Genomic DNA, 72089 nt, shown 5'->3' with positions numbered 1-72089 from the left:
GCCATTCCCATTTTTAATATTCGGTATGTCCATCAGTGCTTCCTGCGATTTTTACTTCGATGAACGCCATTACCATTTGATGAACGCCATTCCCATTTTTAATATTCGGTATGTCCATCAGTGCTTCCTGCGATTTTTACTTCGATGAATGCCATTACCATTTGATGAACGCCATTCCCATTTTTAATATTCGGTATGCCCATCTGTGCTTCCTGCGATTTTTACTTTGATGAACGTCATTACCATTTGATGAACGCCATTCCCATTTTTAATATTCGGTATGTCCATCAGTGCTTCCTGCGATTTTTACTTCGATGAAAGCCATTACCATTTGATGAACGCCTTTCCCATTTTTAATATTCGGTATGTGCATCAGCGCTCCCTGCGATTCTTACTTCGATGAACTCCATCACCATTTGATGAACGCCATTCCCTTTTTTAATTTTCGTATGTCCATCAGTGCTTCCTGCGATATTTACTTTGATGAACGTCATTACCATTTGAAGAACGCCATTCCCATTTTTAATTTTCGGTATGTCCATTAGTGCTTCCTGCGATTTTTACTATGATAAACGCCACTCACATTTTCTATATTCGGTATGTCCATCAGAGCTTCCTGCGAATTTTACTTTGATGAACGTCATTACCATTTGATGAACGCCATTCCCATTTTTAATATTCGGTATGTCCATCAGTGCTTCCTGCGATTTTTACTTTGATGAACGTCATTACCTTTTGATGAACGTCATTACCATTTGATGAACGCCATTCCCATTTTTAATATTCGGTATGTCTATCAGTGCTTCCTGCGATTTTTACTTTGATGAACGTCATTACCATTTGATGAACGTCATTACCATTTGATGAACATCATTACCATTTGATGAACGCCATTCCCATTTTTAATATTCGGTATGTCCATCAGTGCTTCCTGCGATTTTTACTTCGATGAACGCCATTCCCATTTTTAATTTTCGGTATGTCCATTAGTGCTTCCTGCGATTTTTACTATGATAAACGCCACTCACATTTTCTATATTCGGTATGTCCATCAGAGCTTCCTGCGATTTTTACTTTGATGAACGTCATTACCATTTGATGAACGCCATTCCCATTTTTAATATTCGGAATGTCCATCAGTGGTTCCTGCGATTTTTACTTTGATGAACGTCATTACCTTTTGATGAACGTCATTACCATTTGATGAACGCCATTCCCATTTTTAATATTCGGTATGTCTATCAGTGCTTCCTGCGATTTTTACTTTGATGAACGCCATTTCCATTTGATGAACGCCTTTCCCATTTTTAATATTTGGTATGTCCATCAGTGCTTCCTGCGATTTTTACTTTAATGAACGTCATTACCATTTGATGAAAAATCATTTCCATTTCATGAACGCCTTTCCCATTTTTAATATTCGGTATGTCTATCAGTGCTTCCTGCGATTTTTACTTTGATGAACGTCATTACCATTTGATGAACGCCATTCCCAATTTTAATATTCGGTATGTCCATCAGTGCTTCCTGCGATTTTTACTTTGATGAACGTCATTACCATTTGATGAACATCATTACCATTTGATGAACGCCATTCCCATTTTTAATATTCGGTATGTCCATCAGTGCTTCCTGCGATTTTTACTTCGATGAACGTCATTACCATTTGATGAACGCCATTCCCATTTTTAATATTCGGTATGTCCATCAGTGCTTCCTGCGATTTTTACTATGATAAACGCCACTCACATTTTCTATATTCGGTATGTCCATCAGTGCTTCCTGCGATTTTTACTTTGATGAACGTCATCACCATTTGATGAGCGCCATTCCCATTTTTAATTTTCGGTATATCCATCAGCGCTCCCTGCGATTTTTACTTCGATGAACGCCATTACCATTTGATGAACGCCATTCCCATTTTTAATATTCGGTATGTCCATCAGTGCTTCCTGCGATTTTTACTTTGATGAACGCCATTACCATTTGATGAACGCCATTCCCATTTTTAATTTTCGGTATGTCCATTAGTGCTTCCTGCGATTTTTACTATGAAAAACGCCACTCACATTTTCTATATTCGGTATGTCCATCAGAGCTTCCTGCGATTTTTTCTTTGATGAACGTTATTACCATTTGATGAACGCCATTCCCATTTTTAATATTCGGTATGTCCATCAGTGCTTCCTGCGATTTTTACTTTGATGAACGTCATTACCTTTTGATGAACGTCATTACCATTTGATGAACGCCATTCCCATTTTTAATATTCGGTATGTCCATCAGTGCTTCCTGCGATTTTTACTTCGATGAATGCCATTACCATTTGATGAACGCCATTACCATTTTTAATTTTCGGTATGTCCATTAGTGCTTCCTGCGATTTTTACTATGATAAACGCCACTCACATTTTCTATATTCGGTATGTCCATCAGTGCTTCCTGCAATTTTTACTTTGATGAACGTCATTACCATTTGATGAACGCCATTCCCATTTTTAATATTCGGTATGTCTATCAGTGCTTGCTGCGATTTTTACTTTGATGAACGTCATTACCATTTGATGAACATCATTACCATTTGATGAACGCCATTCCCATTTTTAATATTCGGTATGTCCATCAGTGCTTCCTGCGATTTTTACTTCGATGAACGTCATTACCATTTGATGAACGCCATTCCCATTTTTAATATTCGGTATGTCCATCAGTGCTTCCTGAGATTTTTACTATGATAAACACCACTCACATTTTCTATATTCGGTATGTCCGTCAGTGCTTCCTGCGATTTTTACTTTGATGAACGTCATTACCATTTGAAGAACGCCATTCCCATTTTTAATATTCGGTATGTCCATCAGTGCTTCCTGCGATTTTTACTTCGATGAACGCCACTCACATTTTCTATATTCGGTATGTCCATCATCCATCAGTGCTTCCTGCGATTTTTACTTTGATACACGTCATTACCATTTGATGAACGCCACTCCCATTTTTAATATTCGGTATGTCCATCAGTGCGTCCAGCGATTTTTACTTCGATGAACGCCATTACCATTTGATGAACGCAATTCCCATTTTTAATATTCGGTATGTCCATCAGTTCTTCCTGCGATTTTTACTTCGATGAACGCCATTCCCATTTTTTAAATTCGGTATGTCCATCAGTGCTTCCTGCGATTTTTACTATGATAAACGCCACTCACATTTTCTATATTCGGTACGTCCATCAGTGCTTCCTGCGATTTTTACTTTGATGAACGTCATTACCATTTGATGAACGCCATTCCCATTTTTAATATTCGGTATGTCCATCAGTGCTTCCTGCGATTTTTACTTCGATGAACGCCATTACCATTTGATGAACGCCATTCCCATTTTTAATATTCGGTATGTCCATCAGTGCTTCCTGCGATTTTTACTTCGATGAATGCCATTACCATTTGATGAACGCCATTCCCATTTTTAATATTCGGTATGCCCATCTGTGCTTCCTGCGATTTTTACTTTGATGAACGTCATTACCATTTGATGAACGCCATTCCCATTTTTAATATTCGGTATGTCCATCAGTGCTTCCTGCGATTTTTACTTCGATGAAAGCCATTACCATTTGATGAACGCCTTTCCCATTTTTAATATTCGGTATGTGCATCAGCGCTCCCTGCGATTCTTACTTCGATGAACTCCATCACCATTTGATGAACGCCATTCCCTTTTTTAATTTTCGTATGTCCATCAGTGCTTCCTGCGATATTTACTTTGATGAACGTCATTACCATTTGAAGAACGCCATTCCCATTTTTAATTTTCGGTATGTCCATTAGTGCTTCCTGCGATTTTTACTATGATAAACGCCACTCACATTTTCTATATTCGGTATGTCCATCAGAGCTTCCTGCGAATTTTACTTTGATGAACGTCATTACCATTTGATGAACGCCATTCCCATTTTTAATATTCGGTATGTCCATCAGTGCTTCCTGCGATTTTTACTTTGATGAACGTCATTACCTTTTGATGAACGTCATTACCATTTGATGAACGCCATTCCCATTTTTAATATTCGGTATGTCTATCAGTGCTTCCTGCGATTTTTACTTTGATGAACGTCATTACCATTTGATGAACGTCATTACCATTTGATGAACATCATTACCATTTGATGAATGCCATTCCCATTTTTAATATTCGGTATGTCCATCAGTGCTTCCTGCGATTTTTACTTCGATGAACGCCATTCCCATTTTTAATTTTCGGTATGTCCATTAGTGCTTCCTGCGATTTTTACTATGATAAACGCCACTCACATTTTCTATATTCGGTATGTCCATCAGAGCTTCCTGCGATTTTTACTTTGATGAACGTCATTACCATTTGATGAACGCCATTCCCATTTTTAATATTCGGAATGTCCATCAGTGGTTCCTGCGATTTTTACTTTGATGAACGTCATTACCTTTTGATGAACGTCATTACCATTTGATGAACGCCATTCCCATTTTTAATATTCGGTATGTCTATCAGTGCTTCCTGCGATTTTTACTTTGATGAACGCCATTTCCATTTGATGAACGCCTTTCCCATTTTTAATATTTGGTATGTCCATCAGTGCTTCCTGCGATTTTTACTTTGATGAACGTCATTACCATTTGATGAAAAATCATTTCCATTTCATGAACGCCTTTCCCATTTTTAATATTCGGTATGTCTATCAGTGCTTCCTGCGATTTTTACTTTGATGAACGTCATTACCATTTGATGAACGCCATTCCCAATTTTAATATTCGGTATGTCCATCAGTGCTTCCTGCGATTTTTACTTTGATGAACGTCATTACCATTTGATGAACATCATTACCATTTGATGAACGCCATTCCCATTTTTAATATTCGGTATGTCCATCAGTGCTTCCTGCGATTTTTACTTCGATGAACGTCATTACCATTTGATGAACGCCATTCCCATTTTTAATATTCGGTATGTCCATCAGTGCTTCCTGCGATTTTTACTATGATAAACGCCACTCACATTTTCTATATTCGGTATGTCCATCAGTGCTTCCTGCGATTTTTACTTTGATGAACGTCATCACCATTTGATGAGCGCCATTCCCATTTTTAATTTTCGGTATATCCATCAGCGCTCCCTGCGATTTTTACTTCGATGAACGTCATTACCATTTGATGAACGCCATTCCCTTTTTTAATTTTCGGTATGTCCATCTGTGCTTCCTGCGATATTTACTTTGATGAACGTCATTACCATTTGATGAACACCATTCCCACTTTTAATATTCGGTATGTCCATCAGTGCTTCCTGCGATTTTTACTTTGATGAACGTCATTACCATTTGATGATCGTCATTACCATTTGATGAACGCCATTCCCATTTTTAATATTCGGTATGTCCATCAGTGCTTCCTGCAATTTTTACTTTGATGAACGTCATTACCATTTGATGAACGCCATTCCCATTTTTAATATTCGGTATGTCCATCAGTGCTTCCTGCGATTTTTACTTTGATGAACGTCATTACCTTTTGATGAACGTCATTACCATTTGATGAACGCCTTTCCCATTTTTAATATTTGGTATGTCAATCAGTGCTTCCTGCGATTTTTACTTTGATGAACGTCATTACCATTTGATGAACGCCATTCCAATTTTTAATATTCGGTATGTCCATCAGTGCTTCCTGCGATTTTTACTTCGATGAACGCCATTTCCATTTGATGAACGCCTTTCCCATTTTCAATATTTGGTATGTCCATCAGTGCTTCCTGCGATTTTTACTTTGATGAACGTCATTACCATTTGATGAAAAATCATTTCCATTTCATGAACGCCATTCCCATTTTTAATATTCGGTATGTCTATCAGTGCTTCCTGCGATTTTTACTTTGATGAACGTCATTACCATTTGATGAACACCATTCCCACTTTTAATATTCGGTATGTCCATCAGTGCTTCCTGCGATTTTTACTTCGATGAACGCCATTACCATTTGATGAACGCCATTCCCATTTTTAATATTCGGTATGTCCATCAGTGCTTCCTGCGATTTTTACTTTGATGAACGCCATTACCATTTGATGAACGCCATTCCCATTTTTAATTTTCGGTATGTCCATTAGTGCTTCCTGCGATTTTTACTATGAAAAACGCCACTCACATTTTCTATATTCGGTATGTCCATCAGAGCTTCCTGCGATTTTTTCTTTGATGAACGTTATTACCATTTGATGAACGCCATTCCCATTTTTAATATTCGGTATGTCCATCAGTGCTTCCTGCGATTTTTACTTTGATGAACGTCATTACCTTTTGATGAACGTCATTACCATTTGATGAACGCCATTCCCATTTTTAATATTCGGTATGTCCATCAGTGCTTCCTGCGATTTTTACTTCGATGAATGCCATTACCATTTGATGAACGCCATTACCATTTTTAATTTTCGGTATGTCCATTAGTGCTTCCTGCGATTTTTACTATGATAAACGCCACTCACATTTTCTATATTCGGTATGTCCATCAGTGCTTCCTGCAATTTTTACTTTGATGAACGTCATTACCATTTGATGAACGCCATTCCCATTTTTAATATTCGGTATGTCTATCAGTGCTTGCTGCGATTTTTACTTTGATGAACGTCATTACCATTTGATGAACATCATTACCATTTGATGAACGCCATTCCCATTTTTAATATTCGGTATGTCCATCAGTGCTTCCTGCGATTTTTACTTCGATGAACGTCATTACCATTTGATGAACGCCATTCCCATTTTTAATATTCGGTATGTCCATCAGTGCTTCCTGAGATTTTTACTATGATAAACACCACTCACATTTTCTATATTCGGTATGTCCGTCAGTGCTTCCTGCGATTTTTACTTTGATGAACGTCATTACCATTTGAAGAACGCCATTCCCATTTTTAATATTCGGTATGTCCATCAGTGCTTCCTGCGATTTTTACTTCGATGAACGCCATTACCATTTGATGAACGCCTTTCCCATTTTTAATATTCGGTATGTCCATCAGTGCTTCCTGTGATTTTTACTATGATAAACGCCACTCACATTTTCTATATTCGGTATGTCCGTCAGTGCTTCCTGCGATTTTTACTTTGATGAACGTCATTAAAATTTGAAGAACGCCATTACCATTTTTAATTTTCGGTATGTCCATCAGCGCTCCCTGCGATTCTTACTTCGATGAACTCCATCACCATTTGATGAACGCCATTCCCTTTTTTAATTTTCGGTATGTCCATCAGTGCTTCCTGCGATATTTACTTTGATGAACGTCATTACCATTTGAAGAACGCCATTCCCATTTTTAATATTCGGTATGTCCATCAGTGCTTCCTGCGATTTTTACTTCGATGAACGCCATTACCATTTGATGAACGCCTTTCCCATTTTTAATATTCGGTATGTTCATCAGTGCTTCCTGCGATTTTTACTTTGATGAACGTCATTACCATTTGATGAAAAGTCATTACCATTTGATGAACGCCATTCCCATTTTTAATATTCGGTATGTCCATCAGTGCTTCCTGCGATTTTTAATTCGATGAACGCCATTACCATTTGATGAACGCCATTCCCATTTTTTATTTTCGGTATGTCCATCAGTGCTTCCTGCGATTTTTACTATGATAAACGCCACTCACATTTTCTATATTCGGTATGTCCGTCAGTGCTCCCTGCGATTTTTACTTTGATGAACGCCATTACCATTTGATTAACGCCATTCCCATTTTTAATATTCGGTATGTCCATCAGTGCTTCCTGCGATTTTTACTATGATAAACGCCACTCACATTTTCTATATTCGGTATGTCCGTCAGTGCTCCCTGCGATTTTTACTTTGATGAACGTCATTACCATTTGATGAACGCCATTCTCATTTTTAATATTCGGTATGTCCATCAGTGCTTCCTGCGATTTTTACTTTGATGAACGTCATTACCATTTGATGAACGCCATTCCCATTTTTAATATTCGGTATGTCCATCAGTGCTTCCTGCGATTTTTACTTCGATGAACGCCATTACCATTTGATGAACGTCTTTCCCATTTTTTATTTTCGGTATGTCCATCAGGGCTTCCTGCGATTTTTACTTTGATGAACGACATTACCATTTGATGAACGCCTTTCCCATTTTTAATATTCGGTATGTCCATCAGTGCTTCCTGCGATTTTTACTTCGATGAACGCCAATACCATTTGACGAACGCCATTACCATTTGATGAACGCCATTCCCATTTTTTATATTCGGTATGTCCATCAGTGCTTCCGGCGATTTTTACTATGATAAACGCCACTTACATTTTCTATATTCGGTATGTCCATCAGTGCTTCCTGCGATTTTTATTTTGAACGTCATTACCATTTGATGAACGCCATTCCCATTTTTAATATTCGGTATGTCCCTCAGTGCTTCCTGCGATTTTTACTTTGATGAACGTCATTACCTTTTGATGAACGTCATTACCATTTCATGAACGCCTTTCCCATTTTTAATATTCGGTATGTCTATCAGTGCTTCCTGCGATTTTTACTTTGATGAACGTCATTACCATTTGATGAACGTCATTACCATTTGATGAACGCCATTCCCATTTTAAATATTCGGTATGCCCATCAGTGCTTCCTGCGATTTTTACTTCGATGAACGTCATTACCATTTGATGAACGCCATTCCCATTTTTAATTTTCGGTATGTTCATCAGTGCTTCCTGCGATTTTTATTATGATAACTGCCACTCACATTTTCTATATTCGGTATGTACATCAGTGCTTCCTGCGATTTTTACTTTGATGAACGTCATTAACATTTGATGAATGCCATTCCCATTTTTAATATTCGGTATGTCCATCAGTGCTTCCTGCGATTTTTACTTCGATGAACGTCATTACCATTTGATGAACGCCATTCCCATTTTTAATATTCGGTATGTCCATCAGTGCTTCCTGCGATTTTTACTTCGATGAACGCCATTACCATTTGATGAACGCCTTTCCCATTTTTAATATTCGGTATGTTCATCAGTGCTTCCTGCGATTTTTACTTTGATGAACGTCATTACCATTTGATGAAAAGTCATTACCATTTGATGAACGCCATTCCCATTTTTAATATTCGGTATGTCCATCAGTGCTTCCTGCGATTTTTAATTCGATGAACGCCATTACCATTTGATGAACGCCATTCCCATTTTTAATATTCGGTATGTCCATCAGTGCTTCCGGCGATTTTTACTTCGATGAACGTCATTACTATTTGATGAACGCCATTCCCATTTTTAATATTCGGTATGTCCATCAGTGCATCCTGCGATTTTTACTTTGATGAACGTCATTACCATTTGATGAACGCCATTCCCATTTTTAATATTCGGTATGTCCATCAGTGCTTCCTGCGATTTTCACTTCGATGAACGCCATTACCATTTGATGAACGCCTTTCCCATTTTTAATATTCGGTATGTGCATCAGTGCTTCCTGCGACTTTTACTTTGATGAACGTCATTACCATTTGATGAACGTCATTACCATTTGATGAACGCCATTCCCATTTTTAATATTCGGTATGTCCATCAGTGCTTCCTGCGATTTTTAATTCGATGAACGCCATTACCATTTGATGAACGCCATTCCCATTTTTAATATTCGGTATGTCCATCAGTGCTTCCTGCGATTTTTACTTTGATGAACGTCATTACACTTTGATGAACGCCATTCCCATTTTTAATATTCGGTATGTCCATCAGTGCTTCGAGCGATTTTTACTTCGATGAACGCCACTACCATTTGATGAACGCCATTCCCATTTTTAATATTCGGTATGTCCATCAGTGCTTCCTGCGATTTTTACTTCGATGAACGCCACTACCATTTGATGAACGCCATTCCCATTTTAAATATTCGGTATGTCCATCAGTGCTTCCTGCGATTTTTACTATGATAAACGCCACTCACATTTTCTATATTCGGTATGTCCATCAGTGCTCCCTGCGATTTTTACTTCGATGAACGACATTACAATTTGATGAGCGCCATTCCCATTTTAAATATTCGGTATGTCCATCAGTGCTTCCTGCGATTTTTACTTCGATGAACGCCACTCACATTTTCTATATTCGGTATGTCCATCAGTGCTTCCTGCGATTTTTACTTTGATGAACGTCATTACCATTTGATGAACGCCATTCCCATTTTTAATATTTGGTATGTCCATCAGTGCGTCTTGCGATTTTTACTTCGATGAACGCCATTACCATTTGATGAACGCCTTTCCCATTTTTAATATTCGGTATGTCCATCAGTGCTTCCTGCGATTTTTACTTTGATGAACGTCATTACCATTTGATGATCGTCATTACCATTTGATGAACGTCATTCCCATTTTTAATATTCGGTATGTCCATCAGTGCTTCTTGCGATTTTTACTTCGATGAACGCCATTACCATTTGATGAACGCCATACCCATTTTTAATATTCGGTATGTCCATCAGTGCTTCCTGCGATTTTAACTTTGATGAACGTCATTACCATTTGATGAACGCTATTCCCATTTTTAATATTCGGTATGTCAATCAGTGCTTAATGCGATTTTTACTTTGATGAACGTCATTACCTTTTGATGAACGTCATTACCATTTGATGAACGCCATTCCCATTTTTAATATTCGGTATGTCTATCAGTGCTTCCTGCGATTTTTACTTTGATGAACGTCATTACCATTTGATGAACATCATTACCATTTGATGAACGCCATTCCCATTTTTAATATTCGGTATGACCATCAGTGCTTCCTGCGATTTTTACTATGATAAACGCCACTCACATTTTCTATATTCGGAATGTCCATCAGTGCTTCCTGCGATTTTTACTTTGATGAACGTCATTACCATTTGATGAGCGCCATTCCCATTTTTAATTTTCGGTCTGTCCATCAGCACTCCCTGCGATTTTTACTTCGATGAACTCCATCACCATTTGATGAACGCCATTCCCTTTTTTAATTTTCGGTATGTCCATCAGTGCTTCCTGCGATATTTACTTTGATGAACGTCATTACCATTTGATGAACACCATTCCCACTTTTAATATTCGGTATGTCCATCAGTGCTTCCTGCGATTTTTACTGCGATGAACGCCATTACCATTTGATGAACACCTTTCCCATTTTTAATATTTGGTATGTCCATCAGTGCTTCCCGCGATTTTTACTTTGATGAACGTCATTACCATTTGATGAAAAATCATTACCATTTCATGAACGCCATTCCCATTTTTAATATTCGGTATGTCCATCAGTGCTTCCTGTGATTTTTACTATGATAAACGCCACTCACATTTTCTATATTCGGTATGTCCGTCAGTGCTTCCTGCGATTTTTACTTTGATGAACGTCATTACCATTTGAAGAACGCCATTCCCATTTTTAATTTTCGGTATGTCCTTCAGCGCTCCCTGCGATTCTTACTTCGATGAACTCCATCACCATTTGATGAACGCCATTCCCTTTTTTAATTTTCGTATGTCCATCAGTGCTTCCTGCGATATTTACTTTGATGAACGTCATTACCATTTGAAGAACGCCATTCCCATTTTTAATTTTCGGTATGTCCATTAGTGCTTCCTGCGATTTTTACTATGATAAACGCCACTCACATTTTCTATATTCGGTATGTCCATCAGAGCTTCCTGCGAATTTTACTTTGATGAACGTCATTACCATTTGATGAACGCCATTCCCATTTTTAATATTCGGTATGTCCATCAGTGCTTCCTGCGATTTTTACTTTGATGAACGTCATTACCTTTTGATGAACGTCATTACCATTTGATGAACGCCATTCCCATTTTTAATATTCGGTATGTCTATCAGTGCTTCCTGCGATTTTTACTTTGATGAACGTCATTACCATTTGATGAACGTCATTACCATTTGATGAACATCATTACCATTTGATGAACGCCATTCCCATTTTTAATATTCGGTATGTCCATCAGTGCTTCCTGCGATTTTTACTATGATAAACGCCACTCACATTTTCTATATTCGGTATGTCCATCAGAGCTTCCTGCGATTTTTACTTTGATGAACGTCATTACCATTTGATGAACGCCATTCCCATTTTTAATATTCGGAATGTCCATCAGTGGTTCCTGCGATTTTTACTTTGATGAACGTCATTACCTTTTGATGAACGTCATTACCATTTGATGAACGCCATTCCCATTTTTAATATTCGGTATGTCTATCAGTGCTTCCTGCGATTTTTACTTTGATGAACGCCATTTCCATTTGATGAACGCCTTTCCCATTTTTAATATTTGGTATGTCCATCAGTGCTTCCTGCGATTTTTACTTTGATGAACGTCATTACCATTTGATGAAAAATCATTTCCATTTCATGAACGCCTTTCCCATTTTTAATATTCGGTATGTCTATCAGTGCTTCCTGCGATTTTTACTTTGATGAACGTCATTACCATTTGATGAACGCCATTCCCAATTTTAATATTCGGTATGTCCATCAGTGCTTCCTGCGATTTTTACTTTGATGAACGTCATTACCATTTGATGAACATCATTACCATTTGATGAACGCCATTCCCATTTTTAATATTCGGTATGTCCATCAGTGCTTCCTGCGATTTTTACTTCGATGAACGTCATTACCATTTGATGAACGCCATTCCCATTTTTAATATTCGGTATGTCCATCAGTGCTTCCTGCGATTTTTACTATGATAAACGCCACTCACATTTTCTATATTCGGTATGTCCATCAGTGCTTCCTGCGATTTTTACTTTGATGAACGTCATCACCATTTGATGAGCGCCATTCCCATTTTTAATTTTCGGTATATCCATCAGCGCTCCCTGCGATTTTTACTTCGATGAACGTCATTACCATTTGATGAACGCCATTCCCTTTTTTAATTTTCGGTATGTCCATCTGTGCTTCCTGCGATATTTACTTTGATGAACGTCATTACCATTTGATGAACACCATTCCCACTTTTAATATTCGGTATGTCCATCAGTGCTTCCTGCGATTTTTACTTTGATGAACGTCATTACCATTTGATGATCGTCATTACCATTTGATGAACGCCATTCCCATTTTTAATATTCGGTATGTCCATCAGTGCTTCCTGCGATTTTTACTTCGATGAATGCCATTACCATTTGATGAACGCCATTCCCATTTTTAATTTTCGGTATGTCCATTAGTGCTTCCTGCGATTTTTACTATGATAACCGCCACTCACATTTTCTATATTCGGTATGTCCATCAGTGCTTCCTGCAATTTTTACTTTGATGAACGTCATTACCATTTGATGAACGCCATTCCCATTTTTAATATTCGGTATGTCCATCAGTGCTTCCTGCGATTTTTACTTTGATGAACGTCATTACCTTTTGATGAACGTCATTACCATTTGATGAACGCCTTTCCCATTTTTAATATTTGGTATGTCCATCAGTGCTTCCTGCGATTTTTACTTTGATGAACGTCATTACCATTTGATGAACGCCATTCCAATTTTTAATATTCGGTATGTCCATCAGTGCTTCCTGCGATTTTTACTTCAATGAACGCCATTTCCATTTGATGAACGCCTTTCCCATTTTCAATATTTGGTATGTCCATCAGTGCTTCCTGCGATTTTTACTTTGATGAACGTCATTACCATTTGATGAAAAATCATTTCCATTTCATGAACGCCATTCCCATTTTTAATATTCGGTATGTCTATCAGTGCTTCCTGCGATTTTTACTTTGATGAACGTCATTACCATTTGATGAACACCATTCCCACTTTTAATATTCGGTATGTCCATCAGTGCTTCCTGCGATTTTTACTTCGATGAACGCCATTACCATTTGATGAACGCCATTCCCATTTTTAATATTCGGTATGTCCATCAGTGCTTCCTGCGATTTTTACTTTGATGAACGCCATTACCATTTGATGAACGCCATTCCCATTTTTAATTTTCGGTATGTCCATTAGTGCTTCCTGCGATTTTTACTATGATAAACGCCACTCACATTTTCTATATTCGGTATGTCCATCAGAGCTTCCTGCGATTTTTTCTTTGATGAACGTCATTACCATTTGATGAACGCCATTCCCATTTTTAATATTCGGTATGTCCATCAGTGCTTCCTGCGATTTTTACTTTGATGAACGTCATTACCTTTTGATGAACGTCATTACCATTTGATGAACGCCATTCCCATTTTTAATATTCGGTATGTCCATCAGTGCTTCCTGCGATTTTTACTTCGATGAATGCCATTACCATTTGATGAACGCCATTACCATTTTTAATTTTCGGTATGTCCATTAGTGCTTCCTGCGATTTTTACTATGATAAACGCCACTCACATTTTCTATATTCGGTATGTCCATCAGTGCTTCCTGCAATTTTTACTTTGATGAACGTCATTACCATTTGATGAACGCCATTCCCATTTTTAATATTCGGTATGTCTATCAGTGCTTGCTGCGATTTTTACTTTGATGAACGTCATTACCATTTGATGAACATCATTACCATTTGATGAACGCCATTCCCATTTTTAATATTCGGTATGTCCATCAGTGCTTCCTGCGATTTTTACTTCGATGAACGTCATTACCATTTGATGAACGCCATTCCCATTTTTAATATTCGGTATGTCCATCAGTGCTTCCTGAGATTTTTACTATGATAAACACCACTCACATTTTCTATATTCGGTATGTCCGTCAGTGCTTCCTGCGATTTTTACTTTGATGAACGTCATTACCATTTAAAGAACGCCATTCCCATTTTTAATATTCGGTATGTCCATCAGTGCTTCCTGCGATTTTTACTTCGATGAACGCCATTACCATTTGATGAACGCCTTTCCCATTTTTAATATTCGGTATGTCCATCAGTGCTTCCTGTGATTTTTACTATGATAAACGCCACTCACATTTTCTATATTCGGTATGTCCGTCAGTGCTTCCTGCGATTTTTACTTTGATGAACGTCATTACCATTTGAAGAACGCCATTACCATTTGAAGAACGCCATTACCATTTTTAATTTTCGGTATGTCCATCAGCGCTCCCTGCGATTCTTACTTCGATGAACTCCATCACCATTTGATGAACGCCATTCCCTTTTTTAATTTTCGGTATGTCCATCAGTGCTTCCTGCGATATTTACTTTGATGAACGTCATTACCATTTGAAGAACGCCATTCCCATTTTTAATATTCGGTATGTCCATCAGTGCTTCCTGCGATTTTTACTTCGATGAACGCCATTACCATTTGATGAACGCCTTTCCCATTTTTAATATTCGGTATGTTCATCAGTGCTTCCTGCGATTTTTACTTTGATGAACGTCATTACCATTTGATGAAAAGTCATTACCATTTGATGAACGCCATTCCCATTTTTAATATTCGGTATGTCCATCAGTGCTTCCTGCGATTTTTAATTCGATGAACGCCATTACCATTTGATGAACGCCATTCCCATTTTTTATTTTCGGTATGTCCATCAGTGCTTCCTGCGATTTTTACTATGATAAACGCCACTCACATTTTCTATATTCGGTATGTCCGTCAGTGCTCCCTGCGATTTTTACTTTGATGAACGCCATTACCATTTGATTAACGCCATTCCCATTTTTAATATTCGGTATGTCCATCAGTGCTTCCTGCGATTTTTACTATGATAAACGCCACTCACATTTTCTATATTCGGTATGTCCGTCAGTGCTCCCTGCGATTTTTACTTTGATGAACGTCATTACCATTTGATGAACGCCATTCTCATTTTTAATATTCGGTATGTCCATCAGTGCTTCCTGCGATTTTTACTTTGATGAACGTCATTACCATTTGATGAACGCCATTCCCATTTTTAATATTCGGTATGTCCATCAGTGCTTCCTGCGATTTTTACTTCGATGAACGCCATTACCATTTGATGAACGTCTTTCCCATTTTTTATTTTCGGTATGTCCATCAGTGCTTCCTGCGATTTTTACTTTGATGAACGACATTACCATTTGATGAAAAATCATTACCATTTGATGAACGCCTTTCCCATTTTTAATATTCGGTATGTCCATCAGTGCTTCCTGCGATTTTTACTTCGATGAACGCCAATACCATTTGACGAACGCCATTACCATTTGATGAACGCCATTCCCATTTTTTATATTCGGTATGTCCATCAGTGCTTCCGGCGATTTTTACTATGATAAACGCCACTCACATTTTCTATATTCGGTATGTCCATCAGTGCTTCCTGCGATTTTTATTTTGAACGTCATTACCATTTGATGAACGCCATTCCCATTTTTAATATTCGGTATGTCCCTCAGTGCTTCCTGCGATTTTTACTTTGATGAACGTCATTACCTTTTGATGAACGTCATTACCATTTCATGAACGCCTTTCCCATTTTTAATATTCGGTATGTCTATCAGTGCTTCCTGCGATTTTTACTTTGATGAACGTCATTACCATTTGATGAACGTCATTACCATTTGATGAACGCCATTCCCATTTTTAATTTTCGGTATGTTCATCAGTGCTTCCTGCGATTTTTACTTCGATGAACGTCATTACCATTTGATGAACGCCATTCCCATTTTTAATTTTCGGTATGTTCATCAGTGCTTCCTGCGATTTTTATTATGATAACTGCCACTCACATTTTCTATATTCGGTATGTACATCAGTGCTTCCTGCGATTTTTACTTTGATGAACGTCATTAACATTTGATGAATGCCATTCCCATTTTTAATATTCGGTATGTCCATCAGTGCTTCCTGCGATTTTTACTTCGATGAACGTCATTACCATTTGATGAACGCCATTCCCATTTTTAATATTCGGTATGTCCATCAGTGCTTCCTGCGATTTTTACTTCGATGAATGCCATTACCATTTGATGAACGCCATTCCCATTTTTAATTTTCGGTATGTCCATTAGTGCTTCCTGCGATTTTTACTATGATAACCGCCACTCAAATTTTCTATATTCGGTATGTCCATCAGTGCTTCCTGCAATTTTTACTTTGATGAACGTCATTACCATTTGATGAACGCCATTCCCATTTTTAATATTCGGTATGTCCATCAGTGCTTCCTGCGATTTTTACTTTGATGAACGTCATTACCTTTTGATGAACGTCATTACCATTTGATGAACGCCTTTCCCATTTTTAATATTTGGTATGTCCATCAGTGCTTCCTGCGATTTTTACTTTGATGAACGTCATTACCATTTGATGAACGCCATTCCAATTTTTAATATTCGGTAAGTCCATCAGTGCTTCCTGCGATTTTTACTTCGATGAACGCCATTTCCATTTGATGAACGCCTTTCCCATTTTCAATATTTGGTATGTCCATCAGTGCTTCCTGCGATTTTTACTTTGATGAACGTCATTACCATTTGATGAAAAATCATTTCCATTTCATGAACGCCATTCCCATTTTTAATATTCGGTATGTCTATCAGTGCTTCCTGCGATTTTTACTTTGATGAACGTCATTACCATTTGATGAACACCATTCCCACTTTTAATATTCGGTATGTCCATCAGTGCTTCCTGCGATTTTTACTTCGATGAACGCCATTACCATTTGATGAACGCCTTTCCAATTTTTAATATTTGGTATGTCCATCAGTGCTTCCTGCGATTTTTACTTTGATGAACGTCATTACCATTTGATGATCGTCATTACCATTTGATGAACGCCATTCCCATTTTTAATATTCGGTATGTCCATCAGTGCTTCCTGCGATTTTTACTTCGATGAACGCCATTACCATTTGATGAACGCCATTCCCATTTTTAATATTCGGTATGTCCATCAGTGCTTCCTGCGATTTTTACTTTGATGAACGCCATTACCATTTGATGAACGCCATTCCCATTTTTAATATTCGGTCTGTCCATCAGCGCTCCCTGCGATTTTTACTTCGATGAACTCCATCACCATTTGATGAACGCCATTCCCATTTTTAATTTTCGGTATGTCCATTAGTGCTTCCTGCGATTTTTACTATGATAAACGCCACTCACATTTTCTATATTCGGTATGTCCATCAGAGCTTCCTGCGATTTTTTCTTTGATGAACGTCATTACCATTTGATGAACGCCATTCCCATTTTTAATATTCGGTATGTCCATCAGTGCTTCCTGCGATTTTTACTTTGATGAACGTCATTACCTTTTGATGAACGTCATTACCATTTGATGAACGCCATTCCCATTTTTAATATTCGGTATGTCCATCAGTGCTTCCTGCGATTTTTACTTCGATGAATGCCATTACCATTTGATGAACGCCATTACCATTTTTAATTTTCGGTATGTCCATTAGTGCTTCCTGCGATTTTTACTATGATAAACGCCACTCACATTTTCTAAATTCGGTATGTCCATCAGTGCTTCCTGCAATTTTTACTTTGATGAACGTCATTACCATTTGATGAACGCCATTCCCATTTTTAATATTCGGTATGTCTATCAGTGCTTGCTGCGATTTTTACTTTGATGAACGTCATTACCATTTGATGAACATCATTACCATTTGATGAACGCCATTCCCATTTTTAATATTCGGTATGTCCATCAGTGCTTCCTGCGATTTTTACTTCGATGAACGTCATTACCATTTGATGAACGCCATTCCCATTTTTAATATTCGGTATGTCCATCAGTGCTTCCTGAGATTTTTACTATGATAAACACCACTCACATTTTCTATATTCGGTATGTCCGTCAGTGCTTCCTGCGATTTTTACTTTGATGAACGTCATTACCATTTGAAGAACGCCATTCCCATTTTTAATATTCGGTATGTCCATCAGTGCTTCCTGCGATTTTTACTTCGATGAACGCCATTACCATTTGATGAACGCCTTTCCCATTTTTAATATTCGGTATGTCCATCAGTGCTTCCTGTGATTTTTACTATGATAAACGCCACTCACATTTTCTATATTCGGTATGTCCGTCAGTGCTTCCTGCGATTTTTACTTTGATGAACGTCATTACCATTTGAAGAACGCCATTACCATTTTTAATTTTCGGAATGTCCATCAGCGCTCCCTGCGATTCTTACTTCGATGAACTCCATCACCATTTGATGAACGCCATTCCCTTTTTTAATTTTCGGTATGTCCATCAGTGCTTCCTGCGATATTTACTTTGATGAACGTCATTACCATTTGAAGAACGCCATTCCCATTTTTAATATTCGGTATGTCCATCAGTGCTTCTTGCGATTTTTACTTCGATGAACGCCATTACCATTTGATGAACGCCTTTCCCATTTTTAATATTCGGTATGTTCATCAGTGCTTCCTGCGATTTTTACTTTGATGAACGTCATTACCATTTGATGAAAAGTCATTACCATTTGATGAACGCCATTCCCATTTTTAATATTCGGTATGTCCATCAGTGCTTCCTGCGATTTTTACTTCGATGAACGCCATTACCATTTGATGAACGCCATTCCCATTTTTAATATTCGGTATGTCCATCAGTGCTTCCTGCGATTTTTACTATGATAAACGCCACTCACATTTTCTATATTCGGTATGTCCGTCAGTGCTCCCTGCGATTTTTACTTTGATGAACGCCATTACCATTTGATTAACGCCATTCCCATTTTTAATATTCGGTATGTCCATCAGTGCTTCCTGCGATTTTTACTATGATAAACGCCACTCACATTTTCTATATTCGGTATGTCCGTCAGTGCTCCCTGCGATTTTTACTTTGATGAACGTCATTACCATTTGATGAACGCCATTCTCATTTTTAATATTCGGTATGTCCATCAGTGCTTCCTGCGATTTTTACTTTGATGAACGTCATTACCATTTGATGAACGCCATTCCCATTTTTAATATTCGGTATGTCCATCAGTGCTTCCTGCGATTTTTACTTCGATGAACGCCATTACCATTTGATGAACGCCTTTCCCATTTTTTATTTTCGGTATGTCCATCAGTGCTTCCTGCGATTTTTACTTTGATGAACGACATTACCATTTGATGAAAAATCATTACCATTTGATGAACGCCTTTCCCATTTTTAATATTCGGTATGTGCATCAGTGCTTCCTGCGATTTTTACTACGATGAACGCCAATACCATTTGACGAACGCCATTACCATTTGATGAACGCCATTCCCATTTTTTATATTCGGTATGTCCATCAGTGCTTCCGGCGATTTTTACTATGATAAACGCCACTCACATTTTCTATATTCGGTATGTCCATCAGTGCTTCCTGCGATTTTTATTTTGAACGTCATTACCATTTGATGAACGCCATTCCCATTTTTAATATTCGGTATGTCCCTCAGTGCTTCCTGCGATTTTTACTTTGATGAACGTCATTACCTTTTGATGAACGTCATTACCATTTCATGAACGCCTTTCCCATTTTTAATATTCGGTATGTCTATCAGTGCTTCCTGTGATTTTTACTTTGATGAACGTCATTACAATTTGATGAACGTCATTACCATTTGATGAACGCCATTCCCATTTTAAATATTCGGTATGCCCATCAGTGCTTCCTGCGATTTTTACTTCGATGAACGTCATTACCATTTGATGAACGCCATTCCCATTTTTAATTTTCGGTATGTTCATCAGTGCTTCCTGCGATTTTTATTATGATAACTGCCACTCACATTTTCTATATTCGGTATGTACATCAGTGCTTCCTGCGATTTTTACTTTGATGAACGTCATTAACATTTGATGAATGCCATTCCCATTTTTAATATTCGGTATGTCCATCAGTGCTTCCTGCGATTTTTACTTCGATGAACGTCATTACCATTTGATGAACGCCATTCCCATTTTTAATATTCGGTATGTCCATCAGTGCTTCCTGCGATTTTTACTATGATAAACGCCACTCACATTTTCTATATTCGGTATGTCCATCAGTGCTTCCTGCGATTTTTACTTTGCTGAACGTCATTACCATTTGATGAAAAATCATTTCCATTTCATGAACGCCATTCCCATTTTTAATATTCGGTATGTCTATCAGTGCTTCCTGCGATTTTTACTTTGATGAACGTCATTACCATTTGATGAACACCATTCCCACTTTTAATATTCGGTATGTCCATCAGTGCTTCCTGCGATTTTTACTTCGATGAACGCCATTACCATTTGATGAACGCCTTTCCAATTTTTAATATTTGGTATGTCCATCAGTGCTTCCTGCGATTTTTACTTTGATGAACGTCATTACCATTTGATGATCGTCATTACCATTTGATGAACGCCATTCCCATTTTTAATATTCGGTATGTCCATCAGTGCTTCCTGCGATTTTTACTTCGATGAACGCCATTACCATTTGATGAACGCCATTCCCATTTTTAATATTCGGTATGTCCATCAGTGCTTCCTGCGATTTTTACTTTGATGAACGCCATTACCATTTGATGAACGCCATTCCCATTTTTAATATTCGGTCTGTCCATCAGCGCTCCCTGCGATTTTTACTTCGATGAACTCCATCACCATTTGATGAACGCCATTCCCATTTTTAATTTTCGGTATGTCCATTAGTGCTTCCTGCGATTTTTACTATGATAAACGCCACTCACATTTTCTATATTCGGTATGTCCATCAGAGCTTCCTGCGATTTTTTCTTTGATGAACGTCATTACCATTTGATGAACGCCATTCCCATTTTTAATATTCGGTATGTCCATCAGTGCTTCCTGCGATTTTTACTTTGATGAACGTCATTACCTTTTGATGAACGTCATTACCATTTGATGAACGCCATTCCCATTTTTAATATTCGGTATGTCCATCAGTGCTTCCTGCGATTTTTACTTCGATGAATGCCATTACCATTTGATGAACGCCATTACCATTTTTAATTTTCGGTATGTCCATTAGTGCTTCCTGCGATTTTTACTATGATAAACGCCACTCACATTTTCTAAATTCGGTATGTCCATCAGTGCTTCCTGCAATTTTTACTTTGATGAACGTCATTACCATTTGATGAACGCCATTCCCATTTTTAATATTCGGTATGTCTATCAGTGCTTGCTGCGATTTTTACTTTGATGAACGTCATTACCATTTGATGAACATCATTACCATTTGATGAACGCCATTCCCATTTTTAATATTCGGTATGTCCATCAGTGCTTCCTGCGATTTTTACTTCGATGAACGTCATTACCATTTGATGAACGCCATTCCCATTTTTAATATTCGGTATGTCCATCAGTGCTTCCTGAGATTTTTACTATGATAAACACCACTCACATTTTCTATATTCGGTATGTCCGTCAGTGCTTCCTGCGATTTTTACTTTGATGAACGTCATTACCATTTGATGAACGCCTTTCCCATTTTTAATATTCGGTATGTTCATCAGTGCTTCCTGCGATTTTTACTTTGATGAACGTCATTACCATTTGATGAAAAGTCATTACCATTTGATGAACGCCATTCCCATTTTTAATATTCGGTATGTCCATCAGTGCTTCCTGCGATTTTTACTTCGATGAACGCCATTACCATTTGATGAACGCCATTCCCATTTTTAATATTCGGTATGTCCATCAGTGCTTCCTGCGATTTTTACTATGATAAACGCCACTCACATTTTCTATATTCGGTATGTCCGTCAGTGCTCCCTGCGATTTTTACTTTGATGAACGCCATTACCATTTGATTAACGCCATTCCCATTTTTAATATTCGGTATGTCCATCAGTGCTTCCTGCGATTTTTACTATGATAAACGCCACTCACATTTTCTATATTCGGTATGTCCGTCAGTGCTCCCTGCGATTTTTACTTTGATGAACGTCATTACCATTTGATGAACGCCATTCTCATTTTTAATATTCGGTATGTCCATCAGTGCTTCCTGCGATTTTTACTTTGATGAACGTCATTACCATTTGATGAACGCCATTCCCATTTTTAATATTCGGTATGTCCATCAGTGCTTCCTGCGATTTTTACTTCGATGAACGCCATTACCATTTGATGAACGCCTTTCCCATTTTTTATTTTCGGTATGTCCATCAGTGCTTCCTGCGATTTTTACTTTGATGAACGACATTACCATTTGATGAAAAATCATTACCATTTGATGAACGCCTTTCCCATTTTTAATATTCGGTATGTGCATCAGTGCTTCCTGCGATTTTTACTACGATGAACTCCAATACCATTTGACGAACGCCATTACCATTTGATGAACGCCATTCCCATTTTTTATATTCGGTATGTCCATCAGTGCTTCCGGCGATTTTTACTATGATAAACGCCACTCACATTTTCTATATTCGGTATGTCCATCAGTGCTTCCTGCGATTTTTATTTTGAACGTCATTACCATTTGATGAACGCCATTCCCATTTTTAATATTCGGTATGTCCCTCAGTGCTTCCTGCGATTTTTACTTTGATGAACGTCATTACCTTTTGATGAACGTCATTACCATTTCATGAACGCCTTTCCCATTTTTAATATTCGGTATGTCTATCAGTGCTTCCTGTGATTTTTACTTTGATGAACGTCATTACAATTTGATGAACGTCATTACCATTTGATGAACGCCATTCCCATTTTAAATATTCGGTATGCCCATCAGTGCTTCCTGCGATTTTTACTTCGATGAACGTCATTACCATTTGATGAACGCCATTCCCATTTTTAATTTTCGGTATGTTCATCAGTGCTTCCTGCGATTTTTATTATGATAACTGCCACTCACATTTTCTATATTCGGTATGTACATCAGTGCTTCCTGCGATTTTTACTTTGATGAACGTCATTAACATTTGATGAATGCCATTCCCATTTTTAATATTCGGTATGTCCATCAGTGCTTCCTGCGATTTTTACTTCGATGAACGTCATTACCATTTGATGAACGCCATTCCCATTTTTAATATTCGGTATGTCCATCAGTGCTTCCTGCGATTTTTACTATGATAAACGCCACTCACATTTTCTATATTCGGTATGTCCATCAGTGCTTCCTGCGATTTTTACTTTGCTGAACGTCATTACCATTTGATGAAAAATCATTTCCATTTCATGAACGCCATTCCCATTTTTAATATTCGGTATGTCTATCAGTGCTTCCTGCGATTTTTACTTTGATGAACGTCATTACCATTTGATGAACACCATTCCCACTTTTAATATTCGGTATGTCCATCAGTGCTTCCTGCGATTTTTACTTCGATGAACGCCATTACCATTTGATGAACGCCTTTCCAATTTTTAATATTTGGTATGTCCATCAGTGCTTCCTGCGATTTTTACTTTGATGAACGTCATTACCATTTGATGATCGTCATTACCATTTGATGAACGCCATTCCCATTTTTAATATTCGGTATGTCCATCAGTGCTTCCTGCGATTTTTACTTCGATGAACGCCATTACCATTTGATGAACGCCATTCCCATTTTTAATATTCGGTATGTCCATCAGTGCTTCCTGCGATTTTTACTTTGATGAACGCCATTACCATTTGATGAACGCCATTCCCATTTTTAATATTCGGTCTGTCCATCAGCGCTCCCTGCGATTTTTACTTCGATGAACTCCATCACCATTTGATGAACGCCATTCCCATTTTTAATTTTCGGTATGTCCATTAGTGCTTCCTGCGATTTTTACTATGATAAACGCCACTCACATTTTCTATATTCGGTATGTCCATCAGAGCTTCCTGCGATTTTTTCTTTGATGAACGTCATTACCATTTGATGAACGCCATTCCCATTTTTAATATTCGGTATGTCCATCAGTGCTTCCTGCGATTTTTACTTTGATGAACGTCATTACCTTTTGATGAACGTCATTACCATTTGATGAACGCCATTCCCATTTTTAATATTCGGTATGTCCATCAGTGCTTCCTGCGATTTTTACTTCGATGAATGCCATTACCATTTGATGAACGCCATTACCATTTTTAATTTTCGGTATGTCCATTAGTGCTTCCTGCGATTTTTACTATGATAAACGCCACTCACATTTTCTAAATTCGGTATGTCCATCAGTGCTTCCTGCAATTTTTACTTTGATGAACGTCATTACCATTTGATGAACGCCATTCCCATTTTTAATATTCGGTATGTCTATCAGTGCTTGCTGCGATTTTTACTTTGATGAACGTCATTACCATTTGATGAACATCATTACCATTTGATGAACGCCATTCCCATTTTTAATATTCGGTATGTCCATCAGTGCTTCCTGCGATTTTTACTTCGATGAACGTCATTACCATTTGATGAACGCCATTCCCATTTTTAATATTCGGTATGTCCATCAGTGCTTCCTGAGATTTTTACTATGATAAACACCACTCACATTTTCTATATTCGGTATGTCCGTCAGTGCTTCCTGCGATTTTTACTTTGATGAACGTTATTACCATTTGAAGAACGCCATTCCCATTTTTAATATTCGGTATGTCCATCAGTGCTTCCTGCGATTTTTACTTCGATGAACGCCATTACCATTTGATGAACGCCTTTCCCATTTTTAATATTCGGTATGTCCATCAGTGCTTCCTGTGATTTTTACTATGATAAACGCCACTCACATTTTCTATATTCGGTATGTCCGTCAGTGCTTCCTGCGATTTTTACTTTGATGAACGTCATTACCATTTGAAGAACGCCATTACCATTTTTAATTTTCGGAATGTCCATCAGCGCTCCCTGCGATTCTTACTTCGATGAACTCCATCACCATTTGATGAACGCCATTCCCTTTTTTAATTTTCGGTATGTCCATCAGTGCTTCCTGCGATATTTACTTTGATGAACGTCATTACCATTTGAAGAACGCCATTCCCATTTTTAATATTCGGTATGTCCATCAGTGCTTCTTGCGATTTTTACTTCGATGAACGCCATTACCATTTGATGAACGCCTTTCCCATTTTTAATATTCGGTATGTTCATCAGTGCTTCCTGCGATTTTTACTTTGATGAACGTCATTACCATTTGATGAAAAGTCATTACCATTTGATGAACGCCATTCCCATTTTTAATATTCGGTATGTCCATCAGTGCTTCCTGCGATTTTTACTTCGATGAACGCCATTACCATTTGATGAACGCCATTCCCATTTTTAATATTCGGTATGTCCATCAGTGCTTCCTGCGATTTTTACTATGATAAACGCCACTCACATTTTCTATATTCGGTATGTCCGTCAGTGCTCCCTGCGATTTTTACTTTGATGAACGCCATTACCATTTGATTAACGCCATTCCCATTTTTAATATTCGGTATGTCCATCAGTGCTTCCTGCGATTTTTACTATGATAAACGCCACTCACATTTTCTATATTCGGTATGTCCGTCAGTGCTCCCTGCGATTTTTACTTTGATGAACGTCATTACCATTTGATGAACGCCATTCTCATTTTTAATATTCGGTATGTCCATCAGTGCTTCCTGCGATTTTTACTTTGATGAACGTCATTACCATTTGATGAACGCCATTCCCATTTTTAATATTCGGTATGTCCATCAGTGCTTCCTGCGATTTTTACTTCGATGAACGCCATTACCATTTGATGAACGCCTTTCCCATTTTTTATTTTCGGTATGTCCATCAGTGCTTCCTGCGATTTTTACTTTGATGAACGACATTACCATTTGATGAAAAATCATTACCATTTGATGAACGCCTTTCCCATTTTTAATATTCGGTATGTCCATCAGTGCTTCCTGCGATTTTTACTACGATGAACGCCAATACCATTTGACGAACGCCATTACCATTTGATGAACGCCATTCCCATTTTTTATATTCGGTATGTCCATCAGTGCTTCCGGCGATTTTTACTATGATAAACGCCACTCACATTTTCTATATTCGGTATGTCCATCAGTGCTTCCTGCGATTTTTATTTTGAACGTCATTACCATTTGATGAACGCCATTCCCATTTTTAATATTCGGTATGTCCCTCAGTGCTTCCTGCGATTTTTACTTTGATGAACGTCATTACCTTTTGATGAACGTCATTACCATTTCATGAACGCCTTTCCCATTTTTAATATTCGGTATGTCTATCAGTGCTTCCTGTGATTTTTACTTTGATGAACGTCATTACAATTTGATGAACGTCATTACCATTTGATGAACGCCATTCCCATTTTAAATATTCGGTATGCCCATCAGTGCTTCCTGCGATTTTTACTTCGATGAACGTCATTACCATTTGATGAACGCCATTCCCATTTTTAATTTTCGGTATGTTCATCAGTGCTTCCTGCGATTTTTATTATGATAACTGCCACTCACATTTTCTATATTCGGTATGTACATCAGTGCTTCCTGCGATTTTTACTTTGATGAACGTCATTAACATTTGATGAATGCCATTCCCATTTTTAATATTCGGTATGTCCATCAGTGCTTCCTGCGATTTTTACTTCGATGAACGTCATTACCATTTGATGAACGCCATTCCCATTTTTAATATTCGGTATGTCCATCAGTGCTTCCTGCGATTTTTACTATGATAAACGCCACTCACATTTTCTATATTCGGTATGTCCATCAGTGCTTCCTGCGATTTTTACTTTGCTGAACGTCATTACCATTTGATGAACGCCTTTCCCATTTTTAATATTCGGTATGTCCATCAGTGCTTCCTGCGATTTTTACTTCGATGAACTCCATTACCATTTGGTGAACGCCATTCCCATTTTTAATATTCGGTATGTCCATCAGTGCTTCCTGCGATTTTTACTTCGATGAACGCCATTACCATTTGATGAACGCCTTTCCCATTTTTTATTTTCGGTATGTCCATCAGTGCTTCCTGCGATTTTTACTTTGATGAACGTCATTACCATTTGATGAAAAATCATTACCATTTGATGAACGCCTTTCCCATTTTTAATATTCGGTATGTCCATCAGTGCTTCCTGCGATTTTTACTTCGATGAACGCCAATACCATTTGACGAACGCCATTACCATTTGATGATCGCCATTCCCATTTTTAATATTCGGTATGTCCATCAGTGCTTCTTGCGATTTTTACTTCGATGAACGCCATTACCATTTGATGATCGCCATTCCCATTTTTAATATTCGGTATGTCCATCAGTGCTTCCTGCGATTTTTACTTTGATGAACGTCATTACCATTTGATGAACGCCATTCCCATTTTTAATATTCGGTATGTCCATCAGTGCTTCCTGCGATTTTTACTTTGATGAACGACATTACCATTTGATGAAAAATCATTACCATTTGATGAACGCCTTTCCCATTTTTAATATTCGGTATGTCCATCAGTGCTTCCTGCGATTTTCACTTCGATGAACGCCAATACCATTTGACGAACGCCATTACCATTTGATGAACGCCATTCCCATTTTTTATATTCGGTATGTCCATCAGTGCTTCCGGCGATTTTTACTATGATAAACGCCACTCACATTTTCTATATTCGGTATGTCCATCAGTGCTTCCTGCGATTTTTATTTTGAACGTCATTACCATTTGATGAACGCCATTCCCATTTTTAATATTCGGTATGTCCCTCAGTGCTTCCTGCGATTTTTACTTTGATGAACGTCATTACCTTTTGATGAACGTCATTACCATTTCATGAACGCCTTTCCCATTTTTAATATTCGGTATGTCTATCAGTGCTTCCTCCGATTTTTACTTTGATGAACGTCATTACCATTTGATGAACGTCATTACCATTTGATGAACGCCATTCCCATTTTAAATATTCGGTATGCCCATCAGTGCTTCCTGCGATTTTTACTTCGATGAACGTCATTACCATTTGATGAACGCCATTCCCATTTTTAATTTTCGGTATGTTCATCAGTGCTTCCTGCGATTTTTATTATGATAACTGCCACTCACATTTTCTATATTCGGTATGTACATCAGTGCTTCCTGCGATTTTTACTTTGATGAACGTCATTAACATTTGATGAATGCCATTCCCATTTTTAATATTCGGTATGTCCATCAGTGCTTCCTGCGATTTTTACTTCGATGAACGTCATTACCATTTGATGAACGCCATTCCCATTTTTAATATTCGGTATGTCCATCAGTGCTTCCTGCGATTTTTACTATGATAAACGCCACTCACATTTTCTATATTCGGTATGTCCATCAGTGCTTCCTGCGATTTTTACTTTGATGAACGTCATTACCATTTGATGAACGCCTTTCCCATTTTTAATATTCGGTATGTCCATTAGTGCTTCCTGCGATTTTTACTTCGATGAACTCCATTACCATTTGGTGAACGCCATTCCCATTTTTAATATTCGGTATGTCCATCAGTGCTTCCTGCGATTTTTACTTCGATGAACGCCATTACCATTTGATGAACGCCTTTCCCATTTTTTATTTTCGGTATGTCCATCAGTGCTTCCTGCGATTTTTACTTTGATGAACGTCATTACCATTTGATGAAAAATCATTACCATTTGATGAACGCCTTTCCCATTTTTAATATTCGGTATGTCCATCAGTGCTTCCTGCGATTTTTACTTCGATGAACGCCAATACCATTTGACGAACGCCATTACCATTTGATGATCGCCATTCCCATTTTTAATATTCGGTATGTCCATCAGTGCTTCTTGCGATTTTTACTTCGATGAACGCCATTACCATTTGATGATCGCCATTCCCATTTTTAATATTCGGTATGTCCATCAGTGCTTCCTGCGATTTTTACTTTGATGAACGTCATTACCATTTGATGAACGCCATTCCCATTTTTAATATTCGGTATGTCCATCAGTGCTTCCTGCGATTTTTACTATGATAAACGCCACTCACATTTTCTATATTCGGTATGTCCGTCAGTGCTCCCTGCGATTTTTACTTCGATGAACGCCATTACCATTTGATGAACGCCAATCCCATTTTTAATATTCGGCATGTCCATCAGTGCTTCCTGCGATTTTTAGTATGATAAACGCCACTCACATTTTCTATATTCAGTATGTCCATCAGTGCTTCCTGCGATATTTACTTTGATGAACGTCATTACCATTTGATGAACGCCATTCCCATTTTTAATTTTCGGTATGTCCATCAGTGCTTCCTGCGATATTTACTTTGATGAACGTCATTACCATTTGATGATCGCCATTCCCATTTTTAATATTCGGTATGTCCATCAGTGCTTTCTGCGATTCTTACTTTGATGAACGTCATTACCATTTGATGAACGCCATTCCCATTTTTAATATTCGGTATGTCCATCAGTGCTTCCGGCGATTTTTACTATGATAAACGCCACTCACATTTTCTATATTCGGTATGTCCATCAGTGCTTCCTGCGATTTTTACTTTGATGATCGTCATTACCATTTGATGAACGCCATTCCCATTTTTAATATTCGGTATGTCCCTCAGTGCTTCCTGCGATTTTTACTTTGATGAACGTCATTACCTTTTGATGAACGTCATTACCATTTCATGAACGCCATTCCCATTTTTAATATTCGGTATGTCTATCAGTGCTTCCTGCGATTTTTACTTTGATGAACGTCATTACCATTTGATGAACGTCATTACCATTTGATGAACGTCATTACCATTTGATGAACGCCATTCCCATTTTAAATATTCGGTATGTCCATCAGTGCTTCCTGCGATTTTTACTTCGATGAACGTCATTACCATTTGATGAACGCCATTCCCATTTTTTATTTTCGGTATGTTCATCAGTGCTTCCTGCGATTTTTATTATGATAACTGCCACTCACATTTTCTATATTCGGTATGTACATCAGTGCTTCCTGCGATTTTTACTTTGATGAACGTCATTAACATTTGATGAACGCCATTCCCATTTTTAATATTCGGTATGTCCATCAGTGCTTCCTGCGATTTTTACTTCGATGAACGTCATTACCATTTGATGAACGCCATTCCCATTTTTAATATTCGGTATGTCCATCAGTGCTTCCTGCGATTTTTACTATGATAAACGCCACTCACATTTTCTATATTCGGTTTGTCCATCAGTGCTTCCTGCGATTTTTACTTTGATGAACGTCATTACCATTTGATGAACGCCTTTCCCATTTTTAATATTCGGTATGTCCATCAGTGCTTCCTGCGATTTTTACTTCGATGAACTCCATTACCATTTGGTGAACGCCATTCCCATTTTTAATATTCGGTATGTCCATCAGTGCTTCCTGCGATTTTTACTTTGATGAACGTCATTTCCATTTGATGAACGCCATTCTCATTTTTAATATTCGGTATGTCCATCAGTGCTTCCTGCGATTTTTACTATGATAAACGCCACTCACATTTTCTATATTCGGTATGTCCATCAGTGCAGTATTTAGTGTCATTATTTAGTTTACTTTAGTATTTAGTTTACTTGCCATGGTTATTAATAGGGGTACATACCTTCTTTTCTTTAGCATGAATTTAAGAGGGAAATTCCTTTTATCTATAGATGATTTTTCTTTGCATATTCTGCGCTAATTAATTACACGTAATACTTATTACGTGTAAATAAATTTTTATCTCATTTTGTACCACTTCTTTTAATTTATGTAAAAACAAAACTTTTTGAATTCTGAATACTGGCGAAAAGCCAGAAGAATTTTGCGCATGCAATTCTTACATTGCTAAAAAATATTAGGTTGCTCTATTTCAATAGCGAGCAAAAAGATGCGGAAAAATCTGCAAAGGAAATTTAAGGGCTGTAGTTCCCGATTTTAATCATAAAAAAACTACAATTATCATTAAATCATGCATATTAATTCAAAACTATTGTTTAAGAAAGTATTTTTGGTATTTATTAGGTTTTTGGGTATGTACCCTACTCTCTGCCATTGAAGCTTTTTCACTTTTGAAAATGATAATACTGATCTTATAGTATTAAACGATAATATTCATTTAGGTCTAACATCTTCACAAATCTTGCTTAGATTTCTCTCTCTCTCTTTTTCTTAAATAAAAAACTGAATTATTTCTTTCATTATTAACACACATATTATGTTCATAAAGGAACAATAACTTTATCCTACGCAACAGCATTTTTAATTAACCGTTTGCGAACCGTATTAACTTCAAAACTTGCAAAAAATCATAATGTTTTTGCAACTTAAGGATCGAAAAACAAACTCTTATACTACTTTAGTTTCTTTATTCATTGTTGGGCATTAAATTTAATTCTGAATTCATATCTTCAAAATATATTTTGCCCCCACAACAAAATTTAGAAAATACTTCATTTTAAGTTTTTACTTTCAAGAAATTTCGTAAAAAGTAAGCCACTGTTGAGCGCGAATTACATGACCTGCATATAAACATTAATAATTCTACTACCAATTTTGACGCAATGGATCGACGTTCTTTGTGAAGAATTCAATTATTCTACACAAACTAATCAAAGTAAAGTAATCCTATAAGTTTCTCACATCAAATCATCTTCCTGAACTTAATACTTAACCACCTGTTAATCAAAATTCTGTTGTCAATTTTTCTTCAGTTACGTTAAATAATAACGAACTCAGTGCTCTTAAATAAACATTTTATTCTACTCTCCCATCCTTAATACCCAAGTTGATTTTTTCTATTAAAAAGGCTTTTGCATTTAGCGATGTCAGAACCACAAAAAAGAACCAATTAAATATTTGATTGTCAATACTGTTGACTTAAATTCGCGCCCTTAGAAAAACTGCTCTTTCTGAATTAAAATTTCGATAGTATTGGTATTATTCGTTAATAGTAATTAGCAGTATTGGTACTCGGTAGCATTGGTAGTTTACCTCGGATATTATTATTACTAAAAAGGATAAAAGGAAACAAATTGTAGTTCTAGACAAAGTTAAATATATCTACAGAAATCCTAATATTTAATATATGAAGGCCCATATAGAGTATTATCTAAAGATTTAAGGAGTTTAAGAAAATTATATCTGCCATTAAAATTGATGTAATAATTCCTAGGCATTTGGAATTTCCTCTTAAATATAATAATTCACACCGTGCTAGATTTTAAGCTTCACCTATAGTTCATAAGGCTTAGGCTCCTTTTAGGCCCATTCCTTCCAATACTGGCAAAACCTCTATAAATTAGCTAAGCACATTATTTCAAGTTTATCCAGATTTTCTAGTTTAAATGTATTTACTGTCAAAAACCCGTATGATTTTGTTACTAGTTTCGTACGTTCAAACCAAATGAAAACATTAGTCACTTTTGGAGCAAATTTTTTGTTCGCTAACGTTCCCATTGTTGATGCTTTAATTGCATCGAAAAAGAGTCTAAAAAGAGTTTCCTTTCAGTCAAGTTGAAATTGACGATTACTCGCATTTACTAAGAACAATACACTTTCACTTTTAATGATAAATTTTAGCTTATGATTGTGAGTTCTGTTGCAATAGGTAATCTTTTCAACCTTTTTCAAGTCAGTTATTTTGAAATAATATACTTTAATTAATTCACCTGTTATAGACAATTGTTTCATATTGATGGCCATAGATCATGTTTTAAATATTATGAATACAATAGATTCAATAGCATTTAATTCTCGTTTAAACAAGAAAAAAAATGCTTACTTTACTTAGTCTTATTCGTAATTGCAATGAATTTCTCACTTCTGTTAATCGGTAATCATTGACCTCCTGAACAAAAGATTGCTGCCTTGCGCTCTCTTATTTATCGGGCTTCTGACATTTGTTCCAATCGTTATAAGCAAAAAGGAAAACTTGTTTAGCTTAAATCTCTATTGCTGTTGACAGTGGACTTCCATCGAATATTATTTATTCCTTCAGCAGAATATTAACCCAATAAGATATGTATCTAATTCTAACTAAAGTAAAATTAAAAGTAAAAAACTGCGTACTTTTATTTTTCGAATATGGTTCCTTTGGTTTTTCGATAATTTGAGGAAAAAACTACAAATATGCTACGAAAATATCGAAATAAGTTTTAAAAGTTATTAAAAAAATTTTCGCGAGTTTTTTCGCTGACTAATTTTTTGGAACACTTATGATAATTGATATTTCCTCAAAGGGAGAGGTAGACATTTTTTAACACACGTCGAGTGCTGCAAAAATTGAGTGGTGTGTGACAGTCATCCGCCACAGGTTAGTGACAAGCACCCGCCACAGGTTTGTGACAAGCACCCGCCACAGGTTTGTGACAGGCACTCGCCCAGGTTTGTGACAGGCAACTGCCACATCTACCTACCGACCATCATCCACCGACAGGCAACCGTCTTTTATTAATATTTACCATAATATCAATCATATGCAGCCCTTCTCAAAACTATTTAAGCCGATGAAGTAACTTATCTATTGCCTATTATTTTTTTAATTCGAAACAGTTAATTGATAGAACTATCAACACATCACACGAATGTTGAAACATAAGACTAAAGAATTACCCCTTAAAAGAAAATTGAAGTGTATGTTTATAAGACAGTAACTTTTATTCAAGATATTTTCCAAAACATACATTGGCAAATAGTTATGCTACCCAATATATTGATGCTTTTGAGCCTTTTTTCCCAGGCTGAGAAGAAAAGTGGAACATTTCCATTTATAAATGACTGGTTGCGAAAGCAGTCATCAGTTTGGTAGAATGCCGAGCAAAGTATGAAACGCGTTACAAGTCTTGTAATATCTGTACAATATTACAGTGTATAATATTATGAAAAGGCGCAGATACATTGTTATTTGAGTATAGTAATTTTTCTTTCTTAACTTCGCTTGATCGCATTCTGTTTTTGTATTTACAAAACATGTTACTTCAGTATTTATGCTGTCAAGCTAAAGAAAATGCAAGAATTATTTAAGGAGAGGTGAGAGATAGAGAAAGTGTGAATGGGCTGCACTTTCCATGTCAAATGTGGGATTTTAATTTTAGACTATGTCAACCTTCATCTATCAAAAGATGCCTCTAAATAGAATCAATAACCTGTGATATATACTAGTGATTTGGTATTTAATATTTGTAGTGGCAGTTACACCACATCAAGCATTTTAATTAAGATGTTTTTTGAGCAAGTAAGCGTCAGGATGTGTCTATTTCTACAATGAAATAAATTGGGCGTGAATATTTCTACTCTTTAATTGAATGCCTATATCTACCCAATATCCTTCCAAGGTGAAGAGTAAGAAACAATTACCATTATAATCAATATTGAGCTGTAAAGAGTTCACTTCGCCAAAACTATTATAACTACAATTTGATATTCAACTGAATTTAGTATAAGATAACAGGGCTATTAAATTTCTTTAAGCTTCTCTACTGCCTGATCTGATACTATGATAAAAGTGAATTTAGTAAATGCATATTTAGAAAATTGCATCATAGCTACCAAGCAGCTGTTAAAATCTAAATGGATTTAATTATTATGTTTCGAAATGGAAAAGTATTTTAAAGCTAAAAAGATTATTTGGCAATCAGAAATGAAAACAGAACTTGCAGAATGAAATTTCATTGAAATAACCGCATTGGGAGAAACAAAGGCAGGTGCCACGTGGTAGTCAATTTTGGAGGAATCGGCAGACTAAAAGTTTAATGGAAGGCGTGAAAATAATTTTTTTTCCTATATATTACAGGTGAAGTGAGTTTCTTTGGCTGATTATCGAAAATTTCAATGGTATGAAATAGAATATTGAGCAAAGGAGGAAATGGAACACAGATAAAGAAAGCCTGTCTTCAGTACTGTTCCTACTTTACGGAACATGATGCAAAGAATTATTCAAAAGCATTATGAAATGCCTGATATAAAAAGTGCTGCCTTACACATGAGTTAATGAAATACTTATTGCATGGCCTGAAGTGTGTAAAAAACTTCTAAAATGTTTCGAAGAGTTCTACGATTTTTTTACGGGGTAACATATTACAAGACTTCATTCGTTTTGCCAGCCAACAATTTATAAGAAATTATTCTAAATACTTCGAAGGAAGTATTTAGAATCTTTGTTGAATTTCTAGTACCTGCTTGATAGCAAAATCCAGGCCTGTTTTCTCTCCGTGATAAATTTTTGCCTAAGTAAACAATTTTCATTGTATTACTTCCTGTAGATATTTATAACCCAGTACAAAATGTTCTAAAAATATGCAATTAGTTGATAATCTACCTTGGGAACATTTGCATTTGATGAAAAATCTTGACTCTATTTCAGAAACACGCGTTCAGTTCATCAAAATGTTGGTTCAAGTTTGTGACACAGAATAATTGCGACCATGTATACATAATTTAACAGTGCTTAATAAATGTAACAAACTCAATCAAAATGACACAAGGGAAATTTAAGTTGTTTTTTGTTTAAAGTTACAGCCCACAGATAACAGTACGATGTATGCAGTAAAAATGGAGGTATCTTTATGAAGGTACAGTCAGTCCCCAAAGTCTACATACACCCGCTAATATTCGCAGATATAGCTCTTTATTCATATTTTTGAATATACAACTTTATTTTCGTTAACATCTTGGATAATAACTCATATCTAACAAAAAAATTATGAACAAATTCGTTAAAATATAACGAAAATTAACAACATATTAAATTATATAGTCACAGAAGTCTACATACAGAGACAGAACAATACAAACTTTCAGAATTAAATGCCAAAACATGTAACATTAATATTTTGTAGGACTTCCCTTTGAAGTAACAACTGCCTGAATTTGGTTTGGCATCAACATAACCAGATTTTTTGTCGTCTCAGGTGTAATTTGAGACCATGCAAGCTCTACTGCCTTCTTTAGGGCTACCTTGCTTGTTACCGATTGCTCCCGAACTCTCCTATCAACTTCCTCCCAAAGGTGCTCGATGGGATTAAGGTCTAGGGACTGTGGCGGCGAATGGAGCTGTTTAGGCGTCTTGTAGAGTAGCCATTCCTTAACAATCTCAGCTGTATGTTTTGGGTCGTTGTCTTGCTGGAAGACAAAGTTGTTCCCAAGTCCCTATTTTCGAACCGATGGAAGCAGATTGTCTTGCACAAACGTCAGGCAATCAAATCGATTCATAATGCCATCAATGAACACTAAATTGCCAACTCCAGCTTCCGCCATTGCTCCCCAAACCATTACACTGCCTCCACCATGTTTCACAGTTGGAGTCAAATTCTCGGGATTCATTTCTGTGTTTTTTTTCCTCCAGATTTTTCCACGGCCATCACTCCCGAACACGATGTACTTACTCTCGTCTGTAAAAAACAACTGTTTTCCAAAAATTAAAATCTTGGTCAATATGTGCAGAAGCAAAATCAAGTCTCTTTTGTTTGTTAGTAGATGAAATGAACGGCTTTCGTCTAGAAACTCTAACATTGTAGCCGGCTGATCGAAGAATTCTACAAACAGTTTCTGGATGCACTTTCTTTCCTGTAGCTGCTGCAATTTGATTCGCTAATTTTGGAGTTTTCGGATTTTTCTTCACTTTTCTTACTATGGTTCCTGCATCACGATCATTAAGCTTCCTTGGACGACCACATCGATATTTGTTAAGCACATTTACACGCATAACATAATTTCTGTAGATTGTTTGAACAGTTGACCGACTTTTTTTTACAATTTCTGCAAAAAATTTCTTTTCACATTTCATTCTTACAATCATATTTCGAAGTTCTAAAGATGTTTCCTCTCCCTGACTCATTTTGTTGAAGTTACAATGTCAAAAAATCTCGGGAAATGAAGATTAGAATAGATAACGAAACATGTAACATCAAACTAAGACAATCTTCCAAAATAACTTCGTATGCAATTTTTTTTCCAATCAGGTGTATGCAAAGTTTTGCGACTTGATAATTACTATACAAATCACAAAATTACCTAGAAATTATTATTTCTGAATATTTTTATTACGGAAAATTTTTTTTTTTAGAGAAAACTGAAGGAGTGATATGATTTTTAAAATTGAAATTTGTTTTTTGAGAAACCTTTATTTTGATCAGTGTATGTAGATTTTTGTGACTGACTGTATCTGTTCCATTTTAATTATTTGCCATTTCCTAGAACATATGTTTCTGTTGATCAGATAGCAGAAGATAAAAGGTTCCTTTTCATAGAGTATTTGAATGTAACAAAATTATTTGGTTTTAAATTAAACAGATGTAGGTCTTTTTCTTGAAAATTATTGAAGGAAAAAAAAGTGAAAACACTATCTGCAATTGCAAATCTCTTAAGAAATTGGCAGTTTGAGAGTTGAAAATCTAATACCACAAAATCATTAAGTTTCTCATGTTCCCATTATCTTTACAGGTATAAAGTGACCACATTTTCATTGAGACAAAGCGGGACAAATGGGATGAAATGAGAATTGCAATTTAGTTATATATATATTTTATTGTATACATTCATATACTTGTACAAAAATGTATTTATTATTAAATATTGGTGACTATAAAAATATTTGTAAAAGATTATAATTTGAACATCATGATTTTTAGTCAAATTAAATTTTTTATTTAAAAAAAATTATGATTTTCTTTCACGGTCATATTTTTGATCCGAGTGAATACTTTGCAATAGATTCGGATCATTTATTAAAATGTCGTGAAATATTTCACATGAATTGGTCAAATTATATTTTACACTTAATATAGATTTTAAAGTTTTAATGTTCAACTGCGTTTTTTCAGTTGTCCATATTTTATTGATACTAGAAAAAACACGTTCTGTTGTTGCATTTGTTCCCGGAAGGGAGAGCGCGAATTCTACATTTTCAAAATATTTTGATAAGGAATATGATTCTGTTTAAAATGAAGGAATAACTCCGCCCATTTTTTGTCTGTTTCCACATTTGCAGAGAACCAACATTTAATTTTTTCATCTGTAACATATCTTTTTACCAATGACACCTCATCAAAAAGATCATTTTCGCAAATATTATTTTTCGGAAAATGGCTACTAATATATTCAAAAGATTTTTCCACATATTCCCATAAAATCTCCTTTTTTAATGTCACCCAATGAAAATTTTTAACATCTTCGAATTGAACTGTCCACTCTTCAAGATATTCCAAGGAGTAATTGTAAAAATTTTTGACATGCTTCAGAAAAATCAGGTCGTTTAATGGCACCTAGTTCTTCCTACCTAGTGACGTCTTTTCGAATAATTAAAAGAACGTAATCGTTATCAATTCTTTCTCGTAATTTTGTTTTTAAAATATTAATTTCATTTGACACTTCCGTAATTGAAATTTTGTCCCCTTCAATAATTTTCACAGCATTGTGAAATAATGTAGCTTGGTTGTGAATGAACTGAAGCCAAATTTGTGACGTGTCATTTTCAAAAAAGAGCTGCAATATTCTTGGACATTTATCTTGTGATAAAAAGTATGATTTTAATGGTTCGTATATTTTGAAAACATTTTCTACAGCTGGTAAAAGAGCTAGCCATCGTGTTTCGCTGTAACCAAGAATTCTTTTATATTCGATTTCTGCGTTTTCACAAAAATCATTCTAACTTTCAACACTCACAGTATATATATAAAAATACGAATAAATTTTTACAATAATATTTTCAACATCAACTGGAAGTTAGTCAGATGCTGTTTGAATAGTATTATGTAGAATGTGAGCTGCACAACCTACTCCAATAATTTTTTGGTTCAAATGTTCTTTAAGTTTCGTGAAAACGTTATTGATGCCTCTTCTAGCTTTTCCACCAAAATTTGAGTTAGTGTTATCCGCACATAGGCAATAATTTTATCGTTCAAATTATTCTTTTTCAAAATAGTACTTATTGAATCAAAAGTTATTTGTGAAGTTTCACCCGGCAATGAAACAAAATCTTATATTCTTATTTTAATTCCTGTTTCTGGATCAAAAAATCTAACAATTGTGGGAAATAATTTTAAATCTTTGTGGTTGGAAGCATCAGAATATATGGATATAAATGAGCATTTTTCTAATTCTTTCTGCAATTGTGAAAACGAATATGGTGAAAAAACATTACAAATAATTGCTTCGGTTTTTGTCCTTGCACATGCAAATTTTTTGTCGAATAATGTTTTGATCATTTGCGACGTACAATCCATTGATCTGAAACTTTGATTGTGGTTTATGGTGTGGAAAGCAAATAGCCCTTCCGCTAATGCTAGCTGTTTTTCCGTGTTGCCAAAGCTAGTACTGCGAAAAAACTGTTCCATTTTAGACGAAGAAGCGGCAGCGGCATTATTCAAAAGTCTTTTGTGCCTCTTTGTCGCTAGATGTTTAGTAATATCGTTTTTTCCACCATGTGAGACCGGAAATTCCGCAATGCATTTATCACACCGTACCATATAGACTATTTTACTTTTTTTAATAAATAGAAATTCTCTGCTTAGCTCTTTATTAAATTTGCACTCTCTTTTTTTACTCATCTTTTATTCTGTGGATAATACTAGAAATAGATTAAAAAATTTACTACAAAGGCTAAAAAAGAGTATTAAATTTCACCTTATTGGCCGTTACGTTGTAGCAACTATTGCTCTACCACTTCCTTCGTCAATCGAATAATGAGTCAAACAAAAAACCGCACTCTCTATCGGCAGTCTGCACTTATCTGAATTAAGCCGAGACGTAACGACAATGATCGAACACCACCGAGTAAATCTAACTCGGTACTTTGCCTAATTTAGTTTACTCTGCATGCATTTTATGTGGGTTTTTCTTATGTATTTTCTATTTCTTTATATTTACCAAAATACTTAAAAAATAATAGGTAATATATTTTTACAGTACATTTAAAATAAGAAATGCAGATATTTTCTAAAAAGCGGGAGATTTTTAAAAATCGGTGGGACGCGGGACAGTCCACCAAAAAGCGGGACTGTCTCGTCAAAATCGGGACGCGTAGTCACTTTATACTAGTATCAGCAGCAGTATGTTAGAGTTGGGCCTTCGGTATCAACAATGTGATGTGATATATATATAAAAAACAGGGTCAGTGATGGGAATACTAATAATATTAGTACAGCAGACATGATGGTATATATTATGCCTAATGATCCGCCACTAGTTTATAAAAGCAGAAAGAAATATTTAAAAATACATTTAACACAAAAGTTTGGCTTGTCATGCAACAAAATATTTTATAATCTGTTGTAATTCAAAGATGCATCACTTCAAAAGTTTTGTGAAAATTAATAATTTTTTAAACTCTTTGCTTTGTTTTAAAAAAATTTTAGAAAAGTCTCTCATTTAATTTTGAAATATATTTATTTTGTAGAAGGGTGGTTCTATCTTCAAGTTTCAATTCATTAAAATTTTTAAAAATTATTCGTAATTCCTTTTAAATTTTATTTTTGATCTTCCATTTAGTGCATATGCACTTTACATACACGTCACTTTGCATTACGTTCACTTTACAAATTTTATAATCTGCGCTATATGCAGCTAAAAAAATCATTAAATAATTACTTTCATTAATTCATATGGAAAAAAATGCTACAATGCTTCAAAAATATAGCAGTCTTCATGAATGACTTTTTTCTATAACGAGATATAATTTTTTGCAAATTTCTTGCTTAAATATGAAACTAATTATTTCATAATTAGAAGTTACTTCCAAGAACATGGAGCAACTTTATAACGTTCAGTAAAATATTGAACTATTTCCGTCCTTTTTTTTTTTAATTTTCCCTATTTTGCTCCTGGTTTTTCAACTCCTCTCACATGATTCCTATCCCTATTACGAACAGCAATGAAACTAAATATTTCTTTTTTCCTTTATGTTTCGATCAGAAAATTTTTTAAAATGCTACAATGCATTTACTAGCAATAAAATTCTATAAGCAATTGATAATACAGTTGGTTTAAGGACCTTAACTCTTCTATCAAAAAACTGATGACTAAAATGAAATGCAAATCACTTAACTTAGGTGCCTGGGGTTTTTTCCTAGGCTTTCGCGCAGGTAAGAATTGGTTAAATGGAAATAGTTTTGTTTCTCTCTCTAACAGATTTGTCTCACATAAAATGCTCTACAAACGATTATTAAACTATGACATTTTTATTATGAAATACCCCATAAAGGATTGCAGTTAAGGATTTTATAAAATTTATTTTTTAATTTCAATCCGACCTTGTATATGTCAGAATCAGATTGAATATTTCGTTTTTAGCAAAAGTGTACGTATGATACTTCAGAAATTGTAGAAATGTTTGCATCTTGCCATTCCAGCTCTTTAATCATTGCCTGTTGTTGTCATTCGATAGTTCTCATGTGTGAAATTGCGAGGTGCAACCGACTGTTTTGAGATCATTCATGTTCCTTAATCCATTGTGTTCATCAAAAGTTTGTAATGGGCATTTAAAAATATTTGGAATTTCGTAATGTAATGGTCAGAATTTTTTTTCATAGTTTGATTGTATTCAGGAGAATTTTTGGGTCCACATTGTATTCATGAGATCTTTAGAATTAGTCTGTGAATATTTTTTTTTTTTTGCCAATGCGCTTATTTTAATGCAATTAAATTTTCAGCAGACAAGAGACAAAACTGACCTAATCTCTGGATATCCTTTGCGAAATTGGCAGTATTTTTCTTTCCTTCATTACTTATTTGGTAAACCATGCTGATTAATGTGGTATGGCTTGTTGAGGAGATGACAGACTTTATTACTTCGTCAACAGTTCTATTTCTTCGTTAAATAGAATTGTGTTACGAAATAGTATTCAGTTTGCTCGCCATGCTTATTAATAAAGATACATATCTTATTTTCTTCAACATGAATTCAAGAAGCAGATTTCTTTTATCTATCACAGCCCATTAGGTGTTTTAAAATGGTAGAGAACTTAATGATTTTTATTTGTTTTTATTTTTAAAAAAACTTCGCAAATGATAAAAACTAAAAATGACAATAATATCTCATTTAATTTTGAACATTTCCTAAAACTAGCATGTGGGTACCAATTTCATTTAATCGTACTTCATCAGAGCTGAAGTTAGTTACAAATAGATGCTCAAATGAAAAATGGTTTATATTTTAGCATGGAATTTTAAAATTGGTGCTAAGAATATTAACCACGGCCTTAGAAATTATGAAACTATAATTTATCGTCCACTAAACTACACTTGCAAATCGTAAGAATTTATTCTACATTTTCAAAACGTAGCGTAGCTTCTTTAACTTGAACCACTGTATTATCTACACCTGTTTTTTTGTATACATGGTTATATTTTTTTCTACCACGTTCTTCCTATCTCAATGTATTCCTAAAAAGTTTTTGCTGTAAAAAAGTTCTATAACTTTGGTAAATTTATTTAATAAGATAAATTAATGGTTAAAAATAAAATTTGAAAAAGTAATAATTGAGAAAAATCCACCTTTTCTGGACAGCTTTTCGATATAATTTTAACTTTTTATATCTTAACCAAAATTTATTTTTTACTAAACAATAAGGAAACTAAGAAAAGTTAGCAACTTGTTCTAAATATTCTAAGTAAAACTAACCTTAGAGCAGATGAAGAGATTATGGGATAATAATCGAGTTTTGACTTAACAATTGATCGGTAGATCTATTGTTATCTATTAGTACTGAATTGGCTCCTTATGATGTGGGATATAATATTTTGAGAATAATTAATCTTTGTAGATACTCAACGTATGATCAAAGTGTTAAATCAAAGATAATGCTCAACACTTCATTTAGCACTGGAAATCGTTAATGCATATCTGGATGGAATTACGGAAATGAGGCGTTTGTTACTGAGAACTATTTAAATCTGTCATCGTAAATTCTTATTAGTAACCATATGGAGTTGTTTTTCAATAGTATGCATATTGGTAGCAAGGTAGGTGGCAGGCTAAACGAAAATAACCTACAAAAATCTACCTAGTCGGCAAAGCTGATAAAATCTAGTTTATTTTGATCAGTTAGTTTCAATTTTTGGTGCAAGAGCCAATTATATACCATGCCTAATACTAAGAGTATCTTAGAATTCCGGTTAAAATTTTTGAAAAGTACCTGATGTCATTGAGATACTTAATAAGGATTCGATATAGAGTGTCACTAAGGAAGATAGTTGAATAAAGAAAAGGGTAATTAAAATATCGTCTTTTAATTTTTAAATTAGTACATAATGTCAAGATGGGCTTTATGGTTAATGGCTCTCTTCAACTCGAGTAAGCAGACACTGGCTCTTTTAGTAAAATGTATCAATTAATTCATCTTGTATGACTAATACCTACATAATTTGTTTATAAGAGCCTCAATATTTCTGGAGCGATTCAGGGTAATAAATGCGTAAATTAACGATTTTATTTCATGCATTATTAAATTCCGTCTGCCTATAGGTACTTAAAATAATTGTTATTATGGGTTGAACATCATGTTGTAATATAGACCTGTTAGAAAGATTGTAACTGAATTTTGCTATAGAATCGATTTTTTCAATTTCTGAGATTCCTACATACCTCCGAAATCCAGAAAAACAAAATTCTAAAATCTTTATAATCAAGATTAATTAAGGTAGATTTTGAATAGCTACCAAGCAGCTGTTAAAATCTAAATGAATTTAATTATTATGTTTCGAAATGGAAAAATATTTTAAAGCTAAAAAGATTATTTGTCAATCAAAAATGAAAACAGTACTTGCTGAATGAAATTTCATTGAAATAACCTCATTGCGTGAAATAATGGTAGTCAATTTTGGAGAAATCGGCAGACATGGGTTTAAAAGTTTAATGGAATGCGCAATTAATATATTACAGGCGAAGTGAGTTGCTTTGCTTGATTACTGGAAATTTCAATCATATGAAATAGAATATTGAGCTAAGGAGGAAATGGAACTGATAAAGAAAGCTTGTCTTCAGCAATGTTCCTGCTTTATGGAACATTATGCATAGAATTTATTCAAAAGCATTCTGAAATGCCTGATATAAAAAAGTGCTGCCTTACACATGAGTTAATGAAATAGTTAATGCATGGCCTGAAGTGAAAGAAAAACTTTTAAAATGTTTCGAAGAGTTTTTTTACAGGATAACATTTTACAAGAGACTTCATTCGTTTTGACAGCCAACAATTTGTAAGAAATTATTCTAAATACTTCAATGGAAGTATTTAGAATCTTTGTTGAATTTCTAGTATCTGCTTGATAGCAAAATCCTGATCTGTTTTCTCCCCGTGATAAACTTTCGGCTAAATAAACAATACTCATTAAATTACTTCTATCTGATATTTATAACCTAGTAACAAATGTTCTAAAAGTATGCAATTAGTTGACGATCTACATTGAGAACATTTGTATTTGATGAATAATCTTGATTCAATTTCAGAAACATGCATTCGGTTCATTAAAATGTTAGTTCAAGTTTGTGACACAGAATAATTGTGACAATGTATACATAATTTGACAGTTTTTTATTTAAAAAAATACAAAATCATCTATAAAAATGTTTGAGTCATGCTCAAATCTCTGTATTCCCTTCCCTGATTTGCCAGTTATCTCTAAAATATTAAGCACTGCAGACAACAGCATACAATGCATAATAAATGCAACAAACTGAATCAAAATAACAAGAGAAATTTAAGTTGTTTTTTGTTTAAAGTTACAGCACAGAGAGAACAGTACGATGCATGCAGTAAAAATGCTGCATGAATATGAAGGTAAAAAAAAGGTATCTGTTCCATTTTGATTATTTGCCATTTCCTGGAACATATGTCTTTGTTGATCAGACAGCAGAGGATAAAAGGTTCGTTTTCAGTGCGTATTTGAATGTAACAGATGTTAAATGAAACAAATGTAGGGCTTTTTCTCTAAAAAGAAAAAAAAGAAGTGAAACACTATCTGCAATACCAAATCTTTTACGAAATTGGCATTTTGAGAGTTGAAAATCTAACCTCCCAAAATCATTAAGTTTCTTATGCTCCCATTATCTGTACTAGTATCAAAAGCAATATGTAAGAGTTGGACCTTCGTTATCAACAATGTGATGATATATATATATATATATATATATATATATATATATATATATATATATATATATATATATATATATATATATATAAACATGGTCAGTGATGGGAATACTAATAATATTGGCACAACAGATGGTATATATTATGCTTAATGGCTCGTCACTAGTTTATAAAAGCATAAAGAAAATTTTAAAATCAATTTTAACACTAAGACTGGCCAGCTATATTTCAAGCATTTTATAATATGTTGTAATTCAAAGATGCATTACTTCAAAAGTTGAGGAAAAAATTAACAATGATTTTTCAACCTCTTTGTCTTGTTTTAAATAAAAGTCTGCCATTTAATTTTGAAACATTTCTATTTTTTTAGAAGAGTGGTTTAATCTTTAAGCTTCAATTCAATTCGTTTTTAAATTTCATACTTGATCTTCCATTTAATGCATGTGCACTTTACATACACGTCACTTTGCATTGCGTTCACTTTACACATTTTATAATCTGTGCAATAGACAGCTAAAAAAATTCCTTAAATCATTACTTCTATTAATATGTATTGTTAAAACTACACTGCTACAATGTTTCAAAAATATACCAGCGCTTATGAATGATTTTATAAAAAAGTAATTTTTCTTTAACGAGATATAATTTATTGCAAATTTTATGCTTGAGTTCAATTATTTCAACAAATGAAATGAATGAAAACAATTACAGTCAAACCCCGCTATAGTGAACCTTCAAGGGACCGAAATTTTGGTTCACTATAACCGGGAGTTCACTATATCCGTTGCACAGATAATTTAACTAATGATTCCTAAACTGCTCCCTTTTATTACACATTATTCAAATAAATGACTGAAAAATATTATGTAGTAGCAAAAAATGTGTTATTTTTCACTACTCTTCGTCTTGCGTACAAAATAAAATTAGTCATCTTTAGCTGATGAGCAATCCTCAACATCAGATATGGAAACACTTCCGAAAATCAGCCGAAGACAGAAAAAAGTTCATTATATCCAACTTCCTCACTATTTTGTTTCACTATATCCACAAAAAATAACAAAATAACATTACACCTGTATAGTAAGGCACGGGACCAAAAATTTCGTTCACTATATCCGAGAGTTCACTATAAACCGTGTTCACTATAGCTGGGTTTGACTGTATTACAAACTGGAAGTCATTTCTGAGAACATTGAGTAACTTTATTACGTTCAGCAAAATACTGCGCTATTTTCGACTTTTTTTTTTTTAAATTTTCCCAATTTTGCTCTTCGTTTTTCAACACCTCTCACATAATTCCCATCCCTATTACGAACAGCAATGAAACTAAATATTTCTTTTTTTTCAATAAGTTTCTATTAGAAAAATTGTTAAAATGAAGTGAAATTTCTCCAGCAATAAAATTCTATAAGAAATTGGTAATACAGTTGGTTTAAAGATCTTATCTCTTCAACAAAAACTGATGACAGCAATGAGATGCAAATTACTTAACTGGGGTGGTAGGTGCCTGCGATCGTTCTCTGGCTTTCGCTCAGGTAAGAATTGATTAAACATTGTAATGGAGATAGTTTCATTTCTTTTTCAAACAGATTTGTTTTATACAAAATGTTCTATGAAAACAAACGATTATTAAACTATGATATTATCATAAAATGACCGCATTGCAATTAAGGGTTTTTATAATATTTATTTTATTATTATTTCAACTATGCGTGTTCTTCCAGTATTGCATGTCGTGCTCGTCTCTCTCGAAACCTTTCAATAATTCGACCCTGTATATTTCAGAATCAGGTTGAATATTTCGTTTTCTGCAAACGTGTAAGTATGATACATCAGAAATTGTAGAAATGTTTTCATCTTCCCATTATAGCACTTTATTCATTGCCTGTTGTTGTCATTTGATAGTTCTCATGTGTGATATTACGAGGTATAACCGAAAATCATCAAATGACAGTTTTGAGTTCATTCATGTTCTTCAGGGTGTTATATTCATCAAAAGGTTGTAATGGGCATTTAAGAATATTTGGAATTTCGTAATGTGAACGAGTAGTTTGTATTTTTGAAATTTGCTGAGAAGCTTTCAGCAAGCACGTTTGCAATTTAATGTCCGTTATTTTCTTAGAATTTCTCTCTAGAAGACATAATGGCGTGGAAATGTAATGCTCAGAATTTTTCTTCATAGTTCGATTGTATTCAGGAGAATATCTGGGTCCTCTTTGTATTCATTAGATCTTTTGAATTAGTCAGTGAATATTTTTCTTGCTAATGGCGAGCCTTATTTTAATGTTATTAAATTTTCCGCTGGTGGAGGCAAAACTGACGCCAGCCTAATCTCTACATAATATTTGCGAGATTGGCAGTATTTTTTATTTCTTCATTACTTATTTTTCATACATAATGTGGCATGGCTTGTTGAGGAGACTTTGTTACTTTTTCAACAGCTCCATTTTTTCGTTAATTAGAACTGTGTTACGAAATAGTATTCAGTTTGCTGACCATGCTTATTAATAAGGGTACATATCGTCGCTTTGAAACTAAACCGTGGTAACCGTGGCTAATTTTTCAGGAGAGCGATTTATATTTTTTCAAGATGGCGAATCGCTCCAATGCGATAACGATTTATCTGCTCTCTAAATTAATTTTATGGAACTTATGAAGATAACACGCTGTTTCTTTAAAAGGGTGATTTTTTTTTACAGAAAATGACCCAAATATTTCATTTTTCGATTTTTTTTTAGTTACTATGGTTTAGTTTCAAAACGACGATATAGACTTTGAAACTAGCAAATAATACATATTCAATGCTAAACACTACAAGAAAAGTGATAAAGATGAATTAGGCATAGCATTTGATGAATTGGAAAAGAAAAATCTTGGTTTAAGGTTTATAATAGTTTAATTTCTTTATAGAATGGGGAAACATTGGACAAAAAGAAATTATATTTAAAACAAAAACATTATAGAATAAAAAGATTTTTTTTAAAAAAATAATACTTTATAGGGAAATTAAAGATTTAAAATAATTTCTATGACTGATGTTTGCATAGAATGAACATGAATTCAAGAGGCGAATTCCTTTTATCTATGCATAATTTTTCTTCGCGTATTATACACTAATCATACTTTTTGCGCATACTAATAACAAAATTTTAAAAAAAAATTCCATCTCATTTTATACAGCTTCTTTCAATTTATATCCACACACAGCTTTACTTTGAGGGTTTAATGTGCTTGTCTGCATTCATTGTTTCACCATGGTTTTAGAAATTTTTGTTTGAGACAACTAATATGGTTGTTTCAGTTTCTTATGAAATCAGATTGGCAGTAGGCGTGGGATAAGCATTTTTTAGAAAGGAAGACACATTTTACCCCTCAAAAAATATTTGCTTTTGATACAGACATCTGTTCAGGTTAGTAAAAAAATATTTTTAAGTTCATAAGAAAGAAAAAAGATTTTTTAGTTTAAAAAATTGGATTGAAGGATTTTAAATACACCCGCCACAGGTTTGTGACAGGCAACCCGCCCAGGTTTGTGACAGGCAACCCGCCCAGGTTTGTGACAGGCAACCCGCCCAGGTTTGTGACAGATACCAACCCAGGTTATAGACATCTATTCAGGTTGCAGTTCGATGTATAAGTTTAAAAGCGTAAAGAGTAAATTTAGCATTAATAGCCCGGATAAAAATTTTTCAACAGGAAAAATTAACCGTTTTTAAAATTTAGTTTGAAATAAACTTGGGTGCCTGATGAACGGAACAACATTTTGGTAAAAAATAGAAACGCTAGACTGCAGTTTACCTAATATCACTTCCTCATTGAACACAAGCAACAAGTTTATAAAATTAGAACCATCCGTATATAGTGCGTGAAAGTCGTTAAAATTACATATTTAAGCATAAAAATAACTGTTGTAAATCATTAGAGATGTTTTTTCCTTAGTCAGACGTTGTTTAACACAGGAATCTGTTGGACTGACTATAGTTTATTTACGTTTTTGAATCAAAAAATGTAAATCAAGAAATGTAAAAACCTTTAGTTTTGCAAATTTTCGTACTTTTGTTTGTTATAACTGGCGTTCAATAGCCTGCATATAAGATGCTTAGCAAGTAAATTAAAAATTAACGATGAATAAATTACCATGAATGGCTAAATAGATTCGTTAATTGTTATTAAAGCAAAGAAATGCTTATCACGCATGATATATCTTTATCTTGAAGAAAATTATCTGATGAAATTACTGTAAGCTTTAGATCAAGTCAGTTGAAAAGTATTTGATAAAACAAATTTTTTTGCTCATACTTATAACAAAAAAAAAAAAATGATAATTATAATCTCATTTTATGCAGCTGCATTCAATTTATGTATTCTAAGTACTGGCGAAATGCCAGAAGAATTTCGCACATGCAATTCTTACATAGCTAAAAAATATTTGGTTGCTCTATTTCAATAACGAGCAAAAAGATTCGAAGAAGTCTGCAAGGGCAATTTAAGGGCTGTAGCTCCTTAATTAAAACATTAAATAATTGCAATTATCATTAAATCATGCATATAAATTCAAAATTACTTTTTCAAATACACTTTTTGGTATTTATTAGGTTTTCGGGTAATACGTGCACCCTACTCTCTGCATTTGAAGCTTTTTCACCGTAGCAGCAGTATTTATTGTTTCATCCACATTTGCAAAGGATAATACTGATCTTATAGTGTTAATACAATATTCTTTTAAGTCAGTTAACTTAAAATTTATAATATCTTTACAAATCTTGCTTAAGTGGGATAGATTTTTCTATCTCCTTTCTTAAATAATGAAAAAAAAATTAATTATTTCTTTCATTAATATCACATGTTCATAAAAGAAAAATAATTTTATCCTGCACAGCAGCAATTCTCACAAACTTCATTTTAAATTAACCATTTGCGAACCTAAATTTACCATTTTTAATTAACCATTTTTAAACATCAAAACTTGTAAGAAATCACAATGTTTTTGAATTTAAGGCTGGCAAAACAAACTCTTGTGCTACCTAAGTTTCCTTATTCATTGCAGGAGCATTAAATCTTATTCTAAATTCATATCTTCAAAATATTTTTACCCTAACAACAAAATTGAGAAAATACTTTATTATGAGTTTTTACTTTCTAGAAATTTTGTAAAAAGTTAGCCATTGTTGAGCGCGAATTACATGACTTGCATATAAATATCAAAAATTCTACTTCCAATTTTGACATAATTGATCGACGTTCTTGGTGAAGAATTGATACACAAACTAATTCCAGAAAAGTAATTCAATAAATTTCTCCAATCTAATCATATTCCTGAACTTAATACTTAACCACCTGTTAATTAAAATTTTGTTGTCAATTTTTCTTCAGTTACGTTAAATAATAACAAACTCAGTGCTCTTAAGGAAACATTTTATTCTACTCCCCCCCCCCCTTAATACCAAAGTAAATTTTTTCTATTAATAGAGCTTTCGTATTTAGTGATGTCAGAACCGCAAAAAAGAATTAATTAAGCATTTGATTGTCAATACTGTTGACTTAAATTCGCGACCTTAAGAAAACTGCTCTTTCTGAATTAAAATTTCGATGGTATTGGTATAACTCATTAGTATTCAAAAGTTTTTTTATTTTTTTTTTAATTTCCTATGATTTGCACAATTAGTCTTTCCGATGAGCAAACCTAGTGCGTTCTCCAGAAGTGGTATCCACTCTTTCAGGACCACCACAATGGGTGAGATACCGTTGGATAGTATTCAAAAGTAATTAGTAGTATTAGTACTCGGTAGCATTCGTAGTATTAATTAGCAGTAATGATACTCGGTGGCATCGCTAGTTTAATTCGGCCATTACTATTACTAAAGCGGATAAAAGGAAACAAATTGTAGTTCCAGACAAAGTTAAATATCTACAGAAATCCTAATATATATTAGATGACGGCCCATATAGAATATTGCGTAAAGATCTAAGCTTTAACGAGTTTCAGAAAATTGTACCTGCCATCAAAACTGCTGTAATTATTCCTAGAAATCTGAAATTTCCTCTTTAATAAATAATTCACACTCTGCTGGGTTCCAAGCTTCACTTAAAGTGCATAAGGCTCCTTTTAGAGCCATTGTTTCCAATATTGTCATCACCTTTTAGAAATTAGCTAAGCATTTTATTTCAAGTTTATCCAGAATTTCTAGTTTAAATTTATTTACTGTTAAAAACTCGTATTATTTGGCTGACGGGCTTCGGGCATTGAAACCAAATGAAAACATAATAGTCGCTTTTGATGCAAACTTTATTTCACTAGCGTTCCCATTGTTGTTGCTCTAATTGCATCGAAAAGAGACTAAAAAAGGGGTTCCACTTTAGCCAAGCTGAAATTGACGATTACTCGCATTTACTCAGAACAATACACATTTAATGATAAATATTAGCTTATGATTGAGATCTCAGTTGCAATACGTAATCTTTTCAATCCCTTTTTAAGGAACTTGTATATGCGTTATTATGAAATTATATACTTTGATTAATGAATTCACCTGTTATTGACGATTGTTTGATATTGATAGCCATGAATCATATTTGCAATGTTATGAATTCACTAGATCGCCTTTATTTGGCGTTAAAACAAGAGAAAAAATTTTTTTACCTTACTTAGGCAGTCTTATTCGCAATTGCAATGAATTCCTCACTACTGTTAATTGGTAACCATTGACCTCCTAAACAAAATATTGTTGCCTTACGCTCTCTCATATATCGGGCTTCTAACAGTTGTTCCAATCGTTATAAGCTGAAAGAAAAGCTTGTTTAGCTTAAAGTTCCACTGCTGTTGATCGTGGATTTCCATCTAATATTATTTATTCCTTCTACAGAATATTAACCCAAGAAGCTGTCTAATTATGAAACGAAAATTAGTTGCTAAGATTTTGAATGAATTTAGTTTTAAAGTAGTTTCGTTCCCTGTAAACAAACTAAATTTCATGAACCCTAAAAAATATTGTAGATATGTTGATAAAAAAATAGAACTGTTGATATATTATTATCAAGAATAATTATAATTTTTTTAAGTGTGATCGTGCGTATATGGGGCAAATTAAACTTACTCATAAATTTAAACTCAAAGCACAAGAAATATCTGTAAAAATGAGGATACTAAACGATCTTCGATTGTTCCAGAATTGGAGTTCTAATCCTATGTTCTGCTGCTATCAGCATTCAACTTTATCTACTGACCTTGAGTTCTAGGAATCGTTTACCATTTTGAAAAATTCTAATAATTTCAATAAGCCTTCTTCCTCCCGTCAAAATGCCTGTTTGAAGTTTGTGAGGAGTTTAGAACGATTTATTTCTTATGCCGGATTCATGTTTATATACCAGTCTTTATACCATATGAGAGTACTGGACATATTTGCAATGTGTTTAGAGCTAGTTTATTTCAAACTTTATTTCAGCGCTCTTCAAACATGCCAAAAATTAATACACACAGTACTGGACATATTTGCAATGTGTTTAGAGCTAGTTTATTTCAAACTTTATTTCAGCGCACTTCAAACATGCCAAAAATTAATACACACATTGTATATACATTTATTTTTATATAATCCTTTTCAATAAAAACTAGACACTTTTATAGTCACTTTCTTTAAGATACTGCAACCATTAAGAGGTTCAGTAACTTGCTAGTATCCCACCTTTTCAAAAATTTTGGAAATCTACTCTATTTCAATCTTTTGTACTCTAGGGTTTCCATTAAGACCGCTTCACTCCTGTTTTTTTTAAATCACTTTTTTTAATTTTGCTCTCCTGTCTCTATTGCTTATCTCTTCACTTTTCTACTGTCATTTTGTGTTTAGACTCTGAGGAAGATCCTTGTTTAGAGGATCGGACATTAGTATTCTGTACTTTTATTTGAGCTTTATTCAAGTTGGTTTTAAGTATATCTTATACGCCTCTTGAATTACTAAAGGCTCGACAAAAAATAATTTAACTAAAATTCAGCGTAACAAATTTAAGTGCTAAACTTTTCTTGAGAATAAAAAGTTTTCCTCTAATAATCCCATATGAGTAAATTAATCATCATAATGCTTCGTGAAATTTTTATATTAATTGTGCATCTAAAGTAAGTTTTGACAGAAAATTATAATGTGCCAGTTTTCTTAAGTTAATTAAAAAAATACATTATTAGATTATGTACCTAGCTTGCCGTGGTATAAATATATTAAATGCATAGAACCCAGTGGAAAAGAAAAGGCTAGCTAAAGCATTGGTATCAATTAGTCATAATAAAAATCAATTATCAAATTGTGTCATCGACATATTTCATCAGCATTTTACTTTTTTTAAAAAACTAGCTGAAATCAAAGGAACATCTAAGCTTTTGGTTTTTATCACAACTAAATTTCATTCACAATAATTTAGAAATTTCAGAAAAGGACCACTTTTGATCTTTGTAGCATTGAATAAACAACAGAGCTTTACTTTATTAATTGTAAGCTATTAGTTATTATATCATCAATTACTCCAACTAACTGTGCTCCTAACCTAAGTCATCATTTGGTATATTTTATAAAATTTACTTTATTTTCTGTACCAATGTAAAACGGAAGAATATTAGAGACAACTTATAATACAATACTGGACAATTCCTTCAAAAAGAGCCAAAATATATGTATATAAAATAGAAATAATAAATGTATTTTCAAAATGCTGACAGTTGTGTTTTGGCTACTGAGCTGAAATAATTCGCACGTTATTTCACTCATTTTGTTCAACCACAAGTGGTAATATTTTAATATGTAAATGTGTATTGTTTGTTTTTGAATTAAAGCAATTTTATTTCATAATATGTTGGTTGAAGATAACTCAATCTACAAAATAACCATCCTGTTCTAGCCATTGGGTTAAAGATTTACATTTATTTTTTAAGCAATGAATATAGTCCTATTGTTTTGATAAATTTGATAAGATTGTGATGTATTGGGCTACCTAGTAAGGATTCAAGATCAAGCTTAGAGCAGAAAATGAATTCGTTCCTCAAATGTTTGAATCGTTCTGTGGGGAAAAAATCATAATAGCATTGATACTTCAGAGCAGTAATAAACAACTTAAACATCTAATGTAGATAATTAAGAAGCAAGAATGCCCACTATCTTTAGAAATTGATCATTAGGGCATATTTTCTCTGTAGAAGTGGGTAGCCATGCTGTTTGAGATTCGGGTCTCTCACAGAAAAAATAAGCAACGACTTCTAGTCAGAAAAATGGAAGTTAAGAGTGGCCAAGTCTTTGCTTTCTAAATCATACAGATGCCATATGTTTCAAAGACAGTTTTCTCACTTCATTAAAATGACTTTTTCTAATATTTACCATAACATCAATCATGTGCAGACCTCCTCAATACTATCTAAGCCGATAAAGTAACTTGTCTTTGGCCCATTAATTTTTAATTCGAAACAGTTAATTGATAGAACTGTCAACGTAGCACACGAATGTTGAAACAGAAAACTTTTATGAATTACCCTTTAAAAGAAAATTGAGGTGTATGTTTATTAAGTCAGTAACTTGTATTCAGGGGATTTTCCCTCACATTCATTATTAAATAGCTATGCTACCCAATATATTGATGATTTTGAGCACCGCAGACTAAGAAGAGGAGTGGATCATTTCCATTTATAAATGATTGGTTGCGTAAGCATAACCATCAGTTTGGTAGAATGCCGAGAAAAGTATGAAACGCTTTACAAGTCATGTGATATCCGTACAATATCACAGTGATAAGATTATGCGAAAGTATATATATCTTGTTATTTGATTATAGTAATTTTTTTCTCAGCTTTGCTTGATCGTACTCTGTTTTTGTATTTACAAAACGTGTTACTTTAGTATTTGTTGATGCAGTGATTCCTTTAACTCTAGCCGAAGAAAATGCAAAAATTATTTAAGGAGTGGTGCGAGATAGAGAAAGCGTGAATGGGCAGTACTTTCTATGTCAAACACTTTAATTAAGATGTTTTCTGGACAAGTAAGAACCAGGTTGTGTCTATTTCTCCAATGAAATAAATTGGGTGAGAATAGTTCTACTCTTTTATTGAATGCTTATATGTTCCTGATATCCTTCCAAAATGACGAGTAAGAAACAATTGCCATTATAATCAATATTGAGGGGTTAAGAGTTTACTTCGCCAAAACTATACAATTTGATATTCAACGGAATTTAGTACAAGATAACAGGGCTATTAAATTTCTTTAAGCTTCTCTACTGCCTGAACAGATGCTATGATACAGGTGAATCTACAGTTAATGCATAATTAGAAAATCGCAGCATACAATTATATAAAAATGAAAGAAAATGCTTAGTAATGGATCAAAGTATTGATATTATTAGGTGAAAAAAAATAAGGAAATTGCCATCGCCTCCAGTCTACAGTTTTTGTCAAAAAAGGCAATATATGTATATATCGCTCATTGATATGTTTAACATCGAACAATTAAAAGCGGCTAAAAGGGTAACCAATTGCCATTAATGGAAATAAAGATTCCACCCTCTATCTTCTACTACTATCAATATATCTATCAATATAATAATTCTAAAAAAATGTATTATTATGTGCTTAACCAAATTTTTCTTTCTTCTACGTTTAGTACTTAACAGTTTTAAGAAAGAGACATATGGCGCATCTGTATTAAAAATGCATAAGAAATATTTCGACCTAGTGTAACTGTCAGACGTAATTCTCAAGCATATGACAGTGCTACTTAAACGCTTTTTAAAAGGAAGCTTTCATAATATTGCTGATTAACAACAACAACAAAATGTCGATCCCACTCTCAGTTGAGCATTATTTTATTTTTATAAATATAATGCTCCTTAATACAAGTGAATTGTAGTTATAAAAAGGAAGCTATTTAATAGTGCATACATTACTTGGCAAAGACAAATGAGCTTTAATGGCCGATTTCTAATCAAGATGAATTTAAAGGATTTTATAAAAGAAAGAGAAGTTGTGAAAAGCAGTTTCTTAGCCGTTCTCGATAAAAAGAAATTAGAATAATGACTCCATTATTGAAATGAAAGTTTCTACTAAAGTCCGTAGAGCAATTTATAATATATCGAGCACAAATTCTGGAAAATGTATATCATAGATCTTATAACTCTGCTGCGATTGGTAACTAGGGTAGTGTTGAGCCAGGATCTATTTTCAAATTTGCATCCATGTTTACTTGGTAATAGAAAACTTATTAATGCCAACTTATTAAACTATTTAAAAATATATTTTATGCAAATTCTCTAACAATTATTAAGTGCATAAGAAAGCCTGAAATGGAACAGCTCTAAAATATTGAATTACTAGGCGAAGGAAAACCTTTAATATTTATTCCGATAAGTAAGTAGGGTGGCACTTCGATAGCTCTCTATTAGTTACAGACTTACATATCATACACCTTTTTGATTTTCTTTAATGCAGTGACAAATGTCAAGATATTCAGGCTTATGATGCATAACACTTAGCATCAACTAATGGTATGAGTCTTTTGACTACCATTCTAATAAGGAAGATTTGTTCACATGAAACTGACGTATTTTCAATGTTGGTAGAACAGAGGTCAACGCGTTAAGTATGGATTTATAATACAGCTTGAATCTATTATGAAATAGTAATTCATGTTTACGTTTTTAGAGAAAAAAAGAATGTCTACATACAAAACAAATAGATACTGGATATGTTACGATTCAATTTTGTACTAAAGGTAGATATAGGTTATTTGACTTGCAACCGATATTTAAAAAAATCTTATAACCATGACATTGCTATTCAAGATAAATTTGATTCAAATCCCCAAACTTTTGTTATCTGAAAGAATTAGTAATACATCAGTCCTTGGGTATTGAGGTAGTTGGAGAAAAAAAATCCTGTTTCATATTTCCCTATTATTACTTTTTACGAGAAAGAATTTTCTCGGTGATATGGAAGTTAAAATCAATTAGTGTTTGCTGAAATATTTTTCGTTTTACATTTTTCCAGATTTAAAACGCATCTTCATATGATAATCAAACACTTATATATCAGCGATAATTTTTTATATGCAGAGGTGGCAAGTTAGATAGTTATTGTTTTCTACCTCACCCTTATTGAAGGAATTGCAGCAGGGAAGTGATATCTGAATTATAATTACATGAAAAAATATTTTTTTATGCTTTGTCCGAATATCAACACATCATATGAAATTCGAGTATTTATATAATTGTACTATTTGTTTATATGTATGGGTAGTAATATATATTGTTGGATACATAATTATACCCATCAATCCACTATAATGGACATCTTAATGGGTTTTTTTAAATTTTAGATTTCGAAGGATGGGTATTAATTTGATTGATTTTAAATCTTCGAAAAATTCTTCTTTATATTTATTTTGTTAACACGTTGAATGCAGAAGTTTCTTTGGAGCTGCCATCGTACTTTTCAAGCTACAGCTCACGCTTTTCTTAAAGTCTATTGAGTTTTCAGTATTTGTATAACGGCAGAATTCTATGCTTTACTTTGAGGGTTTAATGTGCTTGTCTGCATTCATTGTTCCTCCATGGTTTAGGAAATTTTTGTTTGAGGCAACTAATATGGTTTTTTCAGTTTCTTATGAAATCAGATTGGCAGTAGGGGTGGGATAAGCCTTTTTTAGAAAGGAAGAAACATTTTACCAATTAAAAAATAGTTGCTTTTAATAGACATTTGTTCAGGTTAGTAAAAAAAATATTTTTAAGTTCATAAAAAAGAAAAAAGATTTTTTAGTTTAAAAAATTGGATTGAAGGATATAAAATACACCCGCCACAGGTTTTTGACAGGCATCCGCCACAGGTTTGTGACAGGCATCCGCCACAGGTTTGTGACAGGCACCCGCCCAGGTTTGTGACAGATACCCACCCAGGTTACAGACATCTATTCAGGTTGCAGTTCGATGTATAAGATTAAAAGTAGAGTAAATTTAACATTAATAGCCCGAATAAAAATTTTTCAACAGGAAAAATTAACCATTTTTTAAGATTTAGTTTGAAATAAACTGGGGTGCCTGATGAACAGAACAACATTTTGGTAAAAAATAGAAACGCTGGACTGTAATTTTTCTTCTATCACTTCCTCATTAAACACAAGCAACACGTTTATAAAATTAGAACCATCCGTAGTACTTGAAAGTCGTTAAAATTACATATTTGAGCATAAGAATAACTGTAGTAAATCATTGGAGATGTTTTATCCTTAGTCAGACGTTGTTTAACACAGGAATCTGTTGAACTGCCTATAGTTTATTTATGTTTTTGAATCAAAAAATGTAAATCCCTTCAGTTTTGCCAATTTTCGTACTTTTGTTTGTTATAACTGGCATTCAATAGCCTGCATATAAGATCCTTAGCAAGTAAATTCAAAATCAACGATGAATAAATTACCATGAGCGGCTAAATAGATTCGTTAATTGTTATTAAAGCAAAGAAATGCTTATCACGCATGGTATATCTTTATCTTGAATAAAATTATCTGATGAAATTACAGTAAGCTTTAGTTCAAGCCTGTTAAAAAAAGTTAAGTTAAGTTAACTTTATTTCATCAAAAGTTTCTGATGAAATAAAGCCCTGATATTGTACATCATTAGGCTTTTAAAGTTCCGTCACTTTTGGTTAGGAAAGTTTTCAAAATCAAAATGCAACAATACTGCTTATAAAAAAAACTGCCAATTTGTTCCTAATAGTAAAATCTTGTTTATTGTGGCATGGAACTTTTTGAAATCTCTTTATTCGATGAGATTTGAATGCTTTATAAGTCATAAGCTAGTCTCATCTCTATTACTCGCTAGTGCTATGTAATGAACTGGGAGGAACGTATTTTCAATGTTGGTAGAACAGAGGTTAGAATCTATTATGAAATAGTAATTCATGTTTACTTTTTTAGAGAAAAAAAGAATGTCTACATACAAAACAAATAGATACTGAATATGTTACGATACAATTTTGTACTGAAGGTAGATATAGATTATTTGACTTGCAACCTATATTTAAAAAAATCTTATAACCATGACATTGCTATTCAAGATAAATTTGTTTCAAATCCCCAAACTTTTGTTATCTGAAAAAATTAATAATACATCAGTCCTTGGGTATTGAGGTAGTTGGATAAAAAAAAATCCTTTATCATATTTCCCTATTATTACTTTTTACTGGAAACAATTTTCACGGTGATATGGAAGTGAAAAGCAATTATTGTTTGCTAAAATATTTTTCGTTTTACATTTAGCCAGATTTAAAACGCATCTTCATATGATAATCAAACATTTATATATCAGCGATAATTTTTTATATGCAGTGGGGGCAAGTTAGATAGTTATTGTTTTTTACCTCACCCTTCCTGCAGGAATTGCAGCAGGGAAGTGATAACTGAATTATAATTACATGAAAAAATATCTTTTATACTTTGCCCGAATATCAACACATCATCATATGAAATTCGAGTATTTATATAATTGTACTATTTGCTTATATGTATAGGTAGTAAAATATATTGTTGGATACATAATCAAGGATATGGTTATTTATGCTTTTTTTTTTGCGTAAGAGCAAAATCAGGATACATTGCATCCAGCTTTTAGTCAATATAAAAGCATGATTTAAAGTACAGGGAAGTATCCTTTATCTTTAAGAATCTGAGTAAGATTTCAGTGAGAAGCTTTACAAAGTAAATAAAATAAGGGGAAGAAAACCACTATTAAACTAACGACTTCTCTTATTTTTTTAAAATTAGAACACAGTGTCAAGATTCGCTTTATGGTTAATGGTTCTCTGCAACTAGAGCAAACAGCTGCTAGCTCGCTTAGTAAAAAGCGTCTATGATTGGTGTTTATGAATGATGAATGGCGAATTTGTTTTCTATTTGAAATACTAATAACCTTCCTGGAATTATTTCTTTTAAAAGGAGCGACCTACGGTCCAATTTCAAATTTGTTGTAGATCTTTGGGTTCCATTTAATCTGCCAATTGCTAAAATATCTTACTTTCTTAATTACGCAAAAGCAAAAAATGAGTGAGCTTGATCTACAGATTTTTTGTAGAGAAACAATAATTTTCGGAATAAATCCTATCTTCTAAACAAGGTGGATACCTTGTTTAGAAGATAGGATTTATTTTGATTTTTCGTTAGATAAATACTTTGGGCTTTTTTTAGTTTTGGAGTTTCAGATTAGCAATTTTTAGATAGAATTTTTAGATTAGCAATTACATTTGATACACCCGCCACAGGTTCGTGACAGGCACCCGCCACAGAGGTTTGTGACAGGCACCCGCCCAGGTTTGTGACAGGCAACGCGCCCAGGTTTGTGACAGATACCCACCCAGGTTACAGACATCTATTCAGGTTAGTGTTCGATGTATAAGCTTAAAAGTAGAGTAAATTTAACATTAATTGCCCTAATAAAAACTTTTCAACAGGAAAAATTAACCATTTTTTAAAATTTAGTTTGAAATAAACTGGGGTGCCTGATGAACGGAACAACATTTTGGTAAAAAATAGAAACGCTAGACTATAGTTTTTCTTATATCACTTCCTCACTGAATTCAAGCAACACGTTTATAAAATTAGAACCATCCGTATATAGTGCTTGAAAATCGTTAAAATTACATATTTGAGCATAAGAATAACTGTTGTAAATCATTGGAGATGTTTTATCCTTAGTCAGATGTTGTTTAACACAGGAATCTGTTTGACTGACTATAGTTTATTTATGTTTTTGAATCAAAAAATGTAAATCCCTTTAGTTTTGCCAATTTTCGTTCTTTTGTTTGTTATAACTGGCATTCAATAGTCTGCATATAAGATGCTTAGCAAGTAAATTCAAAATTAACGATGAATAAATTACTATGAGCGGCTAAATAGATTCGCTGATTGTTATTAAAGCAAAGAAATGATCACGCATGGTATATCTTTATCTTGAATAAAATTATCTGATGAAATTCCAGTAAGCTTTAGTTCAAGCCAGTTAAAAAGTATTTGATGAAATAAAGCCCTGATATTGTACATCATTATGCTTTTAAAGTTCCGTCACTTTTGGTTAGGAAAGTTTTCAAAATCAAAATGCAACAATACTGCTTATATAAAAACTCCCAATTTGTTCGTAATAGTAAAATCTTGTCAATTGTGGCATGGAACTTTTTAAAATCTCTTTATTCGATGAGATTTGACCACTTTTAAGTCATAAGCTAGTCTCATCTCTATTACTCGCGAATGCTGTGTAATGAACTGGGAGGAACGTATTTTCAATGTTGGTAGAACAGAGGTTAGAAACTATTATGAAATAGTAATTCATGTTTACTTTTTTAGAGAAAAAAAAGAATGTCTACATACAAAACCAATAGATACTGGATATGCTCCGATTCAATTTTGTACTAAAGGTAGATATAGGTTGTTTGACTCGCAACCGATATTTAAAAAAATCTTATAACCATGACATTGCTATTCAAGATAAATTTGTTTCAAATCTCCAAACTTTTGTTATCTGAAAAAATTAGTAATACATCAGTCCTTGGTTATTAAGGTAGTTGGAGAAAAAAAATCCTGTATCATATTTCCCTATTATTACTTTTTAATAGAAAGAATTTTCTCGGTGATGTGGAAGTGAAAAGCAATTATTGCTTGCTAAAATATTTTTCGTTTTTCATTTTGCCAGATTTAAAGCGCATCTTCATATAATAATCAAACATTTATATATCAGCGATAATTTTTTATATGCAGAGGAGGCAAGTTAGATAGTTATTGAGTGATTTATGGTCTTTGGAATCTATTGGTATTTTAGACCCCATTGAGCACGCGAAAAAAAGTACTGAATATTCCAGGGTCTTGGAAGAGTTAAAAAATAGTATAAAAATTCTGCCAGACGGTAGATACGAACTCTATTTGCCATTTTAATCAACAATAATGGCCGACAAATAAGGAATTATCTATAGGGCGTCATTGAAAGATGTGCTATAGATAAATTATATCTTGAGGATTATAAAGCTGATTTTCAGAAAATTTAGGTATAATTGAAAGAGTTACTTATAATTTTGATACTGGTTTTCCTAACCGGCCAGTAATTAAAAATAATTCGTTGACAACGAAAATTTGAGCAGTGTTCTTCGCTTCATGAAATGATTCAAAAAGGAAGAAAAAATTTTTAGACATTGCTGAGTAGTTTCTGGGGTAACTTCGAGTCTATTTTTATTTGCGGTTCTCCTCTTGTTGATAATGTAGGACCGGAATATGAGTGTTTGGTCCAAACTTTAAGGCAGATAATTGTGTGTCTGGTGTTCATTCTGAGGCGGAATTAAAGAATTTTGTAAAAGATGCTAAAAATATTTTTGCGACAAGATGTTTCAATTTAAGGAATTGAGAGAGTAATGTTGATTGCGCATTCGGTGAACATTACAGATATTAAGACCACCTTTTGGAGTGATTCCATGATGGCGTTCTACTGGAGTACAGAACGAGGGGACTGGACAATTTTTGTGTCAAACAGAGTGAGTGAGTCTTTTTCCGAATAATGAATGACGTCATATATAAGAAAAAATGAATCCAGCAGATTCAATTTCACGCGGGTGCACTCCAACACAATTAATTAAATCTCGATGGTGGGAGGGTCCAATATGGTACCGGTAAAATTCAAACAATTAGCCTCTCACTGAATTAATTTGTACTAAATTTCCTGAAATATTAAATGAGAAAGGAAAGGTTACTTTTTGTAACATAACTTTGTCAGAACAAGCAATACCTTGGTGTGCTGTTAAATTTTCGAATTTTCATAAAATTATCCGATTAGCTACATGGGTACTAAGATTCATTAACAACAGCAGAAAACTGGTCAATGAAAGGCAAACAGGCAAATTGTCTTTTACTGAGATAAGGAATGCTGAGATTCTTTTATTTCAATTAGTGCAATCCAAATTTTTCGAAGAGGTTAGATTAATTCCCAATTTATGTGCCTTCAAAGAAGAGAAAAGTTAATTTTTCGTGTCAGGACTAGAATCACAGAACGAATTGATAAACCACTTTTCTTATATCCTATTCTTATTCCTGATAAGTGTATATTTACTCAAAAACTCGTTGAACATTTTCACAGGAAAAATCATCACGCAGGAAGTCAATTACTGCTCCGCATATTTCGAGAAAAGTTTTGGATTTTAAGAGGACAAAAAACAGTGAGAAGTATTTAAAAAGGGAAAGATGGAGAATTGAGAGCTGTCAAATTAAAGACCTAGGGCAATATATTAATACGTCCCTTACTAGGAATTTATCTGTTAGATCTTTGGGAAGAAACTTTTACCAGCTTATGTTCCTGTGAAGGCTCCAGTGTTAAAATATCTTACTTTCTTAATTACGTAAAAGCAAAAAATGAGAGAGTCTGATCTATAGATTTTTTGTAGAGAAACAATAATTTTCGGAATCCACCATGTTTAGAAGATAGGATTTATTTTGATTTTTCGTTAGATAAATACTTTGGCCTTTTTTTAGCTTTGGAGTTTTAGATTAGCAATTTTTAGATAGAATTTTTAGATTAGCAATTACATTTGATTTCCTCAAATTTGAGGAAAAAGTCCTCTCACATTTAAATTTGCTGAAAAGTATTAAAATATTCAAAAGTTGGGAATGAGAAAGCTTTTAGTATACTATCATCAGGACCAGGCGTGGTAATTTTTCTGCAATCTTTAGCCCAACTTGTGTCATAATAGAATTATACCCATCAATCGGCTATAATGGACATTTAAATGTTTTCTTTTTCAATTTTAGATTTCGAAGGATGGGTATTAATTTGATTGATTTTAAATCTTTGAAAAATTCTTCTTTATATTTATTTTGTTAACACGTTGAATCCAGAAGTTTCTTTGGAGCTGCCATCGTACTTTTCAAGCTACAGCTCACGCTTTTTTAAAAATCTATTGAGTTTTCTGTATTTGTACAACGGCAGAATTCTATGTTTTACTTTGGGGGCTTAATGTGCTTGCATGCAGTCATTGTTCCTCCATGGTTTAAGAAATTTTTGTTTGAGACAACTAATATGGTTTTTTCAGTTTCTTATGAAATCAGATTGGCAGTAGGCGTGGGATAAGCATTTTTTAGAAAGGAAGACACATTTTACCCCTCAAAAAATATTTGCTTTTGATACAGACATCTGTTCAGGTTAGTAAAAAAATATTTTTAAGTTCATAAAAAAGAGAAAAGATTTTTTAGTTTAAAAAATTGGATTGAAGGGTTTAAAATACACCCGCCACAGGTTTGTGACAGGCACCCGCCACAGGTTTGTGACAGGCAACCCGCCCAGGTTTGTGACAGGCAACCCGCCCAGGTTTGTGACAGGCAACCCGCCCAGGTTACAGACAGATACCCACCCAGGTTACAGACATCTATTCAGGTTGCAGTTCGATGTATAAGTTTAAAAGTAGAGTAAATTTAGCATTAATAGCCCGGATAAAAAATTTTCAGCAGGAAAAATTAACCATTTTTTAAAATTTAGTTTGAAATAAACTGGGGTGCCTGATGAACGGAACAACATTTTGGTAAAAAATAGAAACGCTAGAGTGTAGTTTATCTTATATCAGTTCCTCATTGAACACAAGCAACACGTTTATAAAATTAGAACCATCCATATATACTGCGTGAAAGTCATTAAAATTACATATATGAGCATAAGAATAACTGTTGTAAATCATTGGAGATGTTTTATCCTTAGTCAGACGTTGTTTGACACAGGAATCTGTTGAACTGACTATAGTTTATTTATGTTTTTGAATCAAAAAATGTAAATCCCTTCAGTTTTGCCAATTTTCGTTCTTTTGTTTGTTATAACTGGTATTCAATAGCCTGCATATAAGATGCTTAGCAAGTAAATTCAAAATTAACGATGAATAAATTACCATGAGCAGCTCAATAGATTCGCTGATTGTTATTAAGGCAAAGAAATGCTTTTCACGCATGGTATATCTTTATCTTGAATAATATTATGTGATGAAATTACAGTAAGCTTTAGTTCAAGCCAGTTAAAAAGTATTTGATGAAATAAAGCCCTGATATTGTACATCATTAGGCTTTTAAAGTTCCGTCACTTTTGGTTAGGAAAGTTTTCAAAATCAAAATGCAACAATACTGCTTATATAAAAACTCCCAATTTGTTCCTAATAGTAAAATCTTGTTTATTGTGACATGGAACTTTTTGAAATCTCTTTATTCGATGAGATTTGACAGCTGTTAAGTCATAAGCTAGTCTCATCTCTATTACTCGCTAGTGCTATGTAATGAACTGGGAGGAACGTATTTTCAATGTTGGTAGAACAGAGGTTAGAATCTATTATGAAATAGCAATTCATGTTTACTTTTTTAGAGAAAAAAAAGAATGTCTACATACAAAACCAATAGATACTGGATATGCTCCGATTCAATTTTGTACTATAGGTAGATATAGGTTATTTGACTCGAAACCGATATTTAAAAAAATCTTATAACCATGACATTGCTATCAGATAAATTTGTTTCAAATCCCCAAACTTTTGTTAACTGAAAAAATTAGTAATACATCAGTCCTTGGTAATTGAGGTAGTTGGAGAAAAAAAATTCTGTATCATATTTCCTTATTATTACTTTTAAATAGAAAGAATTTTCTCGGTGATGTGGAAGTGAAAAGCAATTATTGCTTGCTAAAATATTTTTCGTTTTTCATTTTGCCAGATTTAAAGCGCATCTTCATATGATAATCAAACATTTATATATCAGCGATAATTTTTTATATGCAGAGGAGGCAAGTTAGATAGTTATTGAGTGATTTATGGTCTTTGGAATCTATTGGTATTTTAGACCCCATTGAGCACGCGAAAAAAGTTCTGAATATTCTAGGGTCTTGGAAGAGTTAAAAAATAGTATAAAAATTCTGCCAGACGGTAGATACGAACTCTATTTGCCATTTTAATCAACAATAATGGCCGACAAATAAAGAATTATCTATAGGGCGTCACAGAAAGATGTGCTATAGATAAATTATATCTTGAGGATTATAAAGCTGATTTTCAGAATATTTAGGTATAATTGAAAGAGTTACTTATAATTTTGATACTGGTTTTCCTAACCGGCCAGTAATTAAAAATAATTCGTTGACAACGAAAATTTGAGCAGTGTTCTTCGCTTCATGAAATGATTCAAAAAAGAAGAAACAATTTTTAGACATTGCAGAGTAGTTTCTGGGGTAACTTGGAGTCTATTTTTATTAGCGGTTCTCCTCTTGTTGATAATGTAGGACCGGAATATGAGTGTTTGGTCCAAACTTTAAGGCAGATAATTGTGTGTCTGGTGTTCATTCTGAGGCGGAAATAAAGAATTTTGTAAAAGATGCTAAAAATATTTTTGCGACAAGATGTTTCAATTTAAGGAATTGAGAGAGTAATGTTGATTGCGCATTCGGTGAGCATTACAGATATTAAGACCACCTTTTGGAGTGATTCCATGATGGCGTTATACTGGAGTAAAGAACGAGTGGACTGGACAATTTTTGTGTCAAACAGAGTGAGTGAGTCTTTTTCCGAATAATGAATGACGTCATATATAAGAAAAAATGAATCCAGCAGATTTATTTTCACGCGGGTGCACTCCAACACAATTAATTAAATCTCGATGGTGGGAGGGTCAAATATGGTATCGGAAAACTTCAAATAATTAGCCTCTCATGCGTGAATTTTAGTTTAGCGTTTTTAGATTAGCAATTACATTTGATTTCCTCTAACTTGAGGAAAAAGTCCTCTCACGTTTAAATTTGCTGTAAAGCTTTAAAATATTCAAAAGTCGGGAATGAGAAAGTTTTTAGTATGCTATCATCAGGACCAGGCATGGTAATTTTACTCCAGTCTTTAGCCCAACTTGTGTCATAAAAGAAGTATACCCATCAATCGACTGTAATTACATTTTAATGTTCTTTTTTTTCAATTTTAGATTTCGAAGGATGGGTATCAATTTGATTGATTTTAATTCTTTGAAAAATTCTTCTTTATATTTATTTTGTTAACATGTTGAATACAGAAGTTTCTTTGGAGCTGCCATCGTTCCTTTCAAGCTACAGCTCACGCTTTTCTTAAAGTCTACTGAATTTTCAGTATTTGTATAACGGCAGAATTCTATGCTTTACTTTGAGGGTTTAATCTGCTTGTCTGCATTCATTGTTTCACCATGGTTTAAGAAATTTTTGTTTGAGACAACTAATATGGTTTTTTCAGTTTCTTAAGAAATCAGATTGGCAGTAGGCGTGGGATAAGCATTTTTTAGAAAGGTAAACGCATTTTACCCCTCAAGAAATAGTTGCTTTTGATGCAGACATATGTTCAGGTTAGTAAAAAAATATTTTTAAGTTCATAAGAAAGAAAAAAGATTTTTTAGTTTAAAAAATTGGATTGAAGGATTTTAAATACACCCGCCACAGGTTTGTGACAGGCACCCGCCACAGGTTTGTGACAGGCACCCGCCCAGGTTTGTGACAGGCAACCCGCCCAGGTTACAGACATTTATTCAGGTTGCAGTTCGATGTTTAAGCTTAAAAGTAGGGTAACTTTAACATTAATAGCCCATATAAAAAATTTTCAACAGGAAAAATTAACCATTTTTTAAAATTTAGTTTGAAACAAACTGGGGTGCCTGATGAACGGAACAACATTTTGGTAAAAAATAGAAACGCTAGACTGTAGTTTATCTTATATCACTTCTTCATTGAACACAAGCAACACGTTTATAAAATTAGAACCATCCGTATATAGTGCGTGAATGTCGCTAAAATTACATATTTAAGCATAAAAATAACTGTTGTAAATCTTTGGAGATGTTTTATCCTTAGTCAGACGTTGTTTAGCACAGGAATCTGTTGGACTGACTATAGTTTATTGATGTTTTTGAATCAAAAAATGTAAATCCCTTTAGTTTTGCCAATTTTCGTACTTTTGTTTGTTATAACTGGCGTTCAATAGCCTGCTTATAAGATCCTTAGCAAGTAAATACAAAATTAACGATGAATAAATTACCATGAATGGCTAAATAGTTAGTTAGTTTGTTATTAGTTATTGGCACAAGAGCCAGTTGTGGCTATATCGCACCTACAACTTGGTCTTAATTAAATATCTATATTGATGTATCAAAACCAGTGGCTTTGAGATATGAGAAGATGTTGCCGTGGGAACTGTTACCAATTAATAAAATCAATGATGGATTAAAGCAACCGATTAGGCGTTGTCTCTGAATTTTAAATTTTTTACATTTGGTTAAAATGTGTTTCACAGTGAGCGGTTCCTTACAATGGGAACACTCTGGAGCAGGCTCATTTAGTAGAAGATGTCTGTGATTAATACGAATATGTCCGATACGTAAAGTTTAAAACAACTTCTAGCTTTAGAGGTAGATTAAGATGTGTATAAGGTTGTAGGTTGCAATAGATACTATGTAGTTTATTATTTGTCTCATTATTCTAGTTTCTTTGCAATTCTAAATACAAGGTACATTTGATAATATTTTTAACGTCTGATAACGTTGATTTGGGATCAGTTAGGTTATTTGTTGATTTTGCCGCCCGATCTGCTTATTCATTTCCTAGAATGCCAGTATGTCCAGGTATCCATGAAGAAATTACTTTGTACCCAGAAAGTTTTAAAGTGCTGTAGAGATGAAAAATAGAATTAATAATAGAATGAGATTTATGATTACAGTTTAACAATGTTTCAATACAGCTTTTCGAAACGCTATATATGTACCATTTCTTTAGTGGTTGAGATGAAATAAACTGTAAAGCCAAGAATATTGCGTGTGCCTCACTTGTAAAGACTGAACAAGATGGGGGAAGTTTTTCTGAAACAATGGATCCATTAGCCACAACAGCTGATGCTGTGCGAACATTAGTTTTTGAGCCATCAGTAAAGACCGGATTAAAATCTGCGTATTGATCTCGGTGGTAATTGAAAATTTGTTGATAAATAATGGATGATGTTTGTTCTTTAGCAATCCAAGGAGGATGCGGTTTACATACTGGTAAAATATCAAAATCCTCGATGGAAAATCTGCTAAGAACGGCTAAATAGATTCGTTAATTGTTATTAAAGCAAAGAAATGCTTATCACGCATGCTATATCTTTATCTTGAACAAAATTATGTGATGAAATTACAGTAAGCTTTAGTTCAAGTCAGTTAAAAAGTATTTGATGAAATAAAGCCCTGATATTGTACATCATTAGGCTTTTAAAGTTCCGTCACTTTTAGTTAGGAAAGTTTTCAAAATCAAAATGCTACAATACTGCTTATATAAAAACGTCCAATTTGTTCCTAATAGTAAAATCTTGTCTATTGTGGCATGGAACTTTTTAAAATCTCTTTATTCGATGAGATTTAGCCACTTTTAAGTGCATAAGCTAGTCTCATCTCTATTACTCGCGAGTGCTATGTAATGAACTGGGAGGAAAGTCCCGGTACCTCGGGATTGTGACAACCGTGTTTACTCACAAGTAAACCCCCTGAGGAATTATTTAGATCATAATTAACTCCTTCTGACAGAAAATTAGATAAACATTTTTATAAAATGCTTTGTGGTGACAAATAAGATTATTTAACTTAAAAAATTGCGAAGTAAAAAGAATTATACGCTAAAGATACTAGTCTCGTAGTAGGCCTGAGGAAAAACTATTCGATTCCCAATTTAAAAAATATATACGACAATTTTGCTGATTGATTCCAATACTTTTAAAATTTACTTAAAAAAAATAGATCGATAATTGTGAAACTACAAGACTTCACCCTACAAGATTTACTACTGACACCGGGATTTCTCAAAATAAAAATTTCATTATGTAAACTTGTTGAGTTTCTTTTTCAACGAAACTCATCATGGAAGTAAATACTTCGAACGAGACGTCACGGAAAATTTGACATTGCTGGTTGATTCTCAGTATTCCTATGATTTAATGATTACATATAGGTAATATCAGTTTCCGTTGAAATGCCAAAGCATTTTATAACAAGAAATACGAGTACAATAGCTTAAAAGCATAGCGACAGCAGTAAAAAGAAACTGAAATATATATTTTTACAAAAATTTGAACGATGTGGATTAATACTCTATAATAAGTATTCTAACGAATTTACTGCCAATAAAGATAACTCAAAAGCTTTTTGTGATCACTTGGTGAAATGAAGCAATTTGAGATCTGCTATTAATTTTTTGTTGTTGTTGTAAAAAAGCTTTAATATCCAATGTAGGGTATCGCGTTTTTATTAACTCTTTTATGCTGATTTCGGTACAGAAGAATTCAAAAATGGTTTAGAGCTTTGGTAAAGGGTAATCGTGACTATAGAGTTCCTTATAATTCTGGGTGACTCTTCAAAATAGACTTTGTTGGTGTTTATAAACCAAACTTGAAACATGTCAAGCAATGCTGTTATAGTAGAAAGGCTATGATAGTATGTACTTATTTTTAAACCAGCTGAGAACGTGAATCTTACGATCTCTCTAACAAACTTCATTTATATATTAGTTGAGAGATTGATTGTTAACAGATTACTGCTTGTTCGATGAAATAGATGTTATTTAAGAAAAGCAAACAGGGTCTGGTAGATATGCTGAACATATTGGTCCGCTCACAATAAAAGACGGCCTTCAGAGAAAGCAAATATAGTATTTGTGGGCTTAAATGCATTTAACAGAGTTTAGGAAAATGGCTTGCTAAAAAAACTGGCATTTCTGACAACTTACATACAAGTAGATTAAATGTCTTCTTAAGCAACGTTTCATAAATGTTAAATATAGTCAGACTGTGTTGGGTCGAAACAATCAGGGTTTAACTTAAGACAAGAGACTGAATCAGAGTTTTTTTTTAATATGATGAATTAATCGATACTAATCTCAAATATGTCCCAGGTATAAGCATCTTATTATTTGTTGATGACGTGTTATGGAGTGCTTTGAATTGGGATAGCGTATTTCAACAGGCATTTAAGTATTCTTTACACCTTGACCAATGAAAAAAAATACTTTACTTTCATAATTTATATAACCTATACAAATCAGCACTATTTTGA

At 34.0% G+C, this 72089-nt stretch overlaps 1 protein-coding gene across 1 annotated transcript; it reads right to left on the bottom strand.

The window, feature by feature from the left end:
- Nucleotides 1-37292: 37292 nt before the first annotated feature.
- LOC147809939 (uncharacterized) lies at nt 37293-37748 on the bottom strand. Its single transcript, XM_087162943.1, has one exon. It carries the CDS (start codon nt 37746-37748, stop codon nt 37293-37295), a length of 456 nt encoding a protein of 151 aa, XP_087019069.1.
- Nucleotides 37749-72089: the final 34341 nt, after the last annotated feature.

The sequence above is a fragment of the Parasteatoda tepidariorum genome, chromosome 5 (genome assembly GCF_982258835.1).
Source record: "Parasteatoda tepidariorum strain Cologne lab strain chromosome 5, Ptep-v5.0, whole genome shotgun sequence".
In the NCBI taxonomy this organism is placed as follows: domain Eukaryota; kingdom Metazoa; phylum Arthropoda; class Arachnida; order Araneae; family Theridiidae; genus Parasteatoda; species Parasteatoda tepidariorum.
This window is presented reverse-complemented; position numbering and strand designations above follow the sequence as displayed.

Excerpts from the sequence above, each read along its gene's own strand:
- LOC147809939 (XM_087162943.1), bottom strand. The coding sequence starts at position 37,748 with ATGAGTCAGGGAGAGGAAACATCTTTAGAACTTCGAAATATGATTGTA.